A 72,089-nucleotide genomic window follows, 5' to 3' on the forward strand; every position below is an offset into this window, starting at 1 on the left:
ATTTAGCTGTAAATAATACTAAAAGTGTACATAATAAACAAAATTGTCATGACTTGGACTGTGGAGTTTTTGTTTTCCCAAGATGCAAGAGAATTTGGATCGGACATGGCTTGAAGGTGGGTACATGATTTATTTAACACTATAACTACAAAGAAAGGATCAAACAAAAAGCGCGCACAGGGGCGGAGGTACAAAACTAGACTATAAAACACAAAACTTGCACATTGGCAGAAACTATGAACAATTAAACAAAACACTAACTGTGGCTTAATAAACAAACTTACTGTGGCATGGGATCGTGAACAGGGCTTGAAACGCGAGGATAGCAGGGTGAGAAAGGCTATGACTCCAGGACGAACAACAGAAAATGAAAAGCTTAAATAACACAGACATGATTAACAACAGGTGTGTGACTCAAAACAGGTGCGTGACATGACAGGTGAAACTAATGGGTAACTATGGTGACAAGAGAAGGGAGTGAAAAGACAGAAACTAAACAAAACATGATTACACAGACATGACAAATATGAAGTTTCTAAATAATTTGAGGGAAATAGAAGGGGGGCACATTTTATGGTAGCACAGAAATATGCTGAAATGTTATGTATCCCCTACTAACTTTTTTGTACTGAATAAAATGAGTCCAAATGTACACATTTAGCTGTAAATAATACTAAGAGTGTACATAATAAACCACATGAAGTTACTACATCAATTGAGGGAAATAGAAGGCAGACATGTATTAATGTAGCACAGAAATATGCTGAAATTGTAGGTATCACCTACTAACTTTTTTGTAATGAATAAAATGAATCCAAATGTACACATTTAGCTGTAAATAATACTAAGAGTGTACATAATAAACCACATGAAGTTACTACATAAATTGAGGGAAAAAGAAGGGGGACACGTATTAATGCAGCACAGAAATATGCTGAAATTTTAGGTTTCCCCTACTAACTTTTTTGTAATGAATAAAATGAGTCCAAATGTACACATTTAGCTGTAAATAATACTAAAAGTGTACATAATAAACAATATGAAGTTACTAAATAATTTGAGGGAAATAGAAGGGGGACACATGTTATGGTAGCACAGAAATATGCTGAAATGTTATGTATCCCCTACTAACTTTTTGTAATGAATAAAATGAGTTCAAAAGTACACATTTAGCTGTAAATAATACTAAGAGTGTACATAATAAACCACATGAAGTTACTACATAATTTGAGGGAAATAGAAGGGGGACACATTTTAATGCAGCACAAAAATATGCTGAAATATTATTTATCCCCTACTAACTTTTTTGTAATGAATAAAATGAGTCCAAATTCACAAGTTTTGTACAAGGTCAAATCTGTACATATAATCCAGATGATGTTAGTACATAGCTTGAGGAAAATAAACGTAAATTGGACACATTTTCTGAATTTTTGGGGGGGTTTGGTTTTTTGAGTCTACCCTGTAGTGTTTGTTCCCATTATATTGCTGTTATTTTTTTATCTGTCAGAGGATGAAGTAATTATAATGTTATTAATGTATTTCCATAAAATAGCAGGCTGACCAACCGCTCCGCAGCATGACACGTATACAATAGAGAAGCAGCAATGTGAATACAAATACAACACGTCATGTACGGATGATCGAAAGCATGTATTCGGGTAGGAATGTCACATGTTACACCAACAACATTTTTGACGATCGAAGCATCATCGTAAGAATCCACATTTTGTATCATTGACATCGCTAATAACAAGTAAGTGCTGCCACTGTCTGAACGAGGCACAGAGCTCTTGCGGTAGGGGATACAAAATATTTCAGAGATACAGAATTTCGCACGACACCGGCAAGCCTCCTCAAATACATATATTGCCCACTCAAATAAAAATGTTTGAGGAAAGTACATTTTGAAACACTCACAAAATTATCACAAGTTGGCAAAAATTGGCAATAGCGGAGCAATCCGCTGAAAAGGGGACACGCTACAACACTAGTAACATCTCCCCTCATCTCGGTCTATCCACTGTGTTAGGCTCCGCGAGTCCGTGCACACACAGACATGCACACAACTCAGACACACTCAGCCCTCAGTAAACCAGTGTCGACGAATTAAAAACAAGATGAAATCCAATCATATTTAATTTCGTTTTGTAGATGTGTGGGACGAGTTTGGAATGTCTCCAATCACAGTACTTTAATAGCATACATATGAGAGTTGGTGGAGGTTAACTACAAAGGAGAGCCAATCAGATGCTTCACCTTGTGAGATTAAAAAGTTGAATTTTTGCACCAAAACAAAAAGGTGTGGATTTAACGTCTTCTCCATTGTAATTTGTGAACCCCTAGGACAGGGGTCTGCAACCCGCGGCTCCGGAGCCGCATACGGCTCTTTGATCACTCTGATGCGGCTCAGCTGTATACTTGCCGACCCCCCCGATTTTTCCGGGAGGTTTCCGGATTTCAGTGCCTCTCCCGAAAATCTCCCGGGTCAAACATTCTCCGATTTTCACCCAGACAGTAATATTGAGGGCGTGCCGTGATGGCACTGCCTTTAACATCATCTACAACATGTCGTCGCGTCCGCTTTTACACCATGCTATCTGCGTGCCGGCCCGGTCTTATGTTGTATGCAGCCTCTGCTTATACACGGGAGTGATTGCAAGGCATACTTGGTCAACAGCCATACAGGTTACACTGAAGGTTGTGATATAAACAACTTTAACACTCTTACTAATATGCGCCACACTGTGAACCCACACCAAACAAGAATGACAAACACATTTCGGGAGAACATCCGCACCGTAACACAACATAAACACAACAGAACAAATACCCAGAATCCCATGCATCTCTAACTCTTCCGGGCTACGTTATACACCCCCGCTACCACCAAACCCCGCCCACCTCAACCGACGCACGGAGGGAGGGCGGGGGTTTGGTGGTAGCGGGGGTGTATAATGTAGCCCGGAAGAGTTAGGGATGCATGGGATTCTGGGTATTTGTTGTGTTGTGTTTATGTTGTGTTACGGTGCGGATGTTCTGAAATGTGTTTGTCATTCTTGTTTGGTGTGGGTTCACAGTGTGGCGCATATTTGTAACAGTGTTAAAGTTGTTTAAACGGGCACCCTCAGTGTGACCTGTATGGCTGTTGAACAAGTATGCCTTGCAGTCACTAATGTGTGTCTGCAGAAACCGCAAACAACATGTGACTGGGCTGGCAAGCTGTTTGTACAGGGCGTTAAAGGCAGTGCCACATAGCACCCACTTATTATTGTTGTTCGGGTGTAATTCAGCAGACAATCGAGAGAATAGTTGTACCACTGTTTGAGAATCACTGGCCTAGAGTGTGGGCAGTGCTGTTAAGTTTCTCTGTCTAAATGAGTGGAAAATGCAGACATTTTTAGCATGATGCAGCTGACCTGATGACAAACTACAAAACCAGTGAAGTTGGCACGTCACTTTGTGAACACATGCATGAGCAAATTGTTTAAGAACAACATTTCTCAACCAACTATTGCAAGGAATTTAGGGATTTCACCATCTACGGTCCGTAATAAAAGGTTCAGAGAATCTGGAGAAATCACTGCACGTAAACAGCAAGGCTGAAAACCATCATTGAATGCCCGTGACCTTCGAACCCTCAGGTGGTACTGCATCAAAAACCGACATCAGTGTGTAAAGGATATCACCACATGGGCTCAGACACATTTCAGAAAACCACTGTCAGTAACTACAGTTCGTCGCTACATCTGTAAGTGCAAGTTAAAACTGTACTATGCAGAGCGAAAGCCATTTATCAACAACACCCAGAAACACAGCCGGCTTTGCTGGGCCCGAGCTCATCTTAAGATGGACTGATACAAAGTGGAAAAGTGTTCTGTGGTCTGACGAGTCCACATTTCAAATTGTTTTTGGAAACTGTGGACGTCGTGTCCTCCGGAACAAAGAGGAAAAGCACCTTTCGTATTGTTATAGGCGCAAAGTTGAAAAGCCAGCATCTGTAATGGTATGGGGGTGTATTAGTGCCCAAGACATGGGTAACTTACACATCTGTGAAGGCGCCATTAATGCTGAAAGGTACATACAGGTTTTGGAGCAACATATGTTGCCATCCAAGCAACATGTTTTTCAGCCACGTGTTACAACAGCGTGGCTTCATAGTAAAAGAGTGCGGGTACTAGACTGGCCTGCCTGTAGTCCAGACCTGTCTCCCATTGAAAATGTGTGGCACAATTTACCGGTCGATCTACGTTCCCATCCTCACCTATGGTCATGAGCTTTGGGTTATTACCGAAAGGACAAGATCACGGTTACAAGCAGCGTTGAGTGTTGTTAAAAGGAAAGGCCTTGTAACACAGTGGTAAAAAAGCCCCTGTGCCAACTTTTTTGCAATGTGTTGTTGCCATTAAATTCTAAGTTAATGATTTGCAAAAAAAAAAAAAAAAAAAAAAGTTTCTCAGTTGGAACATTAAATATCTTGTCTTTGCAGTCTATTCAATTGAATATCAGTTGAAAAGGATTTGCAAATCATTGTATTCTGTTTTTATTTACAAATTACACAACGAGCCAACTTCACTGGTTTTGGGTTTTGTAGTTTGAGAAGAATGTTTTTGTATTATTCGTAAGACTACTGTACCTTACAGTTTTGTACATATCGACTATTGTGCTGTAAGTCCTACTTAAGGTTAAATTCAATTGAAGAATGAGGCCATCAAGTTAGGATAAATGTTGAGATGGTTGATAAAATGTGGATGAAGGATACTTTATGTTATCTATTTTACTTATATTTGTTAGTTTCCACCCTGAGGGATTGCCACCTTACTGTAGTCAGTGACCTTAAGAGCTATACCAGCAGGAGCTTAGTCTGCATGTGGCACACCCAAGTTGTGCAGGTGTTAAGGGAGAGGCCTGGCAAGGTGCAATCCACTTCTCCGGGGTGGAGCTGGACACACACTGTAGCAAACAACCAAATTCCACGAAGAAGGTTATGTTACTGCTGTATAAGCACTAACAAAATTGCTGGAGCATGATGGCCCCTTCACATTTCTGACATCCCCCTCATACACCGGCCCTGGTTCTATGTCTTTAGGCCAGTGGTTCTTAACCTGAGTTCGATCGAACCATAGGGGTTCGGTGAGTCGGGCTCAGGGGTTTGGCGGAGGTCAAGACACACCCGACTCATCGTGTAAATAAAAACTTCTCCCTATCGGCGTATTACGGATACGGCTACAGCAGAAGTCACACTGATTTGCAGGTGTGTAATTTGTTGTGAGTTTATGCACTGTGTTGGTTTTGTTCTTTGAACAAGGTGATGTTCATGCTCGGTTCACTTTGTGCACCAGTAATAAAACATGGTAATGCTTATTAACATGCAAATTAGTAACATATTGGCTCTTAACTAGTCATTATTAAGTACTTATTAATGCCTTATTCGGCATGGCCTTATTATAACCCTAACCAAATAACCCTGGCCCTAATTTAGGGCCAGGGTTAGAGGGTTAACCCTCTAACCCTAACCCTAACCAAATAACTATAAATTAAGTCTTTGTTACTTGCAATATGTTCCCTTAGTGTCCAAATAACTCTAAATCAGGGGTCACCAACGCGGTGCCCGTGGGCACCAGGTAGCCCGTAAGGACCAGATGAGTAGCCCGCTGGCCTGTTCTAGAAATAGCTCAAATAGCAGCACTTACCAGTGAGCTGCCTCTATTTTTTAAATTGTATTTATTTACTAGCAAGCTGGTCTTGCTTTGCTCGACATTTTTCATTCTAAGAGAGACAAAACTCAAATAGAATTTGAAAATCCAAGAAAATGTTTTAAAGACTTGGTCTTCACTAACTGACAAAGAAACAGATAACAGATTTGGTGTCCAGTTCAAAGTGTGACATGATTTATTTAAAAATTTGAGAATTGACTTTTGTATTTTACATGAGTTATTATTTGTACAACCATGGTGCAAAGTAATTCATGATTTGTTAAAAAATGTTAGTGGCTAGCTAGTTAAAATGGGATATTGTGATTTCACAAGACTGTCTTAGAAGTGATCATTTGAAAATGTTCAATTTGAAAAATGTGCACTTAGAGAAAAAATAAAAATAAAGTGTTGCATATTTATATTTATCTGTTTCTATATGTATTTATTGTGAGAAATAATTAAGATGATCAGTGTTTCCACAAAGATAAGTATCATTAATTATTAATAATAACATAGAGTTAAAGGTAATTTGAGCAAATTGGCTATTTCTGGCAATTTATTTAAGTGTGTATCAAACTGGTAGCCCTTCGCATTAATCAGTACCCAAGAAGTAGCTCTTGGTTTCAAAAAGGTTGGTGACCCCTGCTCTAAATTAAGTCTTTGTTACCGTACTTAGAATGTGTTCCCCATACTAAAGTGTTACAAAAAACATAACTTTTTCTTGAATTTGAAAAAAAACATTTTATTTTTCACTAAATAAGGGTTCGGTGAATGCGCATATGACACTGCTGGGGTTCGGTACCTCAATCAAGGTTAAGAATCACTGCTTTAGTTAAGCTTATAGTTTCGACAAGCTGAGAGTGTTATTTATTTGATTTGCTTTCTGTGCACTACTGTGCAGGTGTACCTAATGTTGTGGTTGGTGAATGTAGTGCAGTTTTTTTTGTGTGCACATGTGATTTATTCATCCCTTATTTTATTTTCATCCAGAAAAACCCATGATGAACCTGCACTGCAAAAAGACTATGCTGCAAAGTGAAGCTGTGGAGCAATACTTTCCTCAGCCAGATGGAAGGATGCGCACATTCACACACATTTCTACTTTTTTGTTTTGTTTTAGCGCCATTTATGGTATCTCAGGGCACAAGTGAGTGTATATGAATTGTCACTGAGGGTCTTCATAGCAGGCCAGTAGAGAGCAATGCAAGGGATTGATAACTTTTGCAGCATCATTTGTTTACTTGCCATCTACATGGGGAGGCTGGTACTATAGCGTATATAGTTATACTGGGTTGAGGCATTGATGATGCTCATTCAGTTAATCTTGGGGACAAATGCATTGTTTCACCACACAAAATAATGATTTAAAAACAAGCACTTTTAAGTCAAAAGGCAATTATTACTTGACATTACTGTGTGCGTCTGCGTGTGCATGTGTGCGCGTTCGAACGACTCAAGCAGATTGATGCACTGACCAACATTTTCATTTTTTTTTTCTGTTGGCTGTTTGTGCATCTTTGCACACTCTCCGTTTTAAAGAGTTCCATTTTTCAGGTTTAAGAAAGGAAAGCTGGTATAGTTGACGATTTAAAAAAAGCTGGTTAACGTTGGGATAAACTTATTAGGGAGTAATTTGCCATCACAGATTGTTTGATTGTATTGATCTTGAAGTTGTCTTTATGCTTTTGTAAATATGTAAATAATAAAGACAGCATTGCCAAATAATGTTATTATTATTCAATGTAATTTATATTTTAGGTGTGTGTTTTTGATCCAGCACCAAAATCTGCACGCAAGACTCCTAACCACACACATTTGGTATGTTAACATGCACTACAAAAAATATTACTGCTTGGATTTGGTTCAAACTAGCTTTTAAAAACACATTTAAAAACTAATTAGGTTTTTGACTTTTTAAAGATGTGATTGACTTATCTAGATTAACCCCTCTAAATAATTTGGTGTTGTTTTAAATGTAAAAAGTTATGTTGGAAGAATTAAGGTTTTAGAATGGCCTTCCCAAAGTCCTGACTTAAACGTGTGGACAATGCTGAAGAAACAAGTCCATGTCAGAAAACCAACAAATTTAGCTGAACTGCACCAACATTGTCAAGAGGAGTGGTCAAAAATTCAACCAGAAGCTTGTGGATGGCTACCAAAAGCACCTTATTGCAGTGAAACTTGCCAAGGGACATGTAACCAAATATTAACATTGCTGTATGTATACTTTTGACCCAGCAGATTTGGTCACATTTTCAGTAGACCCATAATAAATTCATAAAAGAACCAAACTTCATGAATGTTTTTTGTGACCAACAAGTATGTGCTCCAATCACTCTATCACAAAAAAATTAAGAGTTGTAGGAAATTATTGGAAACTCAAGACAGCCATGACATTATGTTCTTTACAAGTGTGTAAACTTTTGACCACGACTGTAGCATATACACATAAACGTAGTTCTATCAACAAGGATATAAAAAGAGTACTGAAATAAAAATCTTCAAAATAATCCAAAATAACTAAAAAGCCAGTGGCAGTTTTGCACAAAGCCACTTGAATATGGACTATAGTTCTAATCAGACTTGAGATATTCACAACTAATATCAGTCAAGACAAGAACTCCCAGTAGCAGCGTGAACCTTCCCACTAAAGACCCCCAAACATTGCAGCCAGGAGAAAACAAGTCAAACCTGTTTTGAGGCTTCCCTCTATTGCAGGGGTGTCAAACGTACAGGTTTTACCCGGCCCGCGGGATGAGTTTGCTAATTATAAAAATGAGCCAAAATTTTGGAATGAAAGAAACCACTGTTCTAAATGTGTCCACTAGATGTCGCAATAGCAATTATTTGTATCTTTGTGGTCGGACGGCGTGGCGTGGTTGGGAGAGTGGCTGTGCCAGCAACCTGAGGGTTCCTGGTTCAATCCCCACCTTCAACCAACCTAGTCACGTCCGTTTTGTCCTTGAGCAAGACACTTCACCCTTGCTCCTGATGGGTCGTGGTTAGGGCCTTGCATGGCAGCTCCCGCCATCAGTGTGTGTGAATGGGTGAATGTGGAAATAGTGTCAAAGCGCTTTGAGTAGCTTGAAGGTAGAAAAGCGCTATACAAGTATAACCCATTTGCCATTTGTAGATGATGCTACATATGTAAAAAAATAAAATAAACCACATGATGTTAGTGCACCAGTCGAGGAAAATGAGCAAACTACATAAACAACATCTTGTAATTTGATTTTGATATTATTTTTGTATCTTGATAGATTGAAAATTAGCACCAATGAGTTGACTGATGAACTTCATCACATAATTTATTCAGAAAGTATAAATAACGACAAATAATGATAGATTAACCGAAACATGTAAGTGTAAAAAAAAAAAAAACAACATTATTATTTTAACATTTTCAGAATGTGCTTGTTCTATTTTTAAACAAAGAAAACAATATGGTTTTCTTTGTTTTTAAGTTATCGTGCCGTGATTTTATCAGTCCGGCCCCCTTGGGAGTAGATTTTTCTCCATGTGGCCCCCGATCTAAAATGAGTTTGACACCCTTGCTCTATAGGTTGTATTCACCTGCCATCACGTCCGGCTCATCAACTACGCGAAGCTCGAAGTGGTGGGCCAGCAAGCGCCTGTTGTCATAGCGTTTTGGCATTTTGCCTTTCTCAAAGAAAAATGCCCTATGCTTTCGTTTTTTCTTCAGAGTTCCTCGAGAGGTAATCAAAAAGCGTGAAAGAGTGCAAGATTTCACGAAAGAAGGCGAGAAAAGGAGCACGCACTCCAGGCAAAGAATGCAGAGTCGAAGAACGCACAAGTTTGCAGTGATAGTTTCGTTAAAGGTTAGTTTGATAGACGCTTCGTTCCATCACCCTTTTTTCTTCGTGAGAATTACTTTTCATTTTGCCTTGTGCCTTTTGGTTCTGGACCCTTTGGAACTGTGTGACAAGCGGTGGCACTTTCGTGACTTTTGCGGTGCTTTTTTGTGAACTTCTGGATCTGCTTCCCTGGAGCCTTTTGGCCATGGAGACTAGCTGCTGGGTCTCTGCCTCATCAGATTCATTTTGGAGAGACTGGAGGAGATACGGATGAAGAGACGGGGCTGCGGAGCTGGCCCTGAGCGCCGGAACGGACAAGCTTCCTAGTGTCTTGGCTGAATGAGCAGGTATCAGGCACCTCAGTCTCCTTAAGACGCATCCTCGCTCATCCATGCGGACTGGACACTGGTCGAGAGTTAGTGGGCGGCCGAGAGTGGAGTCGGCTCTCTTGGTTGCTTTGTTGGGTCTGCTCCTGTCTCTGGCCATGCTCCTCCAACCCCAGCAGACGATGGCGTGGAACACCGCAGAGGCCACCACAGTGTATGTTTTTTTGTAGCTGTATGTAGAAGTGGTTGGTTGCATCAGCTCTGCTCTTTTAATGTCTTTAATGTCCTTTGTGTTCTTTGATGTTCCAATGTTTCCTTCTTACACACGTTTATGTGTGCTATGGCAATTTGTTTTTTTTCCCTTAGCCTCAGTCTGGACCCCCTCTCCAGGGGCCCAGGCTTAGACTGATTTTTTTTTTCTCACCACTCCCTCCCCTGTTTTTCACCTTTTTTGTAAGGGGCGCTGGAAGTTGGCAGACCCGTCATCGATCCTGTTCTGTCTCCCTGTAATGTTTGTCTGCTCTTGAATGGGATTCTGGTAAAAAAAAATCTTAATTTCCCCTCAGGGATTAATAAAGTATTTCTGATTCTGATTCTTTTAACATTTTTTATTTCCCATTAAAGTATTATTTTGATATTATTTTCAGTTCTTCAAACAAATTTTTGCTACGATTGTTTCATAAAGCACCAACTCGGCGAGTCTAAACAAATGAAAGCAAATGTCAGCAAAACCTACAAGATTTGAGCCATTACCAAAGGCAGCAATCATAAATGAAGCTGTCAGCAAATACACAATGTTGACATCTAGTTATATTTTGATAAAAACGGGGAGAAACACACATACTCGTAAACTGCACGTACAACAAAAACAAAGCAACAATGGCTGGAGACGCAAAGTTAAATCGTGAAATGCAACCTTACACTATCAAAAACGATGCATGATTTTTGTTTTGTTTGAATTTCCTTGACCCAGCAACACACAAAGTTGTGGACCTCCAAGTTTTCGTGGGTTTTGTCGTATAGAATGACATCTTGAGCACCAGATAGTTCGACATATCTGGGAATGCGACCGACAAATAATCCTTGAGATCACACGATAAATCTTATTTTGATAACACATTAGGCTATATTATATAGCATAGTTTGCATTGTTTTGCTCGCATCTGCTTTTTGTGGTAAGGTCGAGCCCCTTTTCTTACTCAGATGGGTCGCACTTGGTAGCCCACCACTTCGTTCACTTCCGTTCAAAAGTCACGTGTCCGAGTACAACCTATTCAAGCATACCCCTCCCCGTGTCGGAGCATCCGAGTGGTTCACCACATTCCATTTACAAAAAAAGAGAGGCTGAATGTCGATCATTGAGTGGTAAATTTTAATCTAAGAGCCATTTAGCTCGCCTCTATGAATAGGGGGTAAGAAAAACCTGGGGGTAAAGAAAACCTGGGGGTAAGTGAAGTGTCAAGTGAAGCTAAGTTTGCTGCTATCCTGGTGGAAATGGTTCATTAAGCGAACTGTTTCATATTTTTGATAGGGGGGTTAGGCAGTCATAGACATTCTATATTTGATTCAACCAACCTTATTATTGAATTTTGCAGCTATATTAAAATTTATGACGTCTTTTTTTTTTTTTATAACTTGAATATTTAAACGGCAGGAAAAAAAAATCTTTAAACTTGACAAAAGCTTGTGGCACCACCTGTGTGTGCAACATCCTACTTACCCCTCCACTTTAATCCTCTGTTTGTATTATTTAGTATAATCCATTATTGTTATCCAATGTGCTTTTGCATCAAAAGTGTCATTATTATATAAGGCAGGGTATTTTAATATTGTTCACCATAGCTTTTGATAGGCTACCTATAGCATCCGTTATTTGCACTTTTGAAGGAAAAAGGTCAAAAAGGCTTTTATATGAAACATTTTAATTACAGAATATCTTATCATATCTTATCAAATGATCCAACCTCGTGTTACAGTGGCAGAGAAAACCACCAAAACAACAACGCCCTTTCACTAAATAGCATTTATAGTTATTTTTGAGGCCGAATCAAAACAAAGAACATCGGCTTTTGTGAGGAAGTTATCTCCTTGCACGGCGGCTGGGGCCTTTAAATGGATCATCCTGGATTAAGGAAAAATAAAAGAGATTTAAAATTGAGCGTGGGAAAAGACAAGTACTATTGATGTGAGATGAACTAGTTCTGCTTTACCTCATCATCACTGTCATCAAATTCGATTCCTTTGGATTTCTGACTCTGGCTCTGAGAGCTGTGCCGCAAGAAAGACGAGGACGACGAGGACGATGGTCTGGCTCTGAGTCAAGGAGGACAGCAAAGGGATGATGCAGACATTTTTATACTATAGATTTAAATATAGATGGTCATTAAGATGCATCACTCAGAGCAATGATGGGAGTGTACGATGAGTTCATGCATGCAGGCTGCCTTCAAACAGAATGTTTGAGTCCAAACTTATCATTACCTGAACACATTTTGAGTTCAAGTACATTTTTGGTTCTTTTGAACGGGTGTTTTAGCTGGAAATGGCACAAACATGTTGCAGCAGACCATAAACGTTTAATTCAATATCTCTTTATTCAATTTCTGTTTCTTTTAATATATTGAAACCCTATACAGTTGAACCTTGATTTACAAAACCGTCAATGTACGAACTTTGTGATTTTTGAACCAAATAAAATAACGCTTTGGTGTACGATCCTTGTCTCAAGGTAGGAACGTTTCATCAACCCATTGTGTGCTCACAGGATAGTCATTTTGTGCCCGGCAGCATATCCATTGTGGGTGGGCTGATCGAGTTCCGATTCTCATTCAGGCAGCACACCAGTGCTGTTAGCTACTGTATTAATTGCTACTTTGTGTGCTTTTTTTAAACGTTTTGTAGCCTTTTCACAGCATTTTTCTATTTTTATTAGCTCATTATGAGTCCAAAGAAAGCAATGGCTAAATCGCACTGGCAATATGTGGTTTGAAACATTCAGTAAGTATCCATAGCGACACTGACGCCTACCCCCACCGCTTCCCTTTTACTAACCAAAAAGATAAAGTGTATTTTATATTTTATTCCTAATCATTGTAGCGACCTGGATGTTAAGGTTAAGGAGTTTTGAGATTTCGAACTGTGAGTGCACCACAGGGTGTCGACAGTGTGTTTGTGGGTGCCTGTCAGCAGGGCGGCTGGAAATGAGGACAGTTCAGCTAGTTGTTGTTGTTGTTTTGACATTGTTTTTAAATAGAAAGTTAATCACTACCTTGCTATGTTTGTTTGATATACGGTATTGTATAGCACTTTATATTGTGTTCCATGTGTACAAACCTTTACTAAAATATGGACTTATGTTTAGGCTGGAACCCATTATTCATGTTTACATTGTTTCTTATGGAGAAATGTGTTTCAATGTACAAACTTGGAACTCAGGAACTAATTAAGTTTGTAAATCAAAGTTCCATTGTACTGGCAATCCAGTGTTTCACATGTATAGTTGATTGGAATGCTATAGAATATTCTAGAAGTTAGATTGCCATTGTTATACAGATTAGGGATAGTCCGCATGAGTATTTTTTTGTAAAAATGTTACCTTCATGTGTCATATCTAATACATCTATATGCTCTTATGCATTTCTATTTTATCCATCTGTCCATTTTCTACCGCTTGTCCCTTTTGGGGTCACGGGGGGTGCAGGAGCCTATCTCTGCTGCATTTCGGCGGAAGGCGGGGTACACCCTGGACAAGTCGCCACCTCATCGCAGTCGTATTCTATCTATTTGATCAATAATTTATAATGTTGGTTTTCCCAATCATAAACCAAGAAAACTTTACTCAATAAAAAGCATCATGAGTGAAGAGAAGCAAACATACTTTGGCGCTTTTGTTGCAGGTGTCTCATCATCAGAGTCGTCAATAGTTAGCTGGCGATGACAAGAAGCAAGGATATTAAATAATAATGATATGAAATATAAAGTAAAAAAAAATACAAATGAATAGTATGTTGTTGTTTTACATCGCCTTCTTCATAGGACATGGTCGATGTCTTCCTAGATGGTCTCTGGGATGAAGCTTGAAATGCTAAAAGAGTTCAAAATGACAATTTGTGAGTATTTGCACACATTTTTAAATGTACAACGCAACATACTGACCTTGCATGATGCCTCTGCTTTGGGTTGTCACTGAGGATTTCCTGGAAGCGCCCCGTCCAGATGATTTAGGCTCAGAAGCTTTAGCACCTAGGTGATGGTCAATTAGAAATAATACAGAGAAAAATCAATATACATGCATTTGTGTTAAAACTACAGCAACAACCCATCGAGGACTTTTTCCTTTTAATGAAATATAGGCGATTGTGTTGAAATACCTCTAAAATTAATAAAATATCATGATATAATAATTAATATGAATAAAATAAAATAAAAACAGTTTTCCCTCGTTTTTCGCTGTTAACTGGTCCCAAACCCAACCGCAATAAGTGAATTTTCGCATTGTAGGATTCTTACTGATAAATGTAATATTTTCATAGTTAGAGCATACAAAAACTGTTTAGTTAAAGTTAAAGTACCAATGATTGTCACACACACACACACACACACACACACACACACACTAGGTGTGGTGAAATTTGTCCTCTGCATTTGACCCATCCCCTTGTTCACCTCCTGGGAGGTGAGGGGAGCAGTGAGCAGCAGCGGTGCCGCGCCCGGGAATCATATTTTGGTGATACAACCCCCAATTCCAACCCTTGATGCTGAGTGCCAAGCAGGAAGGTAATGGGTCCCATTTTTATACTGAACTCACAACCTACCGATCTCAGAGCAGACACTAACCACTAGGCCACTGAGTAGGTTTACAGCCTCCTAAAACCGTTTTAACAATATTAGAGCACTCAAGACATCAAATGACCCCCTTGCAGTCACCATTTCACTCGTTTTACCCAATAGAATAGACATAATAATAGGAAATAAGATATATACTGTACTGTCGTTGTAAGACATAAATAAAACATAATGCGCAATAACATAGGTTATACTCACACACACAGTTCTTAAACACCAAAACCACTAATCTGTAAAAATACTGAAACTTGTTCAATGATGATGATTTGCTGTGCAATACAGTAGCTTAGATTTGTTCATTTAAGTTCATATAACCATTCTATGCTTGAAAATGCAAAATTTAGGCCAAAATTATGTCAAATGTGCTCAAATATGCAAATTTGTTTAACCAATAATAGGCAATAGTCAAAAATCAAAACAGCTAGGACCCGTGATACAATTTTTCAAGAAAGACATTTTTTTTAAACGCATCGCATAATTCAAAGCACAAAACAGCAAGTGACAACTAAACTATTTTTAACTATTTGGACATATGTCTATATATATAATATACACGAGTATCAATTTATATATATATATTTTTTTCCAATTTATTTTTAAAAATTTTTACTTGTCTTGGGTTTTTTTTCATGTTGAGTGTTGACTGCCCTCTGCAGGAAGACAAGTGTATTACACTTTCAGCACATCCATCCATCCATTTTCTACCGCTTATTCCCTTTGGGGTCGCTGGAGCCTATCTCAGCTACAATCGGGCAGAAGGCGGGGTACACCCTGGACAAGTCGCCACCTCATCGCAGGGCCAACACAGATAGACAGACAACATTCACACTCACATTCACACACTAGGGCCAATTTAGTGTTGCCAATCAACCTATCCCCAGGTGCATGTCTTTGGAGGTGGGAGGAAGCCGGAGTACCCAGAGGGAACCCACGCAGTCACGGGGAGAACATGCAAACTCCACACAGAAAGATCCTGAGCCTGGGACTGAACCCCAGACTACTTAGCACCTTCGTATTGTGAGGCAGACGCATTAACCCCTCTTCCACCGTGCTGCCCCCATCGCAAAATTCAAAGCACAAAGCGGCAAGTGACAACTAAACTATTTTTAACTATTTGGACATAGGTCTATATATATAATATACACGAGTATCAATTTATATATTTTATTTTTTTTCCAATTTATTTTTAAATTTTTTTACTTGTCTTTGGGTTTTTTTTCATGTTGAGTGTTGACTGCCCTCTGCAGGAAGACAAGTGTATTACACTTTCAGCACATATATTCATAAATTATATACCAAAATGTGTGTATGTATGTATGTAATCAGTATTTTTTATCTATGAATAAAATACTCTCATTAATGATATGTAACAAAGTCTGAGTGGATGTTGACATGTGTCAGCGTTGATGAAAATCAAACCCTCAGGGATGTGTACAAAATCTGCACTAAGATGAAGAAGAAAGCTTTGCAACATGACTCACCTCTCCCCCGTCCTCGCCCGCCCCGCCCTCTGCCTCCTCTACCTCTCGCGGTGGTAGGTTCTTGCTCGGCGTCCATGTCACTCAGCTCGTCTGACATGTTCACGTCCATGTCGTCCCCTCCTCTCGCCAAGCGGTGAGCTTTGGCTCTGTCGATTGCCTGAAAGAGGTGAGAACGAGTGCTAAATGCAAAGTTTCATGCCCATGTGCGTCGACCACACGAACCTCTTTGATTTCATTTGCTTCTTCCGCCGTGTTCCTTTTAGTCTCTCGGATTTGTCGGATCTGAACATTTAGAGAATATGTACTTTAATTGACGTTACTGATATTGATAGAAAACCCGTGCAATGCCAGCCACTCACTTCCGCGTCTATTTCTTGTTCTGTGCCGACACTTCGACCCTGAAGGTAGCGTTGCGTCTTTTCCAGCTGGTAGGTAATCAACTCCTCAATGGCGTCTTTCTCGTCTTTGTCTACAAACTCCTGAATGGCTTTGCCCATGCCCTGCTCGGTCAGGAGGGACAGTTGCACCTTCTGTGGACACATGATCAACACATGTTCCATACACAGGACGAGAAGTAAGTGTGTGTGTGTGTGTGTGTGTGTGTGTGTGTGTGTGTGTGTGTGTGTGTGTGTGTGTGTGTGTGTATCACCTGCTCGGCCACTTCAAAGTACTGTTTGACCAGGTCCTCAACTCTCAGGCCCTCAACTGCAGACATTTTTATCGCTTTGCTGTAGTCAACATAGGTTTCATCTGAGAGCAGATAAAAGCATTAATAGAAAAGAGATTAATACCTGACTTCTGCTTTCTTATGTCACACTCCAGGTCTATAGGTGGCGTATTGTCCATTAAAAAACAGTGATAGACAAATGACAAACTACAGAAGCAGGAGAAATGTCTAGAGCTCTCACAAAAACAAAACACAAAATACTAATTCAGTGGTTTAACCCTTGGCCCAAGCCCTCTAGAAAATCCATCCATCCGTCCATTTTCTACCGCTTGTCCCTTTTGGGGTCGCGGGGGGTGCTGGAGCCTATCTAAGCTGCATTCGGGCGGAAGGCGGGACACACCCTGGACAAGTCGCCACCTATCACTTTTACCATCATATTTGTACATATCCTATTTGCTGATGTTGTTCTATTGTTATTGTTGTTGCTGTTGTTGTTATTGTTGTATTTGCTGTAGTTGTTGTTTTTATCTCTATGTCTTATCCCCCTCGTGTCCCCACAATCTCCCCCGTCTTCCTTTTTTTCTCTTTCTATCCCCTCCTGCTCCAGCCCGGCTGCACCAAATGATAATATAAATACATTTAATAAAGTCAAATACAAATAAGGCAACAAGAGAAGTATCCTACACTTCTCTTTTGTAAAGTAAATCATAACATCCGATATGGGCATCTACATCAACAATATGATTTGCCTGAGAAGCTGGACAGGACAAAAAAAAAAAAAATACAATTTAAAAAAATAAAATGTAAACATTTAAAAAAAATGTCATCTACTTTTACACCTAAAATGTGGTTTAATTTACTTTTTCTCCGTCAACTAGTATTGTGTTTGACTTTCTCTTATACTGTTAGCGAATTGGATTATTTTAGTTTTACTGACATTCAAATATAGTTTGTTTTTGTCAAACCATCTCTTTATTTTGTTCATTTATTTGGTTATTATTTGTATTAGCTTCTGTGTGTTATCTCTTGAACGAAACGCAGCCGTGTCGTGCGTTTACCTCGCACAACACGCTGTAATTGGTGGCTTTCCAGTGTTGTTCACTGACCTTCACTTCCCATACTTGTGTTCTTTCCAGGTTGTGGGGAAAGCGATGTAAAAGCTTTTCACAATTCTTGCGGGTGGAGCAGCCCCATGCTGCACAACTGGGCATTTATACATGTCGAAAAACTAACGAGGAAGCGTCGTAAAAACACAGTATCAGCTCAAAGTTAGTAGCAGTTATGGCACCCTGTAGTCCCGTGAGTGCCTTGTGACCAACCATTGAGGAGATCGCCTCAAACCGAGTTGGCCATACTCTCTTTATACAAGACTCTGGGTAAGACGGCGTCGCTTACGCAAGTTATGTGATGCGAGAGTATACACACGGCTTTAGTGTTAGCTATTATTAAATGTATATTCTATCATAACAACAACAAGACTGCAAATTGCTTGTTGCTTCTCTTGGACTGCTTTGGTATGTGTGCACGCGCACCCTGCACGTACATGTTGTCAAGACCGGGTGAGTGACTGCCGTAAACACAAAACATTTAATTCGGGCCGGTAAAAATTGTTTTTACATACACTTAGTAATTTTGAAAAATATAGACAATTAGAAAACAAATGTGTGCTGTTGAACCACTACTGGAAACATAAGATGGTGTTTTTGTTAGAGATGTCCGATAATATCGGCCTGCCGATATTATCGGCCGATAAATGCTTTAAAATGTAATATCGGAAATTATTGGTATCGGTTTTTTATTATCGGTATCGGTTTTTATTTTATTTTATTTTTATTAAATCAACATAAAAAACACAAGATACACTTACAATTAGTGTACCAACCCAAAAAACCTCCCTCCCTCCACTCATTCACACAAAAGGGTTGTTTCTTTCTGTTATTAATATTCTGGTTCCTACATTATATATCAATATATATCAATAAAGTCTGCAAGGGATACAGTCCGTAAGCACACATGATTGTGCGTGCTGCTGGTCCACTAATAGTACTAACCTTTAACAGTTAATTTTACTCATTTTCATTAATTACTAGTTTCTATGTAACTGTTTTTATATTGTTTTACTTTCTTTTTTATTCAAGAAAATGTTTTTAATTTATTTATCTTATTTTATTTTATTAATTTTTAAAAAAAAGGACCATATCTTCACCATACCTGGTTGTCCAAATTAGGCATAATAATGTGTTAATTCCACGACTGTATATATCAGTATCGGTTGATATCGGTATCGGTTGATATCGGTATCGGTAATTAAAGAGTTGGACAATATCGGAATATCTGATATTGGCAAAAAGCCATTATCGGACATCCCTAGTTTTTGTTATTTTTTTGCTTTAAAAAATTTAACTGTAAGAAAAGTTGCAAACAGCTCCTTTCATTGAGAGACTGCATCTATTAAAAGGGAGTCATATGATTTTTTTCTACATTAAAAACACTTATTTGTGGTCTACATAAAATATAATGGTGATTCTTTAATCAAAAATTTGCATGGATTATGTTTTACAGACCATATTCGGTCTTATTTGCATGCTTCCACTTCGATAGTGTCATTTCCCCGTCAACTATATGCTACTTTGTATTAGAAATGGCAACGGTGGAGGATCCACGTGCATGTACGGGCCAGTCTGCCCCACAACAAGAGGATAAAGATAAAGAAGGAACTTATCGACTACAATGTCAGACTACAATGGCAAACTCGCGCAAAGCACTTTGGGTTAATCTCTACCATATATGGATAATCCGCTGACGTCACCAATGGCAAAGACGTCACCAACGGGGCAAATTCCAAACGGCTTGTTTCGCGGAAGTATGAAGGAAGGCAAGATTGTTTTATAAATATCTCCGTATGACCGCCACGGTTGGATTTCAAATTTAGGGACCTATGCAGACCCCCAAATACACAACAGCAGGTGCCAATTGGTAAAAAAAGTTGGTTTTGCATAATAGGGCCCTTTTAAAATAAGGGCATTTTGATTTTGCACACAAATTATGAAATGTAGTTTTACCTTTGACTTGCTCCTTTTTCTCGCGGCATCTGAGAAAGTGAATAATGTCTTTTGGGTTGGCCACACGGTCCACATATTTCTGACTGAAGCGGGAAGTGTTGAAAGTCTCGAATCCTCCGGTGTAGTCTACCTGAACGAGGGAGAACAAATATAAGCTGTGGTGGAATCATAAAGATTCCAAGAAGACGTCAAGCTAACCCTGAGGCGAATTAGCGGCTTCTCTGGGGTGAGCGGACATCCCAGCCGCTCCCTCTCGGCTTGTTCTAGCATCTCGTTGACCTACAATCGCACATTCAGATCCTCAGAGAAGCGACAAAGAGCGACATACTTTTGTCTGCTTAGTAATGGCGAGTACCTTGGCGTGGCAAAGGTTCTCAATCTTCTTGGTGACATTCGGTGTATCCACTGTGAACACATCCGGGTAGTCACAAAGTACCACATCTTGGATGAAGAACTGACGCACTGTTTTCAGGGGGATCTTCTGCATGTTCATTTTCCGACCTTTCACCTTCAGCAACCCGATGTGCCTGCATAAACATTAGACAATTAAACATTTGATCTCTTTAGCTCTTCAACGTAGTAGGTGTGTGTCTTGGTACTTTTTGGTAGCCTCTCCAGGAGAGAGCGAGGTAGCTACAGAGCTGCCAGGCTGTGTCACGTAGAAGAGCTGCTGTTCATTTCTGGCCGGCGCAATCAGGCACTCGTGCTCGTGACCCCACACCACTAGGTCGAGAAATTCATCCAGGAACTGCTCAGGGATGTAGTTTGTGGGGCCGTGCTTACTCCTGGACACAAAGCCATTGCGCATTAGAGACGAGTAGGGGTTGGGTATTGTTTACATATTATCCAATGAAATGGTGCCAAAGTATAAATGGAGAAAAAAAAGGAATGTACAAATTGTATTAATTTATTTACATTTTTACGTAATATTTTGACATCCCAGTTGAACAGAATAGTAATTTGAATACTTCAATCCTAATAGTATAAATGAAATAATGAAATACATTACATTTAAATGAAAAATATATTTTTAGAGATTAAATCCAAGTTATAAATCCACACCAATGGAATAGAATCCACAACAAAATGCAAAATTTGCCAAAAAATATTTTAAAGCATTTTAAACCCTAAGGGAACTGCACTTTTTTGTAATGTTGCCTATACTTCACAATCATTATGAAAAACATGACGAGGGATGTTATTTTTTTGCATTCTAAATATTAATTAAATTTGAACAATGGAGAAAAAATTTGGGAAATATGTCACTAATGGGGAAAATTCCAAATACCGTATTTTTCGGAGTATAAGTCGCACCTGCCGAAAATGCATAATAAAGAAGCAAAAAAACATATATAAGTCGCACTGGAGTATAAGTCGCATTTTTTGGGGAAATTTATTTGATAAACCCAACACCAAGAATAGACATTTGAAAGGCAATTTAAAATATATAAAGAATAGTGAACAACAGGCTGAATAAGTGTACGTTATATGACGCATAAATAACCAACTGAGAACGTGCCTGGTATGTTAACGTAACATATTATGTTAAGAGTCATTCAAATAACTATAACATATAGAACATGCTATACGCTTGCCAAACAATCTGTCACTCCTAATCGCTAAATCCCATGAAATCTTATACGTCTAGTCTCTTACGTGAATGAGCTAAATAATATTATTTGATATTTTACGGTAATGTGTTAATAACTTCACACATAAGTCGCTCCTGAGTATAAGTCGCACCCCCGGCCAAACTATGAAAAAACTGCGACTTATAGTCCGAAAAATACGGTAGGTTAATTTTAAACTACCGTATTTTTCGGACTATAAGTCGCAGTTTTTTTTTTATAGTTTGGCCGGGGGTGCGATTTATATATGTTTTTTTACTTCTTTATTATGCATTTTCGGCAGGTGCGACTTATACTCCGGTGCGACTTATACTCCGGTGCGACTTATACTCCGAAAAATACGGTAGCTAATAATATCAGTAGTGGTTTAGCATAACAAATATTCTGTACACGTCTTTTTTTATTCTTTTTTTACAATTACTACTTATATTGAATAAAAATTGCTCCTTGGCCCGAGAAAATAGTCTGGCATTCATGGCTGTCAGACACTGCTGTCTCTTGCACACTTACACGGAGGGAGCGCATGCAAACACACACAAAAGCAGTGCCAGAGAAGCATCCAACAATTGTCAGTCATGTTTCTGCTATGATAAACTATACATTCAATAACGGCTAACATTAGTAGATAAACTTTGCCAAATCGCTATCCTTTGCTGACAACCAACAAAGCTAATGTGTGTACATGTGTTGTGTGGGGCATAGTTTATGTGCTAAAAGCTGAAAGAGGTCGTGATATAATGCTAACAACATTTTGGAAAGTGAGCGCTCTCTACACCAGTGTTTTTCAACCTTTTTTGAGCCAATGCACATTTTTTGCGTTGAAAAAATCCGGAGGCACTTTACCAGCAGACATCATTAAAAAACGAAACTCAGTTGACAGTAAAAAGTCGTGGGATATGACTTTAAACAATAACCAAGCATGCATCCCTATAGCTCTTGTCTCAAAGTAGGTGTACTGTCACCACCTGTCACATCACGCCCTAACTTATTTTGAGTTTATTGCTGTTTTCCTGTGTGTAGTGTTTTAGTTCTTGTCTTGCGCTCCTATTTTAAGGACTTTTTCTCTTTTTTTGGTATTTTCCTGTAGCAGTTTCATGTTTTCCTTTGAGCGATATTTCCCGCATCTACTTTGTTTTAGCAATCAAGAAGATTTTAGTGTTTTTTATCCTTCTTTGTGGGGACATTGTTGATTGTCATGTCATGTTAAGGATGTACTTTGTGGACGTCTTTACTCCACAGTAAGTCTTTGCTGTCGTCCAGCATTCTGCTTTTGTTTACTTTGAAGCCAGTTCAGTTTTAGTTTTGTTCTGCATAGCCTTCCCTAAGCTTCAATGCATTTTCTTATGGGCACTCACCTTTTGTTTATTTTTGTTTTAAGCATTAGACACCTTTTTACCTGCATGCTGCACTTAGGCTGTTTCCGGCATCTACAAAGCAATTAGCTACCTGCTGCCACCTACTGATATGGAAGAGTATTACACGGTTACTCTGCCGAGCTCTAGACGGCACCGACACTCAACAACAACACATCATTTGCAGACTATAATTACTGGTTTGCAAAAAATATTTTTAACCCAAATAGGTGAAATTAGATAATCTCCCACGACACACTAGTGTGCCGCGGCATAGTGGTTGAAAAACACTGCTCTAGGCAGCCACATAAAGGTTGCAAACAGCTCCTTATGAGTGCTGCGCAATTCAGGTAGAAATGCTTTATTGATATTCTGGCGATGTTATACTACCATTCATTTCTGTTTGTAAGTTAACCCAACATGCAACAGTCGTGTATATAAAGAGAAAAAAAAGTTAGTATAACAACTGACCGGTGTTGTCCTGTTGATGTTCAAAATTCCGGTGTTCATGAATACACTTTGTTGTGTGTGTGATAGGTGGGAAATGAGGAAGTGTTGTGTTGCTAGTTTGGCTACTAGCTAGTGATAGAGTAACATGAGTGAGAGGCCGTAAGACTATTGAACGCATCATAATAATCCCATCAATTCCCGCCAAAAATGGATTAACTCGCTGGAATATAAAGACAATATAAAATACATCCATAAACGTGGATGCATATGCAAAAGTGCAAAATATTTATCTGTACAGTAATCTATTTATTTATATCTGCACTTTATTGATTTCTTATCCTGCACTACCATGAGTTAATACAACGAAATTTCGTTCTTATCTGTACTGTAAAGTTCAAATTTGAATGACGATAAAAAGGAAGTCTAAGTCTAAGTTTAAGAATATGGTGTTGCAACTAAGCACTGCTGCTGGCGTGTTAGGTTGGCAATAAAAATGCAAAAAGACTCTGGGTCGAATTTTTATCATTTTTTTTCCACTTATAGCCACTTGGTTTTTCAGTCGGATTACAACCATTAATGTCGGCAACAGTGCAATTGTGGTATTAAGTTTTGATAGCCCTCCCTGTGCATGAGACACCTAGTTTGCTGTGTACAGAAGAACTATGGGAAGTTGAGTTTACATCCATGCAAACCATCCACTATTCTAGCTAACATGACCACTTGCATCCAAAGAAGATGAAGAAGAAAAAATACTAATGTGGCTGCAGTTGCACAGCATCACAGAGAGCTGTTTCTAATATTTCCCTTTCTCATGTAATGAACATTGCTCCTAAATCTCTTGTGTTGGATCCCATCATCGTCTAAGGACAGTGGGTGTCACAATTGCAGAGCAACCTGCAAAAACGTACACGGAACCCTCTGTTTTTTTGACTAGCTCTAAATTGTATTTTATCACAAACATGTTCAACATCAAGGTTATAAAAAGACGATAAAGTGGACTAATTACCGTAAGTGAGGAAATCCCAAACCTGTTCTGGTGAATGGCAAACAGGTTAAACCACTCCTCTTGGTCTTCCTTCGGACGGAGCATCGTCACTTGATTGTTGACAAACATCCTGTACAGGCGCTCATCTGGGATGGATCCTATACAGACACACATACATTATTACATACTGTGCTCTTTAAATCGGGCATGTCCAAAAAAAAATTACAAAAAGAATAAATAATGGGATGCCACTTTAATATTTTTTGTATATTTTTTTCACATTTTGTAAAAAGGCTAAAAAATATGTATTTAAGGATAAAATGTGTCCTATTAATAGTTATTGATAGCAACAGTTCAGCATTTTCTCTTTACATTGTGCCTTTTTGCTCTATTTTTCCCCATTGTTTCTGTTTAATTGTATTTCTTTTGAAATTTCATAGTACATAACTGTGGTGCATTCAAGGACCCAAGATTAAAAAACGAACTGCTAGTCACACTTTGGACACTGCTGCTTTACACAGTCTCAATTAACCTATATGTACATACCGAGGCCATATAGGGCCAGCTTGCTGTTGCCTTTCTGCAAAAGTATGGGACTGATCTCAATCTTCTCCACGGAATTGGAATGACCAAAGTGGTTTATCAGGCCAGAGGCACTGAGCAGATCCAGTGCGCACAAACCTTCAGCCTTCAACAGGAGAACACAACATAAGACCAACAGTACATGCTGAACTTGTGTATGGCGCAAACAGACTCACCCCTGTTGGGTCGTCGTGGTTACCATGAATGCTGAACACAGGAATGGAGATGTTGAGGTTTTCATCCTGATAATTAACCCACGGGAACCTGAATAAACATATAAGACAGCATCAGTATAAGATGATGGAATGTTGTAAAATACACAAACCCGCATATGGACTTACTGGGTGGTGTTAAAGTTAACTGTCTGGTCACTCAGTATGTTGAATTGTATAGGCGAGTCTCCCATGCAGTATTTCCTGAGCATGGTGATGCAGGAGTGGAGGCACCGACGAGTCGGCTTGTTCTCGTGAAACAAATCGCCGCCAAGCAGGATGAAATCCACCTGAGAGTCAATAATTATCATACTGAGTGGTATCGTAGTAATGTGCCTCTTTCATGTAAGGTAACCAAAATAACAGTGGAACATTCGAAATGTACAATTCAATACAATGGGCCCCATTCAGCAACCGTTCTTAAGAACAAATTTTGTTCTTAGGCCCACTTACAAATTTTTTTAAGGAGATTTTTGTATTCAGCAATGTTTTCTTAGCTGGGATTTGTTCGTAGGTAAGAACAAAATCTATGAGTGCTCCAGAGCACTCTTCGGGTGGCCTGTTTGTTCTTAAGTGTGACAAGTTCCCTTACTTCTATTGTCTAATGTTAAATTAATATCATAGATAGATAGATAGATAGATAGATAGATAGATAGATGGATAGCGATAGATAAGACAGACAGACAGACAGACCTATAGCAAAATGAGCAATATATAAACATTTCGAAATACCGTGTGCGTACACGCCCGCCGGCGCGCACGCACACACATCGATTACCGGGGCGTTGATTTAGTGATTGGTGACTCTTTAAAAGACCAACAGGCCTCTCACACCCTGTTGCAACTCAACTCACACAATGGCAATGCGTTTACCGCTACTGCAAGATGCCGCAGATCGTGCTCTGGGGAGGGAGCGCATATTTCACGACCATGTAAACCTATTTGCCCAAAGTGACAAATATTTATTGGAACGCTTTAGGCTACCTCAGCAGTCCCCCCTTTCTTAAACTTACGTTTTGACATTATGTATTTCCCCGCGGGATAATACGAATTTCTCTTCTGTAATCTGTGTTTTCTCCGCGTGTTTGATGTTCGTCTTTTCCGCTGGAATTGTGCTCTTATATGGGGAATTAAGGGCGTTTACCTATGCAAATTTTGGAATTAAGAGTGTTTACATATGCATATTGGGGAAATAAGGGCTTGTTTATTTGCAAATTATGATAGACATGCATGCGCTAACCATTTGGCATTCAGCAACTTAAGAACAGCAGGTGGGAACAATTTGGCCGTTTAAGAACACATCATGAATTTGAATGGACTCCTCTTAGGAAATCACTTAGGAAGAAAGATAAGAGGAAAAGTTAGGAACTTATTGCTGAATGGGGCCCATTGTCTTTAGTGTGTCAGCATTACAATGATTACAAGGCCCCTCTAATGCTTTGACCAAACATTGGTCGGGGACGGCGTGGCGAAGTTGGTAGAGTGGCCGTGCCAGCAATTGGAGGGTTGCTGGTTACTGGGGTTCAATCCTCACCTTCTACCATCCTAGTCACGTCCGTTGTGTCCTTGGGCAAGACACTTCACCCCTTGCTCCTGATGGCTGCTGGTTAGCGCCTTGCATGGCAGCTCCCGCCATCAGTGTGTGAATGTGTGTGTGAATGGGTGAATGTGGAAATACTGTCAAAGCGCTTTGAGTACCTTGAATGTAGAAAAGCGCTATACAAGTATAACCCATTTATCATTTATCATTTATTTAATACTGTAGTTTCGGACCTAAAAAAAAAAACCAAAATAGACACAGTAGTGAGTTTAGGCTTGTTTTTGTAATGAGTTTCAGCACATTTCGGAACAACCACTTACAGCTCCAAAATGTAGGGAGGGCTATTAGCGGACCGTAGTTAATTTCTTATTGTCCCTCTGAGTATTGTCAACACAAAATTAAACATGGCCTCATATCAGAAAGATTGCAAAGTATTTACAATACTTTGTCAGCTATAACAAAAAGCTGAATTATACATATGTAACTACATCTAAAACCTACAAATATCATCATCATGTTAAAAACGTACCTGTTCTCTGCATTTGTTAAAGGGGAACATTATCACCAGACCTATGTAAGCGTCATTATATACCTTGATGTTGCAGAAAAAAGACCATATATTTTTTTAAACGATTTCCGAACTCTAAATGGGTGAATTTTGGCGAATTAAACGCCTTTCTAATATTCGCTCTCGGAGCGATGATTGTGACGTCACATCGGGAAGCAATCCGCCAGTTTCTCAAACACCGAGTCAAATCAGCTCTGTTATTTTCCGTTTTTTCGACTGTTTTCAGGAACCTTGGAGACATCATGCCTCGTCGGTGTGTTGTCGGAGGGTGTAACAACACGAACAGGGACGGATTCAAGTTGCACCAGTGGCCCAAAGATGCGAAAGTGGCAAGAAATTGGACGTTTGTTCCGCACACTTTACCGATGAAAGCTATGCTACGACAGAGATGGCAAGAGTGTGTGGATATCCTGCGACACTCAAAGCAGATGCATTTCCAACGATAAAGTCAAAGAAATCTGCCGCCAGACCCCCATTGAATCTGCCGGAGTGTGTGAGCAATTCAGGGACAAAGAACCTCGGTAGCACGGCAAGCAATGGCGGCAGTTTGTTCCCGCAGACGAGCGAGCTAAACCCCCTGGATGTCTTGGCTCACACCGTCCCTTATGCCACCGAAGATGATCAAGAGAAGAATATCGACCCTAGCTTCCCTAGCCTGCTGACATCAACCCCAAAACTGGACAGATCAGCTTTCAGGAAAAGAGCGCGGATGAGGGTATGTCTACAGAATATATTAATTGATGAAAATTGGGCTGTCTGCACTCTCAAAGTGCATGTTGTTGCCAAATGTATTTCATATGCTGTAAACCTAGTTCATAGTTGTTAGTTTCCTTTAATGCCAAACAAACACATACCAATCGTTGGTTAGAAGGCGATCGCCGAATTCGTCCTCGCTTTCTCCCGTGTCGCTGGCTGTCGTGTCGTTTTCGTCGGTTTCGCTTGCATACGGTTCAAACCGATATGGCTCAATAGCTTCAGTTTCTTCTTCAATTTCGTTTTCGCTACCTGCCTCCACACTACAACCATCCGTTTCAATACATGCGTAATCTGTTGAATCGCTTAAGCCGCTGAAATCCGAGTCTGAATCCGAGCTAATGTCGCTATAGCTTGCTGTTCTATGCGCCATGTTTGTTTGTGTTGGCATCACTATGTGACGTCACAGGAAAATGGACGGGTGTATATAACGATGGTTAAAATCAGGCACTTTGAAGCTTTTTTTAGGGATATTGAGTGATGGGTAAAATTTTGAAAAAAACTTCGAAAAATAAAATAAGCCACTGGGAACTGATTTTTAATGGTTTTAATCCTTCTGAAATTGGGATAATGTTCCCCTTTAAGCCATTTTTTGTGTTATTTACCTGATTTGTCTGGGCACATTTTAAGATCTCGTCAAATGTGATGTAGGAGTCCCGGCCTCGGACGGCGTCTTTCTCGAGGTAACCAAGGTGGATATCTGTAGCAATTAGGATCTTAAAAGTGTCGCCATCGTCCCTAGAAAAAGAAACCCTGGTTGAACTCATACAACCCATTGTTCACCAGCATACCTCCAAAATAGTATATTTAATTATGAGATAGTATATTTCTAAAATACTTACAATGTGCTCTCTGAGGACATGATTACAGAAAGGACAAAAGGCCTAGCTGGAAAATACAACAAAAACAGAACCGTTATCCCTTTGCTATAAATGTCTTACACTATAAATTGATGAATGACAAGCTTTAAAAAAGTACACAACAGCAAAATAAAGGTCGCAGCAACACCATGTGTTATGTTTTCATGTGGAAAGTCGTGGATTATATACAATAGATAACACAGTTAACTAGTAACTACCAGCATGTTGTGGCTTTGTAAATCCAGTACAGTTACTACTAGCAAACACAATTTGCTAGTAGTTACGCATGAGCTTTATGCAGACAATTAAAACGGAGTTTGGCTTTCATTTACAGTGTTTGCTTAACGTTCAGTTTAAAATGATTAAAAAGTAATCAAGGGTGTGTAAGAAAATTCACAATTTAACACCAACCTCTCTATCATGGACCACAAACATGAGGTAATACTCCCAGCAAGTATTGCGAGTCCCGCCCTCCATCGCTTCCTGCCTAAACGTCGTACTCATGGGTATTGTAGTTTTTAATTCCGGAAGTTGCCTTATTCAACTTCCTGTTGTGCTGGCCGAGTTGTAAATCGTAAGAAATTTACAAAAATACGCATTTTTAGAAAATAGAGCATTTTGGATGGTGAAACTCACTTTCGAAAAATGCATTTCTTAATTTATTTGAATTAGGACAATGCATATTCATCAACATAGAGCGACAATGTAAATATGCCATTCGTTGTTCTAAGGCTGGTTAATGCAGTAAACATTCAACAGGTCATGATACAAAATAATATATAAATCACAAAACATTACACATTAGAAGCATACCATAAGCACAGACCATGGACAAAAAAATAAAACAAACAAAAAAACATGTGAATAATCTAATTGTGTGTGCATGTCTGATTAAAAATGGAGCGTTTAACATCCATCCATCCATCCATCCATCCATCCATCCATCTTCCTCCGCTTATCCGAGGTCGGGTTGCGGGGGCAGCAGCCTAAGCAGGGAAGCCCAGACTTCCCTCTCCCCAGCCACTTCGTCCAGCTCCTCCCGGGGGATCCCGAGGCTTTCCCAGGCCAGCCGGGAGAGATAGTCTTCCCAACGTGTCCTGGGTCTTCCCCGTGGCCTCCTACCGGTCGGACGTGCCCGAAACACCTCCATAGGGAGGCGTTCGGGTGGCATCCTTGGGCGGGACTCGCAATACTTGCCAGGAGTTTTACCTCATGTTTGTGGTCCATGGTAGCGGGGTTGGTGTTAAATTCTGAATTTTCTTACACACCCTTGATTACTTTTTAATCATTTTAAACTGAATGTTAAGCAAATACTTTAAATGAACATTAATTACTTAATAACATTAATAACGTAAAATCCAAGAGTTGTTTTTTATTTTAAAAGCGTGGTTGTCGATTACTTACGATTGTCAGATGATATTTTTGCGAACATTATTGTAAATAATGTAAATAATTCAATGTATATACTCTGATGATTAACTTGTGTGATGACTGTATTATGCTGATATATATTTGTACCATGAATTGATTAACGTGGACCCCGACTTGAACAAGTTGACAAACGTATTCGGGTGTTACCATTTAGTGGTCAATTGTACGGAATATGTACTGTACTGTGCAATCTACTAATAAAAATTTCAATCAATCAAAAAAAAAAAAAAAACATAGTTTCCTTTATTTTGGAAAAACTGCCGTGAAGTAGGTTTTTGGCGCATGCGCAAACGGATCCGGCAGTGACATGCGATATGGCGGACAAAACTACATTTCCTGTCAGCAACCTTCTTTGTTCGTTTTGCTCACAGACGCAGCCCGCTTGCACGAAGACCACAATGTGTCAACAATCGCGCGACACCAGGGCTAAGCTGAAATACGAATCACTCCAACTTTTTTGAAACAACTCTTGTTGGTTTGTCATTTGTTTCCTTTCGATACAAGCTGTAGAAATGGCGCGTCGCTAACCAAATGTTAGCTACGTGACTTTATTTTTTCCCCAATTTTTCCTTCCTGGTTTGTCAACTGGATCGAGTGAACATCTATGGAGACTCCGTCCCAAACTGCTGTTGCAGAATCCACGCTGGAGACGGTAGCTTGGCTAATTTAACATGCGATGGTGAAATAAAGCAGCTACAAATCAGTTAAAACAAGCTAATAACTACATATGATATTATTCCATTTAAGGAGTGTGATTATATGGTGTATGTATTATAATGGTGTTAATTATCTGTTGTTATTTTATCATTTTGCTGCAGGCACCTCTTGGGTGTGACAACTTGTCAAAGCCCTGCTATATGGACTATCCAGTTCACCGACCATGCACAGCCCCACTTGTGCACCACACACCAAGTCACTCATATGACACCTATCGCCCTCCATCGCCCAGCAAAGGCTACCCAGAGACCAACAGTGCAGGTAATCCTAAACAGTGTTGTGAAGTGAAGTGAAGCGCTTTACATAGTGAAACCCAATATCTAAGTTACCGGTATATTTAAACCAGTGTGGGTGGATAAAGTGTCTTGCCCAAGGACACAACGGCAGTGACTAGGATGACGGAAGCGGGTACCAAACCTGGAACCCTCAGGTTGCTGGCACGGCCACTCTATCAACCACGCTATACCGCCACTGTTACCTTAAAAAACTATTCTGATTAATGACTACTGATTACTCTATTAGAAAGTAACTTAGTTACTTTACTGATTAGTTGATTTTAAAAGTAACTAAGTTACATTACGAGTTACTTTATTAGTTACATTCAGCAATGCAGCTACCGACAGTTACCTTGAAAAACTATTCTGATTAATGACTACTGATTACTCCATTAGAAAGTAACTTACTGTATTTTTTGGAGTATAAGTCGCACCGGAGTATAAGTCGCACCTGCCGAAGATGCATAATAAAGAAGGAAAAAAACATATATGAGTCGCACTGGAGCCCGGCCAAACGATGAAAAAAACTGCGAATTATAGTCCGAAAAATACGGTACTTACTTTACTAATTAGTTGATTTTAAAAGTAACTAAGTTACATTACGAGTTGCTTTATTAGTTACATTCAGCAATGCAGCTACCAACATTACCCCCGCCGCCTCAACATAAAAATGACAAGCGGTTTTGCCAATAATCACTTTATTTAACATCAACAACTGCACTTAACATAAATACTTGTTTTATATATTAAAAAAATAAATAATGACAGTTTTTCTTTACTGGACATAAATATTTGTTTTATCTTTTTATATTTTAAAAAACTGTTTTTCTTTGCAGCAGTTGACATTAATTCTTTCTTTTTTATCAAATAAAATAAAACAAATACTGTCTTTTTTTACCTGACTGTTAATACTGCAGTGGCAAAACCTACAAATGTAAATGTAACTATTAAATTATGTTTAACTTTTCTTATGAACACTGAACCTGTTGTTCACAACATCAGAGCAGCTAGGCGTGGCTTTACAGAACAGTGTATAACACCACATGTTAGCTGAAATTGTTCTATTATCCATCCATCCATTTTCTACCGCTTATTCCCTTCGGGGTCGCGGGGGGCGCTGGAGCCTGTCTCAGCTACAATCGAGTGGGAGGCGGGGTACACCCTGGACAAGTCGCCACCTCATCGCAGGGCCAACACAGATAGACGGACAACATTCACACTCACATTCACACACTAGGGCCAATTTAGTTTTGCCAATCAACCTATCCCCAGGTGCATGTCTTTGGAGGTGGGAGGAAGCCGGAGTACCCGGAGGGAACCCACGCAGTCACGGGGAGAACATACAAACTCCACACAGAAAGATCCCGAGCCTGGGATTGAACCCCAGACTACTCAGCACCTTCGTATTGTGAGGCAGACGCACTAACCCCTCTTCCACCGTGCTGCCCTGTTCTATTATTATAATCAAATTATGAGTCAAACAGTGGCGTGGGGCGAGTAAACCAGTGGTTGTACCTCATTAACAAAAGCCTCTCAAACCTCTTGACAGAAAGTCTATTCCTCATTCAGTGCGGCTTTCAGGTTGCTCTCCATTTGTGCATACTCCATCTCCAGGTAAGACGAAAAGGATGTTCTGTGAGGCAAGTCCGCGTTGATCGTAGCGAGGATCTTGTTTATTATGGCACGAAACAAGGGCGAGTCAACCGTGCTTAAGGGCAGTATTTCCTCGACAACATACTGCCTGACCAACTTCTTTAACTCGAAATAATGACTGTATTTCCAACTTGAAAATGCGCTTCTCATGCTAAAAACGTGACTTGTCGCATACGTGACGTCACTTTCCAAGACGGCAAGAAGAAATACAATTTCTTTTTACGAGGGAAAATTAAAAAAAAATAGTAACGCACAGTGACTTGGATTAAATAAACTTTAATCTGACTACTGGTTTGGAAATAGTAATGCGTTAGATTTGTCGTTAATGAAAAAAGACGTCATATTAGACTAACGCGTTACTAAGTAACGCGCTACCGGCATCAGTGATCCTAAAACACCGATATTCTCCATTTCATAGATGGGATTTATGGCTCTTTGAAAGGAGCCAAATCTTGAGGAGCCGTTCCTTTCCAAGAGCCGTTCAAAGACTTGCTCGTTTTTTTTTTAACCAAAGAAACAGTCACTGGTAGCAGTTATGAGATAATGAGACTGTCGTTTAATCTGGAGCCAGAAGATGTTTAAAGAAGACACGATGCGTAAACTTAAAATCAGAAGTATTTATTCCCTACACAATTCTAATGCAATTTGTCTGAGCGCTATCTGTCCCTAGTAGCATTCAACACGGCGATTTACACAGGGCTGTCGTCTTACAATATATATATATATCACAATGTATGAATATGCAATGAGGTGTCTTCTTCCAGGTGTGGAATCTTCCTCTGCCTTCTCCTTCCTGGACTCTGAATTCATTTCTGGTGTTGTCCTTCAGACCTCTGCAAAGAAGCCACGTCAACAGTGGCAAGAATATGGCCGATAAGAGTGAATGTGCGTAGGCATGAACTTGGACCCAGTTTCAACTGAAACTACGAAAATATGATTAGTTGCACGGCCTATTCTAAGCATATCTATACTAAACCTTTCTTAATCACTTCATCCTTCATTATCTCAATTATATCCCAACATAATATATCCCTACAGATGTGAATCACAATAATTTAGATATATATAAATATTAGTCTTTGGGAATACATTTTAGAATATTTATTTGTTTTTGTTGTGTTTTTATGGTAAACTTTCCATTAATGGTTATCCCTATGCATTGACAGTGGCATCACTACCTAGAATTTTCACTCACCGAAAAATAGGGCTTCACAATTTTGAGAAAAAAACAAATTGCAATTTCTGTCTCCAAAATTGCGATTGAGTTTTGATTTGCAATTTTTATCTTGTATACATAAAAATGCATAAAACCATGGAAATAGCAAGTGAACTTTTAGACTGTCAATCAACGTATTCTTGTCTCAAGGTGCCACACATTAAAACAATATGCAATAATTTACTTTAAAAAATATTTTGCCTTATGCAGATTGACTCAGAGCTTTTATCTAAATCATGCTCTTAAACTGAAGAAATAATCGATAAAAACTATACAGAGTTTATAATATAATTTAATGATAATAATACACATAGGCCTTGTTCACACTACAGGTCAATTCTGATGTATTTGCCCATATGTGACCTGTATCAAATTTTTTCATGTTCATGTGAGCAGTGCAATTCCTATTTTTTAAATCCAAACCAGGACTCTTTCGTATATGCATATAAATCAGATATATATGTAGTGCGCCCTCAATGTGAACGCTACTGCGCTCAGGTCGCATTCATGTGACCAGAAGGTCACCAAAAAGCGTTAAGCGTCATAATTATTCGCCAAAATAAACGGAGGAGAAAACAGGTGCAAATAATGTTTTAATAACTCACGTGAAAGTTCCACCACACTTATCTCCAACTGCTCGCCCACAGACACGCTTTTCAAGCAGACATCAAACCAAATGATCCCATAATACTGCGAGAGCCAAAATACTCTTTCTTCTTAATCTTCTATGTGCAATATTTTAGTTCCAAAAATGTTGACTTAGATTGCACAAAATTCTTGAAATTGCCACTAGAGATGTCCGATAATATCGGCCTGCCGAATGCGTTAAAATGTAATATCGTAAATTATTGGTATAGTTTTTTTTATTATCGGTATCGTTTTTTTTATTTTATTTTATTTTATTTTTATTTTTATTTTTCTTAAATCAACATAAAAAACACAAGATTCACTTACAATTAGTGCACCAACCCAAAAAACCTTCCTCCCCCATTTACACACATTCACACTCATTCACACAAAAGGTTGTTTCTTTCTGTTATTAATATTCTGGTTCCTACATTATATATCAATATATTTCAATACAGTCTGCAAGGGATACAGTCCGTAAGCACACATGATTGTGCGTGCTGCTGGTCCACTAATAATACTAACCTTTAACAGTTAATTTGACTAATTTTCATTAATTACTAGTTTCAATGTTACTGTTTTTATATTGTTTTACTTAATTTTTTATTCAAGAATGTTTTTAATTTATTTATCTTATTTTATTTTATAATTTTTTTTAAAAGTACCTTATCTTCACAATATCTGGTTGTCCAAATTAGGCATAATAATGTGTTAATTCCACGACTGTATATATCGATTGATATCAGTATCGGTTGATATCGGTATCGGTAATTAAAGAGTTGGACAATATCGGAATATCGGATATCGGCAAAAAGCCATTATCGAACATCCCTAATTGCCACAAATACGAGAATGTAAGCCACGTCTTGTCCACATGCAGGTAAGATTGCATTCACATTAGAAATTGCAGTGTGAACGCAGCCATAATAATGCAAGTAACCCTTTAAAAGGGTATTAACTTATTTCATTTTTCATTCAGTTTTCATTATTGTGGAATCGTTTACCATTGTACTGTAATTGGAAGGTAAATAACATTGTTATCTTAAACGTTGTCTTTTTGTTTGCCATCACACCATTCTTGCTCTTTTGTCCGTGTTGATGGGCTAATAATATGTGTGTATGTGTATGTATGTATGTTTGCGTGTATATGAGTGTGAGAGCGCTTTTGATTCAACGTTGGAAGCTGTAAAATGTCCAATTCGCTGTAACAGTCAGCCTTAATGCATTGCTGCAGTGCGATGATTTGAGCAAGATTTGAGGTTGAAGAGAGGCGAGGCATGCGTTTTTAGTAGAGATGTCCGATAATATCAGCAGTCCGAATGCTTTAAAATGTAATATCGGAAATTATCGGTATCTGTTTCAAAATGTAAAATTTATGACTTTTTAAAACGCTGCTGTACGTAGTGGTCCACGGACGTAGGGAGAAGTACATAGCGCCAATATACCTTAAAGGCACTGTCTTTGCGTGCCGGCCCAATCACATAATATCTACGGCTTTTCACACACACAAGTGAAAGCAATGCATACTTGGTCAATAGCCAAACAGGTCACACTAAGGGTGGCGTTATAAACAACTTTAACACTGTTACAAATATGTGCCACACTGTCAACCCACACCAAACAAGAATGACAAACACATTTCGGGAGAACATCCGCACCGTAACACAACATAACAAATACCCAGAACCCCTTGCAGCACTAACTGTTCCGGGAGACGCTACAATATACACCCCCGCTACCTCTTGTTAATTTCACGACTGTATATATCGGTATCGGTTGATATCGGAATCGGTAATTAAGAGTCGGACAATATCGGAATATCGGATATCGGCAAAAAAGCCATTATCGGACATCTCTAGTTTTTAGGGGTTAAAATGGGTGCCTGTTGGCGGGTCTGTTGGTCACTTTCCGGGTGGGAGTGGCACTGATGTCATATTAATACAAAAATGTTTTTCTAATATTTTCGGAATCGACCATTATAGTCCCAAAGATCGACAGGTTTGCGACCTCTGATCTAAATGCTTTGACTCGGACTCATTTTCTAGTCCAGTTGCCAGTCGGGTGACGCTGTATCCGCATGTGCTTAAAAAACGGCTTGCAGCAGGGAATCGGCTCTCTTAGTTCAAAAGTAATTCAAAAGAATCGATTTGTTCGTGAGCGTCACATTTCTACTATGTTCAGTATGTCTCCACTGAAGCATGTCAGAGCTCCATGGTTACAGCAACACATGCAACATGATGCCACACTGCTTCTGCAAAACACCTGTTGCTCTCTGCTCATGCTGCCATCCTATACGCATTTCATGTTTTTTGTAGCCATCTTGTCGGCGTTGAGGAATCTCCAGGAGAAGATCAGAAGGTTGGAGTTGGAGAAGCACGCAGAGCTCGGTCAAGGAGACGCAGCACTGCGTTCGCATGCACACAGAATGCGGCAGAGACCCGCCACCACTCAGACGGACGCAAGATTAAGGCCGACAAATGAGCAGCACAAATGCAATCAAGGTCGGAGTCTTTTTATAGAGTATGAATGTTATGTACATGCCCGGAACCTAACATGAACGTAAACACACTGCTCCCCTCACCTCCCAGGGGGTGATCAAGGGTGATGGGTCAAATGCAGAGAATAATTTCGCCACACCTAGTGTGTGTGTGACAATCATTGGTACTTTAACTTAATACAGTCGTACCTTGTTTTTGTTCCAAAATGTCAGGTTAAACAGAAGTTCATTTTTCATTGAAACATAATGTAAATATAATTAATCAGTTCTAGATAACCAAAAATATAAGTATAAACAGGGCCAGCCCATGGCATACACACTATGCAGTTGTTTAGGGTAACAACCACTAAGGGGGCCAGATGTTGATGGCCTGGGCTTTTGAATTTTTTTAAAGATTTTTGAATGTTGTCTGTCTATCTGTGTTGGCCCTGTGATGAGGTGGCGACTTGTCCAGGGTGTACACCGCCTTCCGCCCGAATGCAGCTGAGATAGGCTCCAGCACCCCCCGCGACTCCAAAAGGGACAAGCGGTAGAAAATGGATGGATGGATTTTTTTTTTTTAATCTGTCAGTTATAAAAGACGTCATAAGGCGTGGCGAAGTTGGGAGAGTGGCCGTGCCAGCAATCTGAGGGTTACTGGTTCAATCCTCACCTTCTACCATCCTAGTCACGTCCGTTGTGTCCTTGAGCAAGACACTTCACCCTTGCTCCTGATGGGCGTGGTTAGCGCCATGCATGGCAGCTCCCGCCATCAGTGTGTGAATGTGTGTGTGTGTGAATGGGTGAATGTGGAAATAGTGTCAAAGCGCTTTGAGTTCCTTAAAAAAGGTAGAAAAGCGCTATACAAGTACAACCCATTTACCATTTACATTTTTCTGTCAAAGTTCAATGATATGGTTGTTTGATTCCAATTAGTAATATGTAATGCTATGTATACGTCCTTTTGCAAAAATGCTTAATGGCTCCTGGTGGCAGCAAACCGAGCATTGACCACTGTTCACTCAACACCAATGTTAAAACGTCATCAAAGCTCAACTTTTATGCATTCACACATGCAGTCAACAAGTGGGATGCAGGATTACGTGATAGAAGAAAGGTAAACATATAATCTATTTGTGCAGTTGAGGCGACTTACACAAAAATTGCTACTTAAAAAAACAACACATAACCATTGTTGTTTTTGCAATTATTACAACAAATATTTGTTATGAATATATTTTGGACCTAAAGTAAGCATTTTCAGGCATAAAAATGGCTAAATAAACAAAAAATGTCAACACTACAGGAGTATTGGCCACTAGAGGAGACCGATCAGCGCGTACTGTTCAGTATCGTGGCCATTGATTGGCTCAGCCTTAGGCAGCATGACCATATTGGATGAAAAGACTCTAAAGGTGACTAAATGGTGGTATTTCATGTCTCGAGGGATCTCATATAGTTAAAAAAACGTTTTCAGAAGGTCATAAACAGGTTTTTTATGTTCTAGCTATGATTTATAAGTAATGATTACTACTTCGCGGAAATTAATTTATTGCGGTCATGTCCGCAACCAATTACCAGCAATAAACGAGGGAAGACTGTGAATGTTCTGAACCCCTGTTTCAATGCCACTGTTGGTCCATAGTGAAGTTATTAGACCACAAACTTATAGAGTTGTGTATGGAGAGAGTACGAACAACTAAACGAGAGGTGCCACGTTTGATTCCGAGGACGTTTTCAGCTATGCACGGAAGCATGCAAATGAGTCCTTCTGACATTAGTTTTTCTGACGATATAAATCAAAATAATAATTTCAAATATATTTCTAAATATACTCCAGCTCATAAACTTACAATAAAACATGCATTTATTTCATCAAAATAGTTTATGTAATAATCATTTTCCAGTCATTTATTATGCATTCCAGCGCCACATTCATGCAGTGTTTAGTGACCAGCGGCTCTCTAACATGCAAAACCGCTGGCGAAATGTACACCAGAAAATACACTTCGATCAAAAATAAACCTATTACCCTCATTTTGCCAAAATCCTCATCAGCTTTGGACCAACAATTATGGAGAAATTATTACTTTTGTGTGAAGTATGTCAACTGTGGTGTCTTCCTCCAATGTATTGTTTGTAAGCACTACGCTATATATGCCTGTGCTTTTATTTTGCTTTTTTAAATATTTTTCATAGCTTTTCCTGCTGCGAGTCATGGCTTCCTGATTTCATTATCACCATAATACCGTATTTTTCAGACTATAAGTCGCAGTTTTTTTTATAGTTTGGCCGTGGGTGCGACTTATACTCAGGAGCGACTTATGTGTGAAATTATTAACACATTACCATAAAATATCAAATAATATTATTTAGCTCATTCACGTAAGAGACTAGACGTATAAGATTTCATGGGATTTAGCGATTAGGAGTGACAGATTGTTTGGTAAACGTCTAGCATGTTCTATATGTTATAGTTTTATGAATGACTCTTACCATAATATGTTACGTTAACATACCAGGCACGTTCTCAGTTTGTTATTTATGCGTCATATAACGTACACTTATTCAGCCTGTTGTTCACTATTCTTTATTTATTTTAAATTGCCTTTCAAATGTCTATTCTTGGTGTTGGGTTTTATCAAATACATTTCCCCCCAAAAATGCGACTTATACTCCAGTGCGACTTATATATGTTTTTTTCCTTCTTTATTATGCATTTTCGGCTGGTGCGACTTATACTCCGGAGCGATTTATACTCCGAAAAATACGGTAACTTGAATACGGAACTATCCATCCCTCCATTTTCTCCCGCTTGTCCCAATGCTGCTTTTTAGTTTAGTTTGGATTCTTGGTGACAATTGGAGAAAAGGTGCAATTTTGAAAAAAAAAAAATTCAGGCAAAGTGTATTAATTCACTGTTACCGTTTCTCATGTGTATGTATGTTTGCGGCGAACCTTCACTTCCCATAATTTGTTTCCTTTATGGGTTGTGGGAAACATATGCAATTGCCTTCCACATTTTTTGTGAGTGGTGCATTCCCCCTGTCGCACAACAGGCCATTTTTACATGGCAAACACTCTTCAATTAAAATAAATGTGTAACAATGAAGTGCGGTATCGCTTGGTTGCGTCTTCAAACTGGTGTGTAATATGGCACCTTGTAGTGACGCGAGTGCCTTTTGACCAGTCATTGAGGAGATCGCTTGAAACCAAGTTGTCCATATGCTCTCCATACTCGACTCTGCACAAAGTGACTCAACAGCACCCCTGCTGGTTGCATTGTTTACTGCAGTTTTGCAGCATGTCACAACATATGCACATGAATTGATGATTAGTAACATAGTTGACTTGTAAATTCAGTGCATGCGTTATGATCAATATACTGGATGACACTTTTAAAAGGCGTGTCATCCTGTGCAGCATTAGTCACCCAACTTGCAGCTGCGGAGTCTCGCTGTGTCAGCTTGGAGCGTCAGCTGGTTCACATGAAGAAGATGTTGCGCAACGCTAAAGGAGAGAAGAGCAGCCTGCTCAAACGGCAGGTGAGCGCTCATGCTGTACTTTTGTTTGCATTAAATGTTGTGTTAGTGCCAGTACATTTTCCCCCCATCTCAACATGGGGGGAAAATGGTGTCACTCTCTCTATTCAATTCTAATGTGTTTTGTCCTCCCCATGCACCGTCAGGTGACCATGGAGGCCTCGACATCTGCGCACGGACAACCCGCTCCTGTCTCTGAGCATGTGCAGCTGCAGAAAATGCTGCAACTGGAGCAGGAATATCTCAAGCTGACGCAGATGCAGGGACAAGCTGAGGTACTCCAAGAAACAGGAACAGTAGCAGCAGTTGTAACCATGACCAGAAACAGCAACTACTCACACTTGATTACTCAACTATTTGAGTTATGCTGCATATGCTGTATAGCAGAGGTGTCAAAGTCGTTTTCACTGAGGGCCACATCGCAGTTAATACTATTATTACACTATTTTTTTAATGCATTTTATTAGTAGATTTTTTTTTAAACTAAAATGTGAAAAAAATATGGTAAGTTGCAATCATTTCACCTCAAAATTTAGTGTATATTACTGTAAATGGAGAAACAGTACTGCTGTTTTTATGGTTAAAAAAGGCAGCTCAGTTGCCAGAATTTTACATTAGTTTTTTTTTTACTGTAAATAAAAAACTGCAATTTTACAGTAATATTTTGGCACCTGAGCTGCTAGTTTTTGTTTTTTACCGCAAATCAACAACTGTAGATTTTTTGGCGTATTACTGTAAATGCCAAAATGACAGCACAATTTATTACAGTAAAAATTATTACTGTTTTTTTCATTTAGAGAAACATGCTATAAAAACCACAGTAAATTTCACAATTTACCATGAAATCTATTGCTACTTTTACATTGCACAATTTGATGGATAACTTGCTTTGAAATCATTATTATTAAGATGTATTTCTATTTAAAAAATGGTTTGGAATGTTTGATCATATATTTTTGCATAATTAGACAATATTTAAGTTAACATAATTTGCGATTACACGGAGTACGTATATATTATTCTCCCAAAATAGAAAGAAAGAATACATTTAGTAAGAAAAGTTACAGCACTTTATTGATACATATTATTTCCAGGCTTTCGAGGGCCAAATAAAATGAATCTGGCCCCCGGGTCCTTGAGTTTGACACCTCGCTCTACAGGGATGTAACAATAAATAGTAATAATGATAACCGCGGTGAAACTCCAGACGTTTAGTATTACCGTTTTAAATTAAAATTACCGAAAAAACGTGACTGACAACTGCACTTTGATAAATTTACGGACGGACTGGCGCTAGCTCGCTAGCTTGAATGCTAACATGAAAACAGGAGACATTAAGAAACAACATACCCCAATATAAACTTATATAAACACGTTGATGTCTGAGCAACTAAGCTATTTATTTGTGCACATTGAACCTACCAGCTGTGCTCCCTTAGCAATTAGAACAGAGAGATTGTTCTATACTACAAGAAAAGAGACTGAGGCGTTCAAGGACCGCTCAACAGAGTTGGGCGCCACACAATGCCGGCCAGAATTAATAATAATAATAGATTTGATTTACGACACATTTTTCATTTTAAAACATCTTGAAGTGCTACAGTACAAACCAGTATTTAAAACAATAAAAGCTTAGCCATTAGAACAGATACAACTCTAAGACTATAACACTATCAGTGAAGCATAAGAAACGCAAAACATGCAAAATAGTGGATTTTTTAACAGTGTGTGTAATTTTTTGTTGTTAAAAAGACATACTTTGCTATGTTGGCCCTACGATGAGTTTGCGACTTGTCCAGGGTGTACCCCGCCTTCTGCCCGAATGCAGCTGAGATAGGCTGCAGCGACTTCAAACGGGACAAGTGGTAGAAAATGGATGGATGGACTTTGTCAAAAGATTTCAGTGTGTGTGTATAACTACTTTTTGAGAACATTTAACAATAAATACTGATACTTATAATAATAACAATAGGAAGATCATAATGATAACCATAATAATTTTGGTCAAAATAACCGTGACATGACATGTTTACAGTATATCATTACATCCCCAATGCACTAAATAAGTTAAAAATGTGAATGAAATTAATTTGAACAAACTAAGGTGTATCTTGCCTTCCGCCCGAGTGCTGCTGGGTTAAGCTCTAGCCCTCCCGCAACCCCAACAGGGACTAGCGTTAGGAAATGGATGGATGGATATTTACCGCTGTTAACGCATTAGTTTTGACAGCCTTAGAATAAATATATTGGGTTTTTTTTTTATAAGTAATATACATTAGAATCTTTTTTTTCTTTTTTTGAGTTTTTCATCGACGCCTCAACAAGTCAAGTGTATGTTTGATTAGTTTTTACACTAGATGCAGATGATGCAACCTTTCCCATTTATGCAGGCTTGGGACAGGAATTGGACATTTTCAGCGGCGGGGTTGGTAGGGCCCTTGTAGGGAATCAAACCCGTATAATCTGCACGGAAGGCCCCACACGATATACATTAATATGCATTCGGAAAAAATAGCGTATTGACCCAAAGATAAAACTTAGTTTTCTGTTTTTGAATGGGAAAAAAGTTAAGACAAAGTTAAACTGGTTAGGATATCAGTGAAATCACAAAAAAGCTGCTTAACAATTGTTTCACTGCTTTATTCATCCATTGGTCACCATCTATCTTAAAGGCCTACTGAAATGCGATTTTCTTATTTAAACGGGGATAGCAGGTCCATTCTATGTGTCATACTTGATCATTTCGCGATATTGCCATATTTTTGCTGAAAGGATTTAGTAGAGAACATTGACGATAAAGTTTGCAACTTTTGGTCGCTGATAAAAAAGCCTTGCCTCTACCGGAAGTAGCAGACGATATGCGCTTGACGTCACAGGTTGTGGAGCTCCTCACATCTGCACATTGTTTACAATCATGGCCACCAGCAGCGAGAGCGATTCGGACCGAGAAAGCGACAATTTCCCCATTAATTTGAGCGAGGATGAAAGATTTGTGGATGAGGAAAGTGAGAGTAAAGGACTAGAGGGCAGTGGGAGCGATTCAGATAGGGAAGATGCTGTGAGAGGCGGGTGGGACTTGATATTCAGCTGGGAATGACTAAAACAGTAAATAAACACAAGACATACAGTATATATACTCTATTAGCCACAACATAACCAGGTTTATATTTAATATGCCACAAATTAATCCTGCATAACAAACACCTCCCCCCTCCCGTCCATATAACCCGCCAATACAACTCAAACACCTGCACAACACACTCAATCCCACAGCCCAAAGTACCGTTCACCTCCCCAAAGTTCATTCAGCACATATATTTCCCCAAAGTTACGTACGTGACATGCACATAGCGGCACGCACGTACGGACAAGCGATCAAATGTTTGGAAGCCACAGCTGCATGCGTACTCACGGTACAGCGTCTGCGCATCTAACTCAAAGTCCTCCTGGTAAGAGTCTCTGTTGTCCAAGTTCTCCACAGGCCAATGGTAAAGCTTGACTGTCATCTTTCGGGAATGTAAACAATGAAACACCGGCTGTGTTTGTGTTGCTGCAGCCGCCCGCAATACACCGCTTCCCACCTACAGTTTTCTTCTTTGCTGTCTCCATTGTTCATTGAACAAATTGCAAAAGATTCACTAACACAGATGCCCAGAATACTGTGGAATTTTGCGATGAAAACAGACGACTTAATAGCTGGCCACCATGCTGTCCCAAAATGTCCTCTACAAACCGTGACGTCACGTGCCGGCGTCATCATACCGAGACGTTTTCAGCAGGATATTTTGCGCGAAATTTAAAATTGCACTTTAGTAAGCTAACCCGGCCGTATTGGCATGTGTTGCAATGTTAAGATTTCATCATTGATATATAAACTATCAGACTGCGTGGTCGGTAGTAGTGGGTTTCAGTAGGCCTTTAAAATTGGCATCATAACTGTCAAGTTTGCTGCTTGCCCAACTTGTTCAACTTTTCTGGCAAATGACAGGAAGAATTGAGGAAATTTCTTTTTTTTTTAATTGAAATAAATACATATTTTTTATGTCAGGTGAAGATTCAAGAGCTTGAGCAGAAGCTGCAGGAAGAGGAGCACCAGAGAAAGCAGGTAGAACATTTTGACACGGGTGCTTAAGTGAACACCCATGTACTACCATCGCTTTTTTCGCATTCCTCAGCTGCAGTTGGGTTTGGAGACCAACAGGATCCTTCTACAGTCGTCATCACCGCGTTGGTCCAAAGAGAGGAAGAGCACCTTAAAGGTAAAAGTGTTAAAACAGTCATCCCTAATAACACTAATAGTGCTTCATTGTTTGCTTTGCATTTTAGAAAAAGTCTTCCTACACAGAACCTCACTACAGACTCAACCTAAAAGATGTACCTTTCGTGACCGGAACGGTAGCTACCAACTCACTGTATCTGTCTACTTCCTGGATTTTCCATCTTTTTATGATATATTTTTATAGTCTGTAGGCGGTAGCCACTCTGTCCGAGCAAACGTGCAATCGGTCCTATCTCTCCTGAAGCGCCACCAACCTCAGTTGTGCAACAGCCAGGTTCTTGACAACAACAACAAGCCCATTTGCTTGGGCGCAGACAGCCGCCGCCATTCGGACACTTCCTCCGACTCCGCCTCGTCCGTCAGTTTGGAGCTGTCAGAGCTTTTGCAGGGGCTACAAGAGGAACTGAGACTGATGAGTTTGTGAGTACATTCTTGATTTCAAATATATTGTGACTGTGAAAGGCGGTTGTTGTCTTCTGTTGTTGCATTTTGTGCGCTCTTTTCTCTCTATCCACTATCAAAAACACCAGGCACTGTAGTAAGCTTTTTGTTGTGTATCATTTTTGTTCTGTCCCTGGTAAAAAATTATGCTGTACTTAAAAAAAGACTTCAGGTTTTTTTTTTAATGTAATTCCCAAGCAGGCTATGTTGTTGCTTTTTGCTCTTTTTACGCCATTTATTTGGTCTGTCTGTCCCCACTTAAATGAGGCTAACTCAAGCACTAAAAAGCAATGTCCCCTTCCAAATTAATTTAAACAAAACACAAACATGCGATGTTATTTTTTGTTTTCTACATTTTATCTGTTTGTCCCTTCTTAATTTAAGCTATACCAAGCACTAGCAGCCAATGTTGTTTCTCATTGCTTTTTGTGCTATATTTTGTCTGTCTCCTATTAAATGAAGCGAGGCAAAGCTCAAACTGGCAATGTTTTGCATTTGTTTCTTTGTTCTGTAGTTGTTCTGTCCGTCCCCACTGAAATGAGGCAAAGCCACATACTACATGCAATTGTTTCTATATGTTTGCCCCTTCGTAATTTAAGTTAGACCAAGCACTCGGAGGCAACGTTGTCCTGTTGTGTGTTCTATATGTCCGTCTGTTGTGCCTTCCTAATTTAGGCTATACCAAGCACAAGCAGGCAATGTTGTTGTCTGTTGTCTCTTATGAAATCAAGCTATACCAGGCAATATTGTTGCTGCATGGCAAAGTTGTCTTTAAAATCTTTAAAAACTGGTAATTTTCTGCCATACAAACCAGGCTTAAACCAACTTTGTCATCCGTCATATCAACAAAAGCCACTCGCTCTGCCTCACCTGCACCAACACACGCACTCATGGCACTTAGCCAGTGATGCCTTTACGGCCACACAAAAAGTCGGAACCCCAACACCACACATTGTGTAAATGCCAGGTTGTAACACTCTGACTCCTCAATCAAATGTGTGCTTATTTACTGCCATTTATTAAGAATGTTAATCTAAGGATAGTATTCATGAAATATTGTCACTAGATTTCATAAATGCTAATAAAAAGATGTATTTTACAGACAGAAAGTTACAGGAACTAAATGTAATCTCTGAAAGGGGTAACATTTCTTTTAAAGGCAGGACCCGCAGCCAGACATACAATACTAGCACATAGGTCATGAAAAACATGTTTTTTTGTTATTGTCATTGTAAGAGGGCAAAATCATTTTTAATTTTTAATCATTTCATATTTTAATAAAACATTTAAATTGTTATAATGTCAGGTTTGGGACAGGTGTGACGCTGGTGTGGCGACAGTGTGCACGTGTCTGATGTTGCTCCACTGAATGCTCAGGGAGTTTGTGCGTTTGCTCACACATGAAAAATTAGAGGGAACATCGCTGCTGAGTTCTATTATTGCTTTTTGTTTTCAGGTTTGTCTGTCTCTCCCTTTTTAAACAAAGCCAAATCTAACAGGTTATTTGTATTATTTCTGTTTGTACTCTCTTTTCTCTTTGCCTTATCCCTTTTAAATTAAGCTAGACCAAGCACTTGCAGGCAATTTTAATCCTATGTGTTGTCTATTTTCTCTGTGTCTACCCCCTCTTAAATTCAGCTAAACAAAGCACTACTAGTTGATGCTGTCATTTGGTATTACCTTTTTCTTGTATTTTCTCTGTCTGTCCCCTCTTAAATGAAGACTAACCAGGTACGAGCTGGTGATGTTTTTTGACCTTTGTGGCTTGCAGAGAACAGGACGAGTTGATGCGTCAGCTGGACCTCAGTGTTTCTGCACAGGAAAGAAAGCAGCTTGAGAGGGAGCAAGAGCTGCTGCTGCTCAAAATGGAGCGCAAAGGAGAGCAGATCAATAAGCTTTATGTGCATAAAATACAGGTAGGCACTAACACACACACAAATCATATAAAAAAAACATTGTGTATAATCTTTACTGTTCATGTTCCTGTCTCTAGATTAAGAAATTTAAAAAGGAAGCGAATACGAGGCAGGCGAGCAGAACTCCATCGCCAAGACCGACCACTGCGATGGACACTAAAGGGCGTTCTGCAGTAGCTGTCAAGCCAAAACCAGGGGAAAAAAGCAGGCGCAGTCTGAGGCTGCTTAAGGACATGAAAGCGCTGCAGACTTCATTAAGGAAATGAGACCCAACCGGGAAGTACACATCCAAATTTACATGAATTGTGCAGGCCCTCCACACCGAAAGTACTGGTACATATTTATTTTCTCCTATTGCTACCTGTCAGCCTTACATCAAATGAAAAAGCACAATGACGCGATTACATTATTTTGTGGTGACATTTGGCTTGCTAACTATCACAGGGCGTTACAGCGTAAACAAGTAAGTTAAAATGTCACTAAAATAAATAATGGTGCTTATGACTGTAAACTTTTGTTGCAAAAAATGTATTTGTTGCTTGATATATTTTTATTTTTTTTATAAAACATTAATACTCTCAGTATATGTCTATGAAATATATATCCTTGATCAATACGACATGACAAAGTGTATGTGTGGTGACTTATGAACATACCAAAGAGAAATTTGTGTTGAAGTGCATCATTTCTTTCCTAACTATTGTTGAAATTATCAATTGTTTTTCTGTTCATCTTAGTGGGTCAACAATCCAACACACACACGTTCTCTCTCTCGCTCATGCTCAGTCTAGCCCAGTGCTTCTCAAATAGTGAAGCAAGGGGGGCAGTGAGGTGTCACGGGAGCCTGAGAGGTAAGAGACTTCCAATATTAGCGTCTTTTAAAAAAAATTCTTGAACGATACAGAAGCCTCCAGCTAAGTGGTAGCACTGCGCGTATTTATCAACAGGCTCGACCAGGAAATATGACCAATCAATCAATCAATCAATTCCTTTATTGTCATTGTCATAATAACACTTAAGTCATACATGTCAACGAGATTTTGTTTGAGCTTTGTCCAGCGGCATCGAAACTGCATTGAAGTGCAGGTTGACCATAGTTTACAGTTTAGCATTGTTAGAAAGATGGCGAATAGAGGGACGTGGGGGTGGGAACAGTCGGATGTCTGATGGGTGTTACGTTACCAAGTATATGTACATAACCTTTAAATTGAATGGTAATGACGATATAAATAAAATCTATATTGTTTTATGACACAAAAAAAACAAAGCATTTTTCAGTCCCAAACTGCTAGAATATTTTATCAAAAATATACCCTTAAATTCACCCTGTTGTTTTGAACTTTAATAACTGATGATTAAGTGCACATGCATGCAGCTGCCTCTTTGACCATTAGGCCTGTCTGACTCTCACTATTTATTGTTTTGGAGACATTGATATGGTCTTTGGTACGTTAAATGGCTTTTAACACTACATGAGTTGTGTGGTCCTCTGGGTTTTTAAATGTTGATTTTCTATTTATTGTTTTAATTGGTTTTACCCTTTAAAATCGTCTTTAATCATATTTATTTGTATATTGGTTTGATATATATATTTTTTTTAATTCAGTCATTGGTAGAGCTAAGGATAATATTTTAATATTGTTTGTAATATTGTTGTGCAGCACTTTGGAAACATTTTTGTTGTTTAAATGTGCTATATAAATAAAGTGGATTGATTGATTAAATCCCTTGTACAAGGCGATAGAACCTTGGCTCCGAATGTAACCTCAAGTTCAAGAAGTTGTCTTCTGTAGCTCATGGGACAAAGGTCAAAATGTCAAAGGAGAATATGAATAATTTTAGATATTTAGGGAAAGTAAATTAAACATTACTTCTGTCTTTAATTATGATCATGAGTTCTGGTTATGTTGGGGACGGCGTGGCGGAGTTGGGAGAGTGGCCGTGCCAGCAACCTGAGGGTTCCCAGTTCGATCCCCACCTTCTACCAACCTCGTCACGTCCGTTGTGTCCTTGAGCAAGACACTTCACCCTTGCTCCTGATGGGTCGTGGTCAGAGCCTTGCATGGCACACATTCACACACATCAGTGTGTCAATGTGGGAATAGTGTCAAAGCGCCTTGAGTACCTCGAAGGTAGAAAAGCGCTATACCAGTATAACCCATTTACCATTTGGGCCAGCAGAGAAGGCCTTGCTGGCCCTGACGGCCCACCACTGCTGTGCATTAAACAAATGATGGGTAAACATACTGGATGGGGGCAGCACGGTGGAACAGGGGTTAGTTAGTGCATGTGCCTCACAATACGAAGGTCCTGAGTAGCCCAGAGTTCAATCCCGGGCTCGGGATCTTTCTGTGGGGAGTTTGCATGTTCTCCTCGTGATTGCGTGGGTTCCCTGCGGGTACTCCGGCTTCCTCCCACCTCCAAAGACATGCACCTGGGGATAGGTTGATTGGCAACACTAAATTGGCCCTAGTGTGTGAATGTTGTCTGTCTATCTGTGTTGGCCCTGCGATGAGATGGCGACTTGTCGAGGGTGTAACCCGCCTTCCGCCCGAATGCAGCTGAGATAGGCTCCGGCACCCCCGCGACCCCGAATGGGACAAACGGTAGAAAATGGATGGATGGGCATACTGGATAGAAAATGCACCTGTGGAGATGAGGAGTTTACAGTTTGCAATGAATATAATGCAGAGAGAGCCATCATGTGTGCCAAACTGTGAGAAAAAACACAAAATACTATTCTCAGCTGGGAACACTAAGAAAACTGAAAAAGAGTGTTTAAAAAACATGATTACCGTGAATTTATTAACGTGGACCCCGACTTAAACAAGTTGAAAAGCGTATTCGGGTGTTACCATTGATTGATTGGTTGATTGAGACTTGTATTAGTAGATTGCACAGTACAGTACATATTCTGTACAATTGACCACTAAATGGTAACAACCGAATACGTTTTTCAACTAGTTTAAGTCGGTGTCCACTTAGTGGTCAATTGTACGGAATATGTACTGTACTGTGCAATCTACTAATAAAAGTTTCAATCAATCAAACAAAAATCTGACGTGATGAAGAAATACCACTAAGAGCCTGCGGTGGGCAGTAGTACACCCAAAGTGTTTTCGTCTGCCGGAAACTAGAAAGAAGAAGAAAAAAAGGCAGATATTACAAGCGCGACACAAACGACAGCGACGATATAAAACATTCAAAATGTTAAAAGAGTTGGTGAAGGAGCGACTAAAGGTGGCAGCCGATGAAATATTCCGCCTGTTTGAAAGAACGATATCGTCATACGAGGAGGAACTTTGCAGAACAAGAGAAGAGAACGAGCGACAACGACAACAAATGGAAGCTGCTCGCAATACTCAAATTGTGACCCAGGTTAAAGGTAAGTTTACGTGTTTACAAGCAGGATTTTTCAAAATCCGGATTTGAAAAATACCAACGTTCAAAACTTGGTGATCCTAAAGCAGCGTTGAAATCAAAGGCAAAGAGCAAGGAAGGACAGCCACGCCGGTGTTGTGCCGGAAAACGCACCCCTGCCATAATATGCACCCCCTGACGCGGGAGCGCGCTTACGTCACTCGGTTGCCAGCATCCACAGATACTCAGTGAAATGACATGAATTATGAATGAATGACATAGTTCTTTCCAGGCCCGTACATCATCAAATTGGGGCCATGTCCACACGAACACAGATACTTAATACAGTGTTTTTCAACCACTGTGCCGCGGCACACTAGTGTGCCGTGAGATACAGTCTGGTGTGCCGTGGGAGATTATCTAAATTCACCTATTTGGGTGTTGTTGTTGAGTGTCTGTGCTGTCTAGAGCTCGGCAGAGTAACCGTGAATACTTATATATCAGTAGGTGGCAGCCGGTAACTAATTGCTTTGTAGATGTCTGAAACAGCGGGAGGCAGGGTGGAGGTAAAAATGTGTCTAATGCTTGAACCAAAAATAAACAAAAGGTTAGTGCCCCTAAGAAAAGGCATTGAAGCTTAGGGAAGGCTAGAACTAAACTAAAACTGAACTGGCTACAAAGTAAACAGAAACAGCTGTTTCTGTTTACTTTATATGGTGCCGGCAGTTGAGCATGGCGCGCATTTGACACAACGCTAAAACCGTAAAATGGTCTGAAATTAATCATGTAGGGTAGAAATTGTTACACAAAAACGTGCTTCATATTTCACTCTTTCTATCTACTTACATGTGATCAATGGATGGCGCACCGTATTGCCTGATTATCGGGATTCTGGAATTTGCAGCGTTGTCGAGCTTCGTCTGTCTCACGGAAGCTTCTACGCGCATGCGTGCAGCCTTGACTCAGCTCAGCTGACGTCAGATTGTTAGAAAAACACAACACGTTCGCGGAACGTTAGGGAAACGTTACTACATAATGTATATAAAGTAAATTTGCGAAAAAAAACATTTCGAAAAGCCTGGTCGCTGTTTCCATTGTAGGCAAATATTTTGTGTGTCAGATAGGTTTTGATATGTTCTGAGAATGTTCTTAGAATGTTCTCATCTTGCATAACCAAACGAGAACCATACAGTAACGTTACGCTAAAGTTAGGTGTTACCTGGGAGAATGCTGGACGACAGCAAAGACTTACTGCGGAGCAAAGACGGCGTCCACAATGTACATCCGAACATGACGTGACAATCAACAATGTCTCCACAAAGAAGGATAAAAACAACTGAAATATTCTTGATTGCTAAAACAAAGTAGATGCGGGAAATATCGCTTAAAGGAAGACATGAAACGGCTACAGGAAAATACCAAAAAAGAGGAAAATCCATCAAAATAGGAGCGCAAGACAAGAACTAAAACACTACACACACGAAAACAGCAAAAAAAACTCAAAATAAGTCACGGCGTGATGTGACAGGTGGTGACAGTACACCTACTTTGAGACAAGAGCTATAGTGATGCATGCTTGGTTACTTATATCCAACAATTGCGACGACGACTTTTTACTGTCAACTGAGTTTCGTTTTTTTAGTGATTTCTGCTGGTGGTGTGTCTCCGGATTTTTTCAACGCAAAAAATGTGCCTTGGCTCAAAAAAGGTTGAAAAACACTGACTTAAAAAACGCATACTTATATCTGCGTTTAGGTTTCTTGTCCACACGCAGACGCATACTTTTGTCTTTTAAAACGCAGACTTTTACAAACGCTGGCCAAAGTGTAGCGTTCCAAAAAAATTGGACCTCAGGAAAGCCTTTGATACAGTAAATCATTCTGTTCTTCTTACCAAGCTCTCAAAATTGAACTTCTCTCAAAATGCTGTGTGTGTTACTCCACCGAGCTCTCGACAGCACAGACACTCAACAACGGCACATTTGCGGATTATAATTACTGGTTTGCAAAAAATATGTTTAACCCACTTAGGTGAAATTACGTAATCTCCCACGGCACACCAGACAATATCTCACGGTACACTAGTAAACACTGTTTTAATGTGCCGTTTTTGATCAGGCGGCGTCGTGACCACCGCTAAGGATTCCGGCGGGGTCCTAGGCAACAGGGCCAGTGCATTGTTTAGAGCCGCGGTGCATAATGTGTCTGTGTGCTGGGCTCCAATAAAGTTCGAGTTGAGCATAATTAAGACTAGGTCACTTTACTACATTGGCGACGAGGATAAATCAAGACGTCAATGGCGTTGTTTGGAAATTTGACGGAGTTTGACCAGGCTACGGAGGATTGGCAACGGTATGCTGAACGCCTGGGCTGTTACTTGGTGGCTAACAAAATCACAGACGAAGGGCAACAGAAGGAAATTTTTCTGACTTCGTGTGGGGCCAAAGTATGTGCGGTGTTGCGGGATTTGTGCCAGCTCGGCCAGCCTGCGGATACAGACGTGACATTGACGGAGATGCTTCAGAAATTAAAGGATCACTTCGCTCCAAAACCCAGTTCGATTGCGGAACGAATCGAGTTTCATTCCAAATCGAGACAACAAGGTTAGTCCGTTTCTTCATTTGTTGACAGACTAGTGTGTGGTATCAACGACCATCGCATCCAACGTCGTTTCCCGGGGGTTGTAATTTACTCTAAAAGGGGACTAGGAATATTTGACTGGACTATGGGTGGAGGGAATGTTGTAATGTTAATGTGCCATTTTTGATCAGGCAGCACCGTGACCACCGCTAGGGGTTCAGGCGGGGTCCTAGGCAGCAGTGCATAATGTATCATTGTGCTGTGCTTCCATCCATCCATCCATTTTCTACCGCTTATTCCCTTCGGGGTCGCGGGGGGCGCTGGAGCCTATCTCAGCTACAATCAGGCGGAAGGCGGGGTACCCCCTGGACAAGTCGCCACCTCATCGCAGGGCCAACACAGATAGACAGACAACATTCACACTCACATTCACACACTAGGGCCAATTTAGTGTTGCCAATCAACCTATCCCCAGGTGCATGTCTTTGGAGGTGGGAGGAAGCCGGAGTACCCGGAGGGAACCCACGCAGTCACGGGGAGAACATGCAAACTCCACACAGAAAGATCCCGAGCTTCAATGAAGTTAAAGTACCAATGATTGTCTCTCACACACACTATGTGTGGCAAAATTATTCTCTGCATTTGACCCATCGCCCTTGATCACTCCCTGGGAGGTGAGAGGAGCAGTGAGCAGCAGCAGTGGCCGCACCCGGGAATCATTTTTGTCAGGTTCAAACACTGATGACATCTATTAAACAGACACGAAGCAAGGAATCATGCAGAGACAGAGTTAAATTTTACTCATGAGGAGAGACGTATTGGGCTGCACACTTAGCTAGTCTATAAAATCCGCTACACCTCCCTGATACCGAAGTACATGTCAAACTACTTCCTTAACGTAAATGACCGCCATAAACACAACACCAGGGGGAGCTCCACTAACCACGTTAAACCCAGATTCCGATCTAACAAAGGTCTTAACTCATTCTCTTTCTATGCCACATCAATGTGGAATGCGCTCCCAACAGGTATAAAAGAAAGGGCATCTCTATCCTCCTTCAAAACCGCAATAAAAGTACACCTCCAGGCAACTTCAACCCTAAACTAACCCCCTCCCCGGATTGTTAATAATCAAATGTAGACAATCAAATGTAGATACTTTTTCTTATGCCTTCTGATCTCTCTCTCTCTCTCTCTCTCTCTCTCTCTCCACTACTTGCTGTACATATCCTACCAAGTCAGACCTACACTGTTTCAATATCCATTTCTCTGTTCTCAATTGTTGATGACTGATAATAACAACCAAACCTAACTCCCCCTCCACACCCCGGATTGTAAATAATTCAATGTATATACCCTGATGATTATCTTGTGTGATGACTGTACTATGATGATAGTATATATCTGTATCATGAATCAATTTAAGTGGAACCTAACTTAAACAAGTTGAAAAACGTATTCGAATGTTATCATTTAGTGGTCAATTGTACGGAATATGTACTTCACTGTGCGACCTACTAATAAAAGTCTCAATCAATCAAAGTTAGAGTTCCAACCTACGCTATAAGGCACAGCCCACGTCCTCCACTATTTATTCCGGAGGTCCCTGGTTACCGGTACATCACTGAGGCTGCTTCTGAAGGAAAGGGGGTAATTTCAGCAGCCCCAGTTAGGCACAATATATGATTATTCAGAAATGGAAATGTGCTGACACTCATGATATCACACTGTGTCTGCTTTGTCTGCGTCAAGGTACTCGATGTTCGTCCTTGGCAGTCAGCAGGCCGGGTCTGGACACAAACACTGATACGAGACGACTCGCAATCTTTGGATTGCAAGTTGTCCCTTTGCACAGATAGAAAAGTACAACTTCAGCACAATTGATAATAACTATAGCAACGGCCTTTAAGCATAAGAGTTGTGTGATAACTTATACATAATTATTCTAACATGATTTAACCCCCAATTCCAACTCTTGATGTTGAGTGTCAAGCAGGGGGGTAATAAAGTTCGAGTTGAGCATAATTAAGAGTAAGTTACTTTACTACATAGATGGTGTGCGTGTGTGTATGTTGTCTAATTCATCTACAGTTCCTTATGTTATATGCAATGTTTCAAATTGAATCAGGTTCAGATTTGTAACAGGGCATAAACCCGGGGGTGTAAAACTCATTTTAGCTCAGGGGCCGCATGGAAGAAACTCTATTACCACATGGGTCAGATGGGTAAAATCACGGCATAATAACTTAAAAATACAACTACGACAACTTTATATTTGTTCCTGTTTTACTTCGACCCAAAATAGAAGAAGCACATTATGAAAATGTACATATCCCAAAAAATCCTCTTTACAAATAAACTCCCAAGATAGTTAAACATTTTGAGCAAAAAATTGGTACAGCTGCAAAAACACAGTGAAGAACTCAATGAACTTAGACTTGATCTCAGTGTATTTACAAAGCAATTATACTTTAAGTCACAGCTCATCTATGATTGAACAAGAAACATCATAATGCATAAATAAAAATGTTTAAATGTGTCAAGTACCACGTTTGTCATTTCCACTGTTCACATTCTTTAAATTTGCATAGAAGACAATCATTTTCACATAACTATATCAAGGTGCAGTGTCTCATGCAGCATTTAAGGTGGGCTTACCAATTGTTTATTTTACTCCTGTTTGTTTTGCATTGGGTCGAGGGGGAGGAGTCGCAGCCCCGTTTTACCGTGGACTTCTTGCTTGTTATACTTGCTCGCCCCGGTATAAACCATTTGCTTATATACTGAGCAAAGGGTCTATATACTTATGACCATGTGATATTTTAATAAACTTGTAAAAAAAAATCTACATCTGTTTTTTCCTGTAAAGATAAGGTGATGAGTGTACATTAATGAGAAATAAAAATTAACTTTTTTGATTTAAACAAATTAGCAAAAAGTGAAACGTTTTAAGTGGTCTGAATACTTTCCGTACCCACTGTATATCACAATATTGCATTACTGCAATGTATAGGGATGCATACTGTATCATGAAGTCCTTGCCAATACCCCTCCCTGAAATGACCCCAAAGTGCTTGAATTCAAGACAACAGCAAACAGATGTAAGTTTTGTGCAACCTAGCAATATGAGCATGTGTTTAAGTTAACAATCCAGTAGATCTGGATTTGGCAGTTAATTTGGGACTTGAGGCAAATATCTGCCGAGACATTACATGGCAGAAAATGAAGTGTTTTTTGTTGCTCATGTCTTGCAGATATCCAGCAGCTGATTGGTCGTCAAGATGGACTTCTCTCTCAGCCACAGGAGGGGAGCTCCACTTTGAAGCAGAAAGATCCACAGCCCCCCCACATCAAAGAGGAAGAGGAGGAACTCTGGATCACTCAGGATAGAGAGCGTCTTCTACCGTTGAAGGAAGATGATAACGCTAAGTTGCCACTGACTGGTGTCTCTGTGAAGACCGAATGCCATGAATACAAACCACCTGAGTCCTCACAGCTTCATCACAGTCCAAGTGAGAAGAACAAAGGGGAGGAGCCTCCAAGCAGCAGCTCACCAGAAAGCATAACAACAGAAGATGATGGCGAGGATTGTGGAGGATCACAAGCAGACCACCTCTTAGCTCCACTCTCAGACAGTGATGACACAATGTCACACTCTCCTGAGGATGAAAACGACGCCCAAGAACCTTTGAGCAGCAATACAGACTGTAAAGGGGTTATGAGGACTCACACTAACATTCAACACTCTGAAGGCTCTGAAAAGATGACAGTTAAAAAACTTGGAGTTTTGGGTAACATTCACAAGGGAACACAAATAGTACAAAAAACATTTAGTTGTTCAGTGTGCGGTAAAATATTCTCTCAAAAGTCATATATGGTAAGACACATGAGAACACACACAGGAGAACAACTTTTTAGTTGTTCAGTTTGTGATAAAAGAATCTCTAGTAAGTCGAATATGGTAAAACACATGAGAACACACACGGAGGAAAAACCTTTTAGTTGTTCAGTATGCGGTAAAATATTCTCTCAAAAGTCATATGTGGTAAAGCACATGAAAACACACACAGCAGAAAAACTTTTTAGTTGTTCAGTTTGTGGTAAAAGAATCTCTGTAAAGTCGAACATGGTAAAACACATGAGAACACACACGGGAGAAAAACCTTTTAAGTGTTCATTGTGCGGTAAAACATTCACTCAAAAGTCAACTATAAAAAGTCACATGAGAACGCACACAGGAGAAAGACCTTTTCGGTGTTCAGTGTGCAGTAAAAGATTCTCTGATAAATCAACTATGAATAGACATATGAGAACACACACGGGAGAAAAACCTTTTTGTTGTTCAGTGTGTGGTGAAAAATTCTCTCAAAAGACCTATATGGTAAAGCACATGAATAAACACACACAGGTGAAACACAATAATCCTGTTCACTTGGAGCAAAAACATTGATTCAGCAGCACTCACGGAGATGCACAATTGACAAAAGCCTTTTAATTACCCAGCCTGCACTAGTCTAGTAGCTGTTGTGTAGATGGTGGCAATGATGGATGGTCTGAAAGATATAGAGAATAGCCAAGCTAAACTTGCAAGAAAATCAGCATTTTATTCTGAGAGAGTAGTGGAACAGAGGATGCTGAAAGACAAGCTAAGAAGAATACAGGAAAGAAACCAAGAAGTAAAGATACCATTGTGAAGAATGTAAAGTTACCATTACACACCCTTGACGAAAGCAATTAAAAAGGAATGAGGAAAACCAAATATGCAAATAACATAATGATTTTTAATAAATTATTGGCGGTGTTAAAGGGGTCATGTTATGATTTATTTTTACAATCAAAACACTTCCTTGTGGTCTACATAACATGTGATGGTGGTTCTTTGGTCCAAATGATGCATAGATTATGTTTTATAGACCGTTTTCATGCAGCTTTCTGGCCGTCTCTTCAGGACGCCCCGCTTTGTGGACTGTTCCTTCACTTTGACAGCGTCTTCTCACCGCCATCTTTGTTGTAGTTTTTTGAGCTTCCAGATCAACTCTACAGAAAGGTATAAGTTCGAACTATACGCTACTTTCTATTAAAAATGGCGTCAGCGGAGGATGCATGTGCATGTACGAGCCAGTCTGCCCCACCGCAAGAGGATAGTGGGGGAAAAAAGGAGCTTATTGACTACAGAGTCGGGCTACAATGGCGGCCCCTCGCCACTTGTGAATTTATACTATGTAGGAATAATCCACTGATTGCACCACTCAATGGTTGAATTTCACATTTTCAGGAATTATGCAGATCCTAAATACACAACAGCAGGTACAAATAGGTAAGAAAAGTTGATTTTGAGGCCCCTTTCAGATGAGTGCAACTTTGGAAGTGTAAATGGAGCACTCAATTAATCACTCCAATTTTAATTAGATCATGTCAAATATTGACATCATATAAACAATCCCACTTGCACTTAAATAGTTCCAAGTCCAAAATAAGTGGGAAGAAGCAAGTAGAGCTTATTTGATCCATCCCCTGCTGTGATACATGTCTGATGATGATGTGCCTTATATGCACTGTGCCTCAACAACGTATGCTTATAATGTTCCTTAAAGGGGACCCATCATTATTGTAATTTACATATGACACAATTCCTTGTGGACTAGATACTGTTTTTTTGGCTATGCTTTGGTGGGAAAGTTGCGCTTAACGCAGGCAGAGAGCATGTTCTAGGATGCCCACATAAGTATGTCCACCACACTGCGATGTCATACTTTGCCCACTGTTAAAAAAAAAAGACAGGCATCTAAAACTGTGTGCAAGCTCAAAATAAAATGCATGAACATTATGATGTGATGCTTTTGCGTTGATAATACTAGTATCCAAAATTGTAACATTTACAAGTCAGAAAATTGGTAAGTCACCTTTAAAGTGGCCCATGCTTATACATCAACGTTATGTATTGAATCCACCTCATAGATTATTTTCACATGTGCTTAACTGCATACTAAATGTTTTCAAATTTGTTTTATTTGAAAGATTATACATTCCTCTCTTGTTGTCAAGAATAATTGTCGTACATTTGCGGGAGTGTATACAATATTTGTACATTTCATTATTTCAAAGTTGATAAACAAATGGTTTCTGTGTTCTGTATAGCCAGCAGGATTATCCTAAGTGAATGAATGGAATTGTTTTCCCGTATTTCTAAACAATAACTCACGTATGGTAACAGAGCAGTACAGAGTATGTATTGATTTTTTGTTCAGAATATACAAATATTAACCACTTTTCGCTGTATATGCTTGATCTGTGGTTTCCAGCTCAATTTATTATCAATCATAAATTGTATACAATAGTTTTCTTGTACCATGTCAATGTTCACACCATTTATTTGTGTTTGAGTTGTTTCAGTCTGTGTTGGTCTGGACCCCGGGATGCAGAGACAGAGGCCAAGTGCAGGGAAAATGGATCTTTTAATTGGATAAAACAAAGAGCACCAGCGTTGACGAGGCAGAGGGCCATGGCTGGGTCAAAAATAAACTAATCAAGGATTCGATCGAGAAGAGAGGCAGAACTTGCACGATGATGCTGAGAACAGAGCATGCACTGATGGTAGACAGACAATTGAACAAACAACGCTGACAAATGAAGCCGTTTCACGACTTACTCATTTTTTCTCAACGTCTCCTTTCTGTGAAAGACAGTTTATTCAAATATAACTTTTTGAGTTATGTTGCTAACTAACTAATTATCCAACTAACTGATCAACAAGTCCCAAGGGTTCGCTGATTGGCTAACAGGGAAACCCGCCAAATGATCTGATTGGCTCATCGGAAAAGCCAGGTGTTCAACACCTGTTCACGAAGCGTTTAATGCAGCTCGTAAAATACAACGCGAGCTGGATGTCTCTTTACCTCTATTCTTCGTTTGGCGACTTTTCTTAAAAAAAGAAATGGACAAATATTGACATATTTAATAAAGCTTTATGTTGTTTAAACCAACTATTTTAACTGTTAAATGCACCCAATTTCACTCAATTTGCAGGCTTCAACCAAAATGAAAGTGAATGTAATTTTTTCCTTTTAATAAATTGTTTATATTCTAATTGTTCTGAATAGAAATACAAACCCCGTTTCCCAATGAGTTGGGAAATTGTGTTAGATGTAAATATAAACGGAATACAATGATTTGCAAATCATTTTCAACCCATATTCAGTTGAATATGCTACAAAGACAACATATTTGATGTTCAAACTGATCAACTTTTTTTTTTTTGCAAATAATCATTAACTTTAGAATTCGATGCCAGCAACACGTGACAAAGAAGTTGGGAAAGGTGGCAATAAATACTGATAAAGTTGAGGAATGCTCATCAAACACTTATTTGGAACATCCCACGGGTGAACAGGCAAATTGGGAACAGATGGGTGCCATGATTGGGTATAAAAGTAGATTCCATGAAATGCTCAGTCATTCACAAACAAGGATGGGGCGAGGGTCACCACTTTGTCAACAAATGCGTGAGCAAATTGTTGAACGGTTTAAGAAAAACCTTTCTCAACCAGCTATTGCAAGGAATTTAGGGATTTCACCATCTACGGTCCGTAATATCATCAAAGGGTTCAGAGAATCTGGAGAAATCACTGCACGTAAGCAGCTAAACCTGTGACCTTCGATCCCTCAGGCTGTACTGCATCAACAAGCGACATCAGTGTGTAAAGGATATCACCACATGGGCTCAGGAACACTTCAGAAACCCACTGTCAGTAACTACAGTTGGTCGCTACATCTGTAAGTGCAAGTTAAAACTCTCCAGTGCAAGGCGAAAACCGTTTATCAACAACATCCAGAAACGCCGTCGGCTTCGCTGGGCCTGAGCTCATCTAAGATGAACTGATATAAAGTGGAAAAGTGTTCTGTGGTCTGACGAGTCCACATTTCGAATTGTTTTTGGAAACTGTGGACGTCGTGTCCTCCGGACCAAAGAGGAAATTTTTTTTTTTTATTAAGGGATTTTATTTTGCAGTGCTTTCTTTCTTCCTTAGCTATAATCTCAGCAGTCTTCAATACCGCTACTAAAGTCATGAAACACCGTAAAACAGCAATCACTCTAATTGGATATATTTAGATATTAATAATGAATAAATATGTATATTTTCCCAATTTTGTATATTGTAAATACATACGGTGATATGTATATCAATATAGTCTGCAACCTAAGTACTCATCCCGAGGGGTATATACTCCTGTACAGTAGGTGGCGGTACGCACCTACTAGCATTGGTCGTGACCCGCCTTAAAATAAAGAAGAAAATCAATCGGCGATGAAAGAGGTGGACACGCACACAAAAGACTGCGACGACAACAAGGACGCAGGACAATATAATCTGTACCGTAACTGAGTCGGCATCATTCAAAATGTTCAAGGAGTTGGTAAAGGAAAGACTAATGGCGGCGGCGGATGAAATATTCGCTCTGTTTGAACGAACGATAGCGTCGTACGAGGAGGAACTTTGTCAAACACGAGAGGAGAACGAACGACTACGAGAAGCTGTTTGCAAGACTCAAATTGTGGTACAAGTTGAAGGTATGTTTACATTTGCACGAGCAAGGCCTACCCCGCCTTCCGCCCTACTGCAGCTGGGAAAGAGGCAGGAAATAGCGGCAGCCATGCTAAGCGACGTGTCTACATAGCAGCCATCTTAGTAGGGGCGACTTTCCCATTTAAAGAGGACATACACTATATTGCCGAAAGTATTTGGCCACCTGCCTTTACTCACATATGAACTTGAAGTGCCATCCCATGGAGTTGTCCAAAAGGTTGTGGTATCCTGGATCATTCAAAGTTCCTTTCACTGGAACTAAGGGGCAAAGCCCAACTCCTGGAAAAACAACCCCACACCATAATTCCTCCTCCACCAAATTTCACACTCGGCACAATGCAGTCCGAAATGTAGCGTTCTCCTGGCAACCTCCAAACCCAGACTCGTCCATCAGATTGCCAGATGGAAAAGCGTGACTCATCAGTCAAGAGCAGTGTTTTTCAACCACTAGTGTGCTGTGAGATACAGTCTGGTGTGCCGTGGGAGATTACCTAATTTCACCTATTTAGGGTAAAAAATATTTTTGCAAACTAGTAATTATAGTCTGCAAATTATGCGTTGTTGTTGATTGTCGGTGCTGTCTAGAGCTCGGCAGAATAACCGTGTAATACTCCTCCATATCAGTAGGTGACATCAGGTAGCTAATTGCTTTGTAGATGTCGGAAACAGCGGGAGGCAGCGTGCAGGTAAAAAGGTGTCTAATGATTAAACCAAAAATAAACAAAAGGTGAGTGCCCCTAAGAAAAGGCATAGGAGCTTAGGGAAGGCTATGCAGAACGAAACTAAAACTGACCTGGCTACAAAAGTAAACAAAAACAGAATGCTGGACGACAGCAAAGACTTACTGCGGAGCAAAGACGGCGTCCACAATGTACAACCGAACATGACATGACAATCAACAATGTCCACACAAAGAAGGATAAAAACAACTGAAATATTCTTGATTGCTAAAACAAAGTAGATGCGGGAAATATCGCTCAAAGGAAGACATGAAACTGCTCCAGGAAAATACCAAAAAAAGAAAATAAGCCACCGAAATAGGAGCGCAAGACAAGAACTAAAACACTACACACAAGAAAACAGCAAAAAAGTCCAAATAAGTCAGGGTGTGGTGTGACAGGTGGTGACAGTACACCTACTTTGAGACAAGAGCTATATTGATGCATGCTTGGTTATGCTTTAAAGTCATATCCAACAATTGCGACAATGACTTTTTACTGTCAACTGAGTTTCGTTTTTTTAATGATGTCTGCTGGTGGTGTGCCTCCGCATTTTTTCAACGCAGAAAATGTGCCTTGGCTCAAAAAGGATTGAAAAACACTGGTCTAGAGAACGTGCTTTACACCACTGCATCCCACGCTTAGCATTGGACTTGGTGATGTATGGCTTAGATTCAGCTGCTCGGCCATAGAAATCCATTCCATGAAGCTCTCTGCGTACTGTACGTGGGCTAATTGGAAGGTCACATGAAGTTTGGAGCTCTGTAGCAACTGACTGTGCAGGAAGTCATTGCACTATTTGCTTCTGCATCCGCTGACCCCTCTCAGTTTACGTGGCCTACCACTTGGTGGCTGACTTGCTGTTGTTCCCAAACTTTTCAGTTTTCTTATAATAAAGTTGACTTTGGAATATTTAGGAGCGAGGAAATTTCATGACTGGATTTGTTGCACAGGTGGCATCCTATGACAGTTCCACACTGGAAATCACTGAGAGTGACTCATTCTTTCACAAATGTTTGTAGAAACAGTCTCCATGCCTAAGTGCTTGATTTTATACACCGGGCCAAGTGATTAGGACAGTGGTCCCCAAACTTTTTGTACGGTACATGTAATTATATATATATTTTTTAGCAGGTTGCGGGTTTTGAGTTTGTGGATTATTTTGGAGTCTTAATATAGAACTCCTTCATAAAAAGTTAACGGCTATCATACAAGACTGGAGAGGAGCAATCACATGTATTATACAACATGTCTTTATTTAGGCATGTGTGCTTTGGGTTTTTAATTTATGGATTAGTTTGGGATATTTTTATTGATTTTTTGCTAAATGAAAATATGACTGTTATACGTAATTGACAAGGAGAGATCACATCAATTATATGACAAGTCAATATTTGAGCGGGCATCGTAGGTTTGGCTCTGTGGATTATATTGGAGTCTTTAAATTGATCACCATTATAAAAAAAAAACATAACTGGTGGACAGCATTCACATTAATTATACAATAAAGTCTTTTTGAGCGGGTGAATTGGTCATTCTCAATACTGTATTATTACTGCGGACCGGTCAACGCTTGAAAATTTGTCCCACGGACCGGGGGGGTGGGTATGGTATTTATTTTATTTTTATTTTTTTGTCATAAAAAAATACAATCATGTGTGCTTACGGACTGTATCCCTGCAGACTGTATTGATATATATTGATATATAATGTCGGAACCAGAATATTAATAACAGAAAGAAACAACCCTTTTGTGTGAATGAGTGTAAATTGGAGGGAGAGGTTTTTTGGGTTGGTGCACTAATTGTAAGTGTATCTTGTGTTTTTTATGTTGATTTAATTTTTAATTTTTATTTATTTTTTTAAATATATATATGTATATATATATAAAAATTTTTTTTTTTTTTTTTTACTTGTGCGGCCCGATACCAATCGATCCACGGATCGGTACCGGTTGGGGACCACTGGATTAGGACACCTGATTCTCATCATTTGGATGGGTGGCCAAATACTTTTGGCAATATAGTGTATGATTAGTTTATTCTGCATTCAACATACTTCCTTGTGGTCTAGATCAGGGGTTCTTAACTTTTTTTTCAACTTCAGGGTCCAACGTTTCCAGCACAAAGGGCCCTGAGTCCACCAAAATATTAACACTGAATTACTCTTGATTTTATTAATATTCAATAATTATATCTAACCTTCTTACAAGGTTAGATATAATTAGGGGGACGGCGTGGCAAAGTTGGGAGAGTGGCCGTGCCAGCAATCTGAGGGTTACTGGTTCAATCCCCACCTTCTCCCATCCTTGCCAATCCTTGAGCAAGACACTTCACCCTTGCTCCTGATGGGCCTGGTTAGCGCCGTGCATGGCAGCTCCCGCCATCAGTGTGTGAGTGTGTGAATGTGTGTGTGTGAATGGGTGAATGTGGAAATAGTGTCAAAGCGCTTTGAGTTCCTAAAAAAAAAAAGGTAGAAAAGCGCTATACAAGTATAACCCATTTACAAATTACAACTTTGTCAACTGAAACGTAAGCATGTGTTAATCGCAAAGATTCAATCAATCAATCAAAGTTTATTTATATAGCCCTAAATCACAAGTGTCTCAAAGGGCTGCACAAGCCACAACGACATCCTCGGCTCAGATCCCACATCAGGGCAAGAAAAAACTCAATACAATGAGAAAACTTGGAGGGGACTGCGGATGTGGGGACCGATTTCTTGCCGGGACATATGGTACAATACAATCAGCAAGATAGAATGGAGCTAAACCGTTAAGTATTTTATACGTAAGTAGTAAAACCTTAACGTCGCATCTTAAGTGCACAGGGAGCCAGTGCAGGTGAGCCAGTATAGATTCAAGATTGTTTATTGTCATATGCACAGTTAAACAGACAGTTTGCCGTACAAAGAAAATCTTACTTTGCGAGTTCACCCTTCAACAAGTCACACGGTACTTAGCTAAAAAATAAAAATGTATATACACGGCACAGTAAGTAACATAACATTATTGTACATTCTGATTGACAGTCAACAGTATAAATATGGAGGTGACATTTGGTCACAGCAGCAGTTAAATTGTCTTTAGTGATCAAAGGTGAAAAGTGTCTACAGTGATGGTTCACAGTTCGGGAGTGGTCATGGGCGTATATGATCAAACTTTCTTGTTCTTGTCAAAAGATTATTATTTATTCAACATATAAACCTTATGTTTAGGTCAGGCTGATTAGGAAAAAATACGTAGAAAAATAAATGTACGTCAGATCATGTTGTGCTAAAATAAGTAAACAGAATAATGATATATATGTTTTTAACTAAACTGTCAATCAAATTAAAGTGCAAATGAAAATCAAGAAACTTCTCTATGACTTGAGCGCCAGACTTCGTCCGTATTGGATGTATAGTATAGTACAACATTTCATTTTCAGTACAAACCCTTTCATGATTAGACAAACAAACATTGTACAAGTTTGCAGAACAGGAACACTGAGATGTTGCCACGTAAAAGGTGGGGAAAAGGGTAGTCCTAATCATATTGTTCATGCAGACAGACTCTTGTACTTCTTGAATCTGACACATCATTAAAGATATAATGTGATGATTCTCATCATTTTGTTTCCTTAAAACTCTCGCGTTCTCCTCTAGTCCAATCAGGACCGTAACTAGAATTTGACAAATACCGGGATCAATTATTGGCAGTCCAAGAGGAACTTTGAAAGGCTGAAATCACAGGTATCCCAGCACCATATACATTATATTACCTTGAGCTATACAATGAATTTCCAGAATAACAAAAGCTTTAATTTAATGTGGGGCGGTATAGCTCGGTTGGTAGAGCAGCCGTGTCAGCAACTTGAGGGTTGCAGGTTCGATCCCCGCTTCCGCCCTCCTAGTCACTGCCGTTGTGTCCTTGGGCAAGACACTTTACCCACCTGCTCCCAGTGCCACCCACACTGGTTTAAATGTAACTTAGATATTGGGTTTTACTATGTAAAGCGCTTTGAGTCACTTGAGAAAAAGCGCTATATTAATGTAATTCACTTCACTAATTGAGCTATATCTATCACTCAGCTAACATCTTTAATAATCAGCATGATTTTGTAACAGTGTACTTTTTTATTATTATCCTAAAGTTGAGCATATTGAACAATTTTAACATCATTAAAGCTTAAAGGGGAACATTGTCACAATTTCAGAAGGGTTAAAACCATTAAAAATCAGTTCCCAGTGGCTTATTTTATTTTTCGAAGTTTTTTTCAAAATTTTACCCATCACGCAATATCCCTAAAAAAAGCTTCAAAGTGCTTGATTTTAACCATCGTTATATACACACGTCCATTTTCCTGTGACGTCACATAGTGATGCCAACACAAACAAACATGGCGCATAGAACAGCAAGCTATAGCGACATTAGCTCGGATTCAGACTCGGATTTCAGCGGCTTAAGCGATTCAACAGATTACGCATGTATTGAAATAGATGGTTGTAGTGTGGAGGCAGGTAGCGAAAACGAAATTGAAGAAGAAACTGAAGCTATTGAGCCATATCGGTTTGAACCCGTATGCAAGCGAAACCGACGAAAACGACTCGACAGCCAGCGACACGGGAGAAAGCGAGGACGAATTCGGCGATCGCCTTCTAACCAACGATTGGTATGTGTTTGTTTGGCATTAAAGGAAACTAACAACTATGAACTAGGTTTACAGCATATGAAATACATTTGGCAACAACATGCACTTTGAGAGTGCAGACAGCCCAATTTTCATCAATTAATATATTCTGTAGACATACCCTCATCCGCTCTCTTTTCCTGAAAGCTGATCTGTCCAGTTTTGGAGTTGATGTCAGCAGGCCAGGGAAGCTAGGGTCGATATTCTTCTCTTGATCATCTTCGGTGGCATAAGGGACGGTGTGAGCCAAGACATCCAGGGGGTTTAGCTCGCTCGTCTGCGGGAACAAACTGCCGCCATTGCTTGCCGTGCTACCAAGGTCCTTTGTCCCTGAATTGCTCACACACTCCGGCAGATTCAATGGGGGTCTGGCGGCAGATTTCTTTGACTTTATCGTTGGAAATGCATCTGCTTTGAGTGTCGCAGGATATCCACACATTCTTGCCATCTCTGTCGTAGCATAGCTTTCGTCGGTAAAGTGTGCGGAACAAACGTCCAATTTCTTGCCACTTTCGCATCTTTGGGCCACTGGTGCAACTTGAATCCGTCCCTGTTCGTGTTGTTACACCCTCCGACAACACACCGACGAGGCATGATGTCTCCAAGGTACGGAAAACAGTCGAAAAAACGGAAAATAACAGAGCTGATTTGACTCGGTGTTTGAGAAGATGGCGGATTGCTTCCCGATGTGACGTCACGTTGTGACGTCATCGCTCCGAGAGCGAATAATAGAAAGGCGTTTAATTCGCCAAAATTCACCTATTTAGAGTTCGGAAATCGGTTAAAAAAAATATGGTCTTTTTTCTGCAACATCAAGGTATATATTGACGCTTACATAGGTCTGGTGATAATGTTCCCTTTTAAGTTGTATAAAAAACTTTAAATTTCAATCACGACCAGGGTTCGAGCCCAAGATCTTCTGGCTGGCGCTGCAAGTACTAATGACGTCCGCATAGAGCCCCCGGAAGTAAAGGAAAACATTTTCTTTGTGATATTCTAATCAGTGACAGAGTATGACGTGGCCAGTATACGTTTGGGGTAAAATAATAAATAAACCGCCTTGTCATGCAATAATTTACATTTTAAAGGAGCCATGTGTAATAATCTGGCCAGAAATAGTACTGCAATCACGATCAAAATTCTGTAGTCCCCTGCCCCTCTACCCGACTGAGGTTGCCAGATATGCAGCCGAAACCAGCTCTATCGACTGGGCTACTCCAAGGAACTTCAAACTTCCAGCACCTTGAGGTGCTTGGAGCATAATAACACGTCTCTAACCAACACATTTTACACAGGAATGAGGCTATATTCAGGAAGAAGTACGTCATGCCTGTGTACAATATCACAACAAATGGCAATTATATGGTTATTATCAGTACTATCAGAAAACAAAGACTAAAACAAACTACAACCAACGCTGGCAACGGTTATGCTGGTGTAAATAAGTAGAGCATGCTTAGCAGCCTAATGTACGCCCAAAGCTAAAGAGGAGACATTTTACCAAGGTATGTCTGTATGCTACTGTTTGAAACGTTTCAGATTGCCATTAATTTGGTACATGTAGTCCACAATATGCAAACACGAATGAGGAATTCTTTTATCTTGTGATTTGGCTGTCTGCATAAGGCTGGGCGATATATGGAATATACTCGATATATCGTGGGTTAGTCTCTGTGCGTTATAGAAAATGACTATATCGTGATATTCGAGTATATGTTCTCACACAGTTGCTTTTAGCTGTAGGCATTACACTACATGCTCTTCTCACTCTTTCTAGTCTCTCCTTCTCACAGAGACATAAAACAAGCGCACCTTCTTACATACGTCACATATGTATACGCCCTCGCGGAGCAGAGAGGTAGCGGCATGGGTAACGTTAGCTGTGGTGCGAGTGGTAATACGAGAGAAAGAAGGTGCGAAACTGGTAACAAATGAAGGAATAGTTAATTCCCAAGAAAAACAGCAGGGGGTTCATCATCTGGCGGTTGTTTGGCTTCAAGCGGGAAGATGTCGAACAGACAACCGTAATTTGTCAAGTGTGGGGCAAAAGTGTTGCTACAAAAAGTAGCATTACTGCTAATATGTAGCATCATTTGAAAAGTCACCTGCTAGAGAATGAAGAGTGCTTACTCCGCATGTCAACATCTCCGTTCGGCATACTTGCCAACCCTCCCGGATATTCCGGGAGACTCCCGAAATTCAGCGCCTCTCCCGAAAACCTCCCAGGGCAAATTTTCTCCCGAAATTCAGGCGGAGCTGGAGGCCACGCCCCCTCCAGCTCCATGCGGACCTGAGTGACGTGTTGACAGCCTGTTCACACGTCCGCTTTCCCACAATATAAACAGCTAATGATCGAGGGTGAGTTCTTGGTTTCTTATGTGGGTTTATTGTTAGGCAGTTTCATTAACGTCCTCCCAGAGCGGTAACAACACACAACAACAGCAGTCAAGTATTCGTCTACCGTAAAGCAGTTGGTCTGCCGTAAACAGCAATGTTGTGACACTTTTAAACAGGACAATACTGCCATCTACTGTACATGCATATGTGACCCACCCATAATGTGTCACATTTTTGTGTTGATTTATTTATTTTATTTTGTGGTTTGAATTCGTTTTTGGAGCTGTCATTCCACATTTATCAGTATTCACATTGGTCAGTAGGGGGCAGTAGGGCGTTTCTTCCCAATTGAATGCTATCACCTGCAGACCGGAAGTGTCTTGTCATTCTGATGAGCGCGACCAGTCTGTGAACAATTGAAACGTCCTGTGTGCTTTTTCCTCCTGTATAACAGGTTAGTTTTGGTGAATCAACTCACTGAATAATATCCATGTGATCTTTATAAGTTTAAGTACACATTCTGATGGTGGAGCCTAACTCTAAAGTGTTTGTGAGTTGTAGTTTGTATTTGTGAATTAATCCAGTGCACAGCTGCAGTAATCAATACAAAAAGGCGACGTGAGTGCGCAATGTTTATATAGGAACTTCTGATCCTAATTTAGACTCCCAAATTAGAGCTCCCGTTTTCTTATTGATTTTATAATGTATATTTGTATAATGTGTGTGTTCTGAAATAGTGACAGAGAATAGAACAAGGATGGACAATTGAACCCTTAACTCAACAATGAGTAGATGAGTGTTATGTGTGTGTATATGTGTAAATAAATGAACACTGAAATTCAAGTATTTCTTTTTTAATTTATATATATATATATATATATATATATATATATATATATATATATATATATATATATATATATATATATATATATATATATATAGCTAGCTAGAATTCACTGAAAGTCGAGTATATCTTATATATATATATATATATAGTAACCACACCCCCAACCACGCCCCCCGCCCCACCCCGACCACGCCCCCCACCTCCCGAAATCGGAGGTCTCAAGGTTGGCAAGTATGCCGTTCGGTGCCACACCAACAAAATGCAGAGGCAACTATTTCCACATCAACACCGTATGAAAAAAATAGTCCACGACATAAGGGGATAACGTACACCGGAACCTACCACATAGCGAAGGACATACACTATTTGATTTCCTATTATGCAGCTCATTTTTATTTGACAGTTATTGAAATATCTTGTGTGACATCATGCACAAAAGTGCACTTTATATGTTTTAAACTATTGTAGTGGTGTTCTGTACAAAAAGTGCACTTTAATTTAGTGTTGTTTTGATATGTCATCTTAGTGACATCATGCACAAAAGTGCACTAATAGCTTGTTTTAAAATGTCTCTGACAATCTTGCACTTTCTGTTTTGGAAATGACATGAATGTTTGTGCCACTGCTTAATAACTGTTTAATAAATACAGTTTTGGTAAATTGACTTAGTTGTGATTTCCCTCTCTGCATGAAAGTTTAAAATGAGCATATATTAATGCAGTATGAACAAGAATGTTTTAATGTAGACACATAGAATCATCATACTGCTGTGATTATATGCATCAAGTGTTCATTCAAGGCTACGGCAAAATATCGCGATATATATCGTGTATCGTGACATGGCCTAAAAATATCGAGATATTAAAAAAGGCCATATCGCCTAGCCCTACTCCACATACAAATGTAAAGGGGCGGGGGGAGGGCACAATGGCGATTGGACATTAAGTGTCCAGTATTTTATTGAGTACTGTTCCATCCCTTGTAAAACCGCTAACACAGGTTTGATTGTACTTGCCAAGACATTACATGGCAGCACAAAAGCCCCAAAATTTTAAACAAGTGTGTTTTTATGTTACTTATGTCTTGCAGACATCCAGCAGCTAATTGGTCGTGCAAATGGACTTCCCCTTCAGCCACAGGAAGAAAGCTCCACTTTGAAACAGGAAGCTCCTCAGCCCCCACATGTTAAAGAGGAAGAGGAGGAACTCTGGATCACTCATGAGGGAGAGCATCTTCTGGGGCCAGAGGAGGATGATATTGCCAAGTTGACTGAAGACAAACCACCTGAGTCCTCAGAGCTTTATCACAGTCCAGGCGATGAGAACAAAGGAGTGGAGCCGAGCATCTCACCACTACACACGACGACAGAAGATGATGAAGACGACTGTGGAGGATCACAAGATGACAACCTTCTAGCTCCACTATCCGATATTGACGACACAATGTCATACTCCTCTGAAGACTGCTGTTACACACACTATGAAGGTGCTATGAGAACTCACACGGACAACAAACCCTCTACATGTTATGCAAAAAAACCACGTAAGAAACATGGGATTTTGGAGAACATTCACATGAGAACACACACAGGAGA

At 39.8% G+C, this 72,089-nt stretch overlaps 5 protein-coding genes across 8 annotated transcripts in view; 4 read left to right on the top strand and 1 right to left on the bottom strand.

Moving 5' to 3' along the window:
* The window catches only part of tmprss4a (transmembrane serine protease 4a), a 60,821-nt gene extending 52,280 nt beyond the window's left edge, over positions 1–8,541 (top strand). For both annotated transcript variants that reach the window (XM_061972940.2, XM_061972939.2), the window contains exon 13: positions 6,687–8,541. In XM_061972940.2, the coding sequence (XP_061828924.1) occupies positions 6,687–6,698 (12 nt within the window). In that variant the 3' untranslated portion in view covers positions 6,699–8,541. The remainder of the gene's footprint in view (positions 1–6,686) is intronic.
* Positions 8,542–11,665: 3,124 nt separating this feature from the next.
* On the bottom strand, positions 11,666–29,349 carry mre11a (MRE11 homolog A, double strand break repair nuclease). Its single transcript, XM_061972942.2, has 20 exons — positions 29,234–29,349; positions 28,805–28,850; positions 28,568–28,700; positions 25,231–25,391; positions 25,066–25,153; positions 24,854–24,995; positions 24,351–24,465; positions 20,492–20,677; positions 20,248–20,419; positions 20,091–20,171; positions 19,893–20,022; positions 16,813–16,913; positions 16,523–16,693; positions 16,386–16,445; positions 16,164–16,320; positions 13,993–14,079; positions 13,857–13,921; positions 13,715–13,764; positions 12,048–12,150; positions 11,666–11,959 (listed from the first exon to the last, which is right to left on the bottom strand). The coding sequence occupies exons 2-20, from the start codon at positions 28,822–28,824 to the stop codon at positions 11,918–11,920; spliced, it is 2,064 nt and encodes a 687-aa protein (XP_061828926.1). The 5' UTR covers positions 28,825–28,850; positions 29,234–29,349; the 3' UTR covers positions 11,666–11,917.
* Positions 29,350–30,559: 1,210 nt separating this feature from the next.
* On the top strand, positions 30,560–48,072 carry cep57 (centrosomal protein 57). Of its 2 annotated transcripts, none has more exons than XM_061972945.2 (11): positions 30,560–30,956; positions 31,072–31,231; positions 37,057–37,242; positions 40,641–40,762; positions 40,906–41,034; positions 44,808–44,864; positions 44,935–45,018; positions 45,086–45,154; positions 45,223–45,458; positions 47,251–47,395; positions 47,473–48,072. In XM_061972945.2, exons 2-11 carry the CDS (start codon positions 31,111–31,113, stop codon positions 47,659–47,661), a joined length of 1,338 nt encoding a protein of 445 aa, XP_061828929.1. In that variant the 5' UTR covers positions 30,560–30,956; positions 31,072–31,110; the 3' UTR covers positions 47,662–48,072. The 2 variants fall into 2 exon arrangements, with proteins under 2 accessions (XP_061828929.1, XP_061828927.1); XM_061972943.1 differs by having other exon boundaries at positions 30,560–30,905.
* Positions 48,073–50,509: 2,437 nt separating this feature from the next.
* LOC133614750 (uncharacterized) lies at positions 50,510–59,687 on the top strand. Of its 2 annotated transcripts, none has more exons than XM_061972947.2 (2): positions 50,510–50,780; positions 56,589–59,685. In XM_061972947.2, exons 1-2 carry the CDS (start codon positions 50,603–50,605, stop codon positions 57,782–57,784), a joined length of 1,374 nt encoding a protein of 457 aa, XP_061828931.1. In that variant the 5' UTR covers positions 50,510–50,602; the 3' UTR covers positions 57,785–59,685. The 2 variants fall into 2 exon arrangements, with proteins under 2 accessions (XP_061828931.1, XP_061828932.2); XM_061972948.2 differs by lacking the exon at positions 50,510–50,780 and adding an exon at positions 52,919–53,357 and having other exon boundaries at positions 56,589–59,687.
* A 1,961-nt stretch (positions 59,688–61,648) lies between these two features.
* LOC133614749 (uncharacterized) overlaps positions 61,649–72,089 on the top strand; it is a 12,236-nt gene continuing 1,795 nt past the window's right edge. Inside the window, exons 1-2 of the mRNA XM_061972946.1 lie at positions 61,649–61,903; positions 71,585–72,089. The exon at positions 71,585–72,089 is cut by the window's right edge and continues 1,795 nt beyond it. Coding sequence (XP_061828930.1) covers positions 61,735–61,903; positions 71,585–72,089 — 674 coding nt within the window. The 5' untranslated portion in view covers positions 61,649–61,734. The remainder of the gene's footprint in view (positions 61,904–71,584) is intronic.

Source organism: Nerophis lumbriciformis, linkage group LG17 (assembly GCF_033978685.3).
Source record: "Nerophis lumbriciformis linkage group LG17, RoL_Nlum_v2.1, whole genome shotgun sequence".
Classification (NCBI taxonomy): domain Eukaryota; kingdom Metazoa; phylum Chordata; class Actinopteri; order Syngnathiformes; family Syngnathidae; genus Nerophis; species Nerophis lumbriciformis.

What these genes read in the sequence shown, in the direction of transcription:
- cep57 (XM_061972943.1), top strand. Translation starts at nt 30,858, where the DNA reads ATGGAGACTCCGTCCCAAACTGCTGTTGCAGAATCCACGCTGGAGACG. An exon ending in GCAGCCTGCTCAAACGGCAG is followed by an intron (nt 40,763 to 40,905) that starts GTGAGCGCTCAT and finishes ATGCACCGTCAG; the next exon opens with GTGACCATGGAGGCCTCGAC. An exon ending in TACCTTTCGTGACCGGAACG is followed by an intron (nt 45,155 to 45,222) that starts GTAGCTACCAAC and finishes ATATTTTTATAG; the next exon opens with TCTGTAGGCGGTAGCCACTC.
- LOC133614750 (XM_061972948.2), top strand. Translation starts at nt 53,051, where the DNA reads ATGGCGTTGTTTGGAAATTTGACGGAGTTTGACCAGGCTACGGAGGAT. An exon ending in TTCCAAATCGAGACAACAAG is followed by an intron (nt 53,358 to 56,588) that starts GTTAGTCCGTTT and finishes CATGTCTTGCAG; the next exon opens with ATATCCAGCAGCTGATTGGT.
- mre11a (XM_061972942.2), bottom strand. Translation starts at nt 28,824, where the DNA reads ATGTCCTCAGAGAGCACATT. An exon ending in TTTGCCATTCACCAGAACAG is followed by an intron (nt 20,678 to 24,350) that starts GTTTGGGATTTC and finishes CTTTGTGTCCAG; the next exon opens with GAGTAAGCACGGCCCCACAA. An exon ending in TGTCCTATGAAGAAGGCGAT is followed by an intron (nt 13,765 to 13,856) that starts GTAAAACAACAA and finishes TGTCATCGCCAG; the next exon opens with CTAACTATTGACGACTCTGA.